This window comes from Macrotis lagotis, chromosome 1 (assembly GCF_037893015.1).
Source record: "Macrotis lagotis isolate mMagLag1 chromosome 1, bilby.v1.9.chrom.fasta, whole genome shotgun sequence".
Taxonomy (NCBI): Eukaryota; Metazoa; Chordata; class Mammalia; order Peramelemorphia; family Peramelidae; genus Macrotis; species Macrotis lagotis.
The window spans coordinates 466,571,829-466,643,917 of NC_133658.1; positions in this window are offsets into that span (position 1 = coordinate 466,571,829).

The following is a 72,089-nucleotide window of genomic DNA, read 5'->3' on the forward strand; positions in this document are numbered from 1 at the left end:
AACACAACACAACACAAGAAACAAACAAAGAAAAAAAACAATTGTCTTGTGAATTTCTAGTCTAAAAAGAGGAGAAATAAAATTTTCACACACACACACACACACAAACACAGAAAACTGAGCTAGGCTTTCAAAGACCAGTGGCATTATAATAGCCTGAAAGATAGAGGCAATGGCAGTGAGAGTTAAATACGAATAGTGAAATATTCTTATTTCAGGTAGAAAAAGTAATTTAGGACCAAATCTCTGAACATTTTGAAAGCCAAGTTACCAAATCTTAAAAAAAAATAGATGGTAGTGAACTATTTAATTATTTTAGATAGGTGTAGGGGGGGTGGGGGTGTGAAGAGCAGGGATGATAATAGTTTTATTAGAAAAATTGACTGGGAAATAGTCTACAAGTTGGAATGAAGGAAATAGGTGGAAAGACCAGAAGTATGAGTCAACATTAATAGACTATTTTGATCAAGATGACAGAATACATGTATTAATCTCAAATCTATAAAGAAAGGTATCCATGTAAGATATATAAGACTTATAACTGAATAAATAGCAAAAAAGACAATAATTGGGCACAGTAAAAATCTTAAATATGGACACTAAAGAATTTTAACAAATATTACAGCATTCTTATTTTAGGAAACTTTACCTTCCTATACTACATGTCTGCCATAGTGAGCAGACATTCATAGGCTTGAGCTTAGATGAAAGAATCCTCAACATTTCCATGCCACTATGTCTGAACACTATCCCCAAATTATGCCTGTTTAGTAAGAAATAAATGAGAAGGATAGGGAAAGGAGGATTTGGGTGGCTTGAAAATATCTCAGTAGGCATAAATGCAATAAGATCCATAGGTTTGAAAAGAAGAGAAAAATGAAAAAGCCTGAAGGAAAGGCAATAAAAAAAAGTGAGGCTGATTCTCTCATCCAATATTTTAAAGGGAAATAAGTGTGTTGACTGAGCTCTATGTCCCTCAATATGAAGAACCCAAGGCAGCCTTATAGCTTATCTTTAGAATGCCTATAAAGCTGTGTGAGGAAAGAGTCCAAAAGAGTGAATGAAAGTGACAGGAAATGCAAGAAAAAAATGAAATGAGAGAGAGAGAGACAAAAAAGACAAAGACAGAGTCAGACAAAAAGAGAGAGAGAGGATATATATATATATATATATATATATATATATATATATATATATATATATATATATGTATATATATAAAGAGAGAGAGAGAGAGAGAGAGAGAGAGAGAGAGAGAGAGAGATCAATATAGAAACAGGCATACCTGGAAAGAGAATTGTAAATCAAAAGGAATACATTTTATAATATATAGGAAAGTAATGAGTACTTCTTTTTCAGAATTTTTTTGTTCCGTTTTGATTTTAAGTAATAAACATTTCCAGATTACCTCAACTCATTGAGGAGGACAGAGTGAAGATGGTGGAAAGAAGCTAGGAATTTCCTTAAACAGTTTCCCTCATAAACAACATGAATCAAGTGTGTTTATATTAAGGTTAGACCCAATCTGATGAGAGTAAGATTTACGTGGTTTTCACCTCCTCCTTTCTTCCCTTCTATTACAATAAGTCCATTGTACCTCTTTATATAATGTGGTTGACCCCATTCAATCTCCTCCATCCTCCCATCTCTTTACTGTCCCCCCTTTTAAGGAGATATTGATTCAAAATCATTCTATTGGAGTTATAGATAAGTCATGAATGTCCATCACTTCTGGCTAACTATGTTTTCTCTAATAGTTACAATTCTTGAAAGTTATGAGAATTTTTCTCCTAGGTGGGGATACAGCCATTTTAATTTTATTGGACACCATTTTTAAACCTTTTCATGTGTCTTAGTCTCCTGTTTGATGTTACAAATTTTCATATGTTATCTGATTTTATCAGTATCTTTAAATTATTTATTATTTCTATGATTTCTTCTCTGACACATCAGTTGTTTGGAATGAAGTTATTTAGTCCCCAGTTCAGTTTAGTGCTATTTCATTAGCATTTTCTTTAAAATATTTTTCATTGTATTGTGGTTAGTAAAGGGTGAAATAGTTAAGCTTTTCTGTTTTTCTTAATAAGGCTTTTTAAATTTTTTTAAAATTTTTATTTAAGGCAATAGGGTTTGAGTAACTTGACCAAGGTCACACAGCTAGGCAATTATTAAGTGTCTGAGGTTGGATTTGAACTCAGGTCCTCCTGACTCCAGGACTAGTGCTCTATCCACTATGACACCTACCTGTATCCTTATAAAGCTTTTAAAAAATTTTTATTTATTTAAGGCAATGGGATTAAGTGATTTACCCAAGGTCACATAGCTAGGCAATTATTAATTGTCTGAGACCAGATTTGGACTCAGGTCCTCTTGACTCCAGGGCTGGTGCTCTGTCCACTGTGCCACCTAGCTGCCAACTTATAAGGCTTTTTAAAAAATTATTCATTTAAGACAATGGGATTAAGTGATTTACCCAAGCTCACAGAGCTAGGCAATTATTAAGTGTCTGAGACCAGATTTGGACTCAGGCCCTTTTGACTCCAGGGCTGGTGCTCTATCCACTGTGCCACCTACCTGCCCCTTTTAAATCCTAAAACATGATTGATTTTTGTAAAGGTGACAGATGCAATTCATATATGTATATATGTATATATGCATATATATATATGCATGTATGTATGCATATACTGCTTTCTGCTACCATACAATAATCACTAAAATTCTATTACATCTAATTTGCCTAAAATTCTATCCAGCTACTTAATTACTATCTTTTTTAGTTTTATCTAGATTTAATAAAAAAGTAAATTGAGGTCCTCTACCATTATAGTTTTATTAACTATTTCATTTTATAATTTATTCTTTCCTCTACATATTTATTAGGAGCTATATCAAATGCTATAGTTATTATTGAAATAATTTCATTGGATATGTTAACTTCATTTACTAGATTTCCAATTCTTTGCCACCACAAACAGGGCTGCTATAAATATTTTTGTACAAGTAATGTTTTTACCCTTTTTCCTCGTCTCTTCACGGTATAGACACAGTAGTGGTATTGCTGGGTCAAAGGGTATGCACATTTTTGTTGCCCTTTGGGCATAGTTCCAAATAGCTCTCTAGAAGGGTTGGCTGAATTCACAGCTCCACCAACAGTGTAATAGCATCCCAGATTTCCTACATCCCTTCCAACAATGATCATTACCCTTCCTGGTCATACTGGTCAATCTGAGAGGTGCGAGGCGGTAACTCAGAGAAGCTTTAATATGCATGTCTCTAATAATTAATGATTTAGAGCATTTTTTCATATGGCTATGGATTACTTTCATCTCCTCATCTGTAAATTGCCTTTGCATATCCTTTTACCATTTGTCAGTTGGGGAATGGCTTTTTTATTTAAAAATATGACACAGTTCTCTATATATTTTAGACATGAGTCCTTTGTCAGAATCATTGGTTGTAAAGATTGTTTCCCAATTTAATACTTTTCTTTTGATCTTGATTACATTGGTTTTATTTATGCAAAGGCTTTTTAATTTAATGTAATAGAAATCATCTAATTGGTTTTTAGTGATGTTCTCCAACTCTTCCCTCGTCATAAACTGTTCCCCTTTCCATAGATCTGACAGGTAGACTAGTCCTTGATCTTCTAATTTGCTTATAGTATTGTTTTTATGTCTAGCTCCTGTAACCATTTGGATCTTATCTTGGTAAAGGGTGTGAGGTGTTGCTCTAATCTCAGTTTCTTCCATACTAACTTCCAATTATCCCAGCAGTTTTTATCAAAGAGGGAGTTTTTATCCCAATGGCCAGACTCTTTGGGTTTATCAAACTGCGGATTACTATAATCCTCTCCTGCTTTTACACCTAGTCTATTCCACTCCTCCACCACTCTATTTCTTAGACAATACCAAACAGTTTTCAAGACTGATGCTTATAATATAATTTTAGCTCGGGTAGTGCTAAGCCACCTTTGTTTGCATTTTTTTTCATTAACCTCCTGGCAATTCTTGACTTTTTATTTCTCCATATGAATTTACTTACAATTTTTTCTAACTCATTAAAGTAATTTTTTGGAATTTTGATTAGTAGGGCACTAAACAGATAGTTTAGTTTTTGGTAGAATTGTCATTTTTATTATATTAGCTCTTCCTATCCATGAGCAATTATATTTGCCCAGTTATTTAAATCTGATGGAATTTGTGTGAGAAGTGTTTTATAATTGTTTTCAAAAAGATTCTGAGTCTGTCTTGGCAAATAGACTCCCAAATATTTTACACTGTCTGAGATTACTTTGAATGGGATTTCTCTTTCTAGCTCTTCCTGCTGTTTCTTGCTAGACATATATAGAAAAGTTGAGGATTTATGAGGCTTTATTTTATAACCTGCAACTTTGCTCAAATTGCTAATTGTTTCCAGTAGTTTTTTAGATGATTTCTTGGGATTCTCTAGGTCGACCATCATGTTATCTACGAAGAGTGAGAATTTTGTCTCTTCCTTCCCAATTCTAATTCCTTTAATTTCTTTTTCTTCTCTAATTGCTGATGCTAACATTTCTAATACAATACTGAATAGTAGTGGCAATAATGGGCACCCTTGTTTGACCCCTGATCTTATTGGGAATGCCTCTAGCCTCTCCCCATTGAATATAATGATTGTTGATGGTTTCAGATAGATACTACTACTTATTCTAAGGAACAGTCCATTTATTCCTCACTCTCTAGTGTTTTTAATAGGAATGGATGCTGTATTTTCTCAAAAGCTTTTTCAGCATCTATTGATATGATCATATGATTTCTAATAGGTTTGCTGTTGATATAATTGAGTATACTAACAGTTTTCCTAATATTGAACCAACCCTGCATTCCTGGAATAAATCCTACTTGATCATAATGTATTATCCTAGTGATGACTTGTAGTCATTTTGCTAAGATTTTATTTAGGATTTTTGCATCTATATTCATCAGGGAAATAGGTCTATAATTTTCTTTCTCTTTTTATAACTCTTCCTGGTTTAGGTAACAGTACCATGTTGGTCTCATAGAAAGAGTTAGGCAGAGTTCCATCTTTCTCTATTTTTCCAAAGAGTTTATTTAGGATTGGAAGCAATTGTTCCATAAATGTTTGGTAGAATTCACTTGTGAATCCATCAGACCCTGGAGATTTTTTTTAGGGAGTTCAGTAATGGCTTATTGAATTTCTTTTTCTGAGATATGGTTGTTTACGTATTTAATCTCCTCTCCATTTAACCTGGGCAACTTATATTTTTGTAAATATTCATCCATTTCACTTAGATTATCAAATTTATTGGCATAGAGTTGGGCCAAATGATTTCAAGTTATTACTTTAATTTCCTCCTCATTGGTGGTGAGTTCACCTTTTTCATTTATGATACTAGCAATTTGGTTTTCTTCTTTCTTTTTTTTAATCAAATTGACCAGAGGTTTATCAATTTTATTGATGTTTTCATAATACCAACTTTTGGTTTTATTTATTAATTCAATAGTTTTATTGCTTTTGATTTTTTTAATTTCTCTTTAATTTTTAGAATTTCTAATTTGGTTCTTAATTGGGGTTTTTGATTTGTTGTTTCTCTAATTTTTTTAGTTGCATGTTTAGTTCATTGATTTCCTCTTTCTCCAATTTATTCATATAAGCATTTAGAGCTATAATATATCACCTGAGATTTGCTTTGAATGAATCCCATAGGTTTTGTTATGTTGTTTCATTATTATCATTATCTAGGATAAAAGGGTTAATTCTTTCTATAAGTTGTTTTTTGGTCCACTCATTTTTTAAAATGAGGTGATTCGGTTTCCAATTTGTTCTGGGTCTATATCTCCTTGGCCCAGTATTACATATGACTTTTACTGCATTGTGATCTGAGAATGATGTATTCACTATTTCTGCCTTTCTGCAGTTCATCATTAGGTTTTTATGTCCTAGTACATGGTCAATTTTTGTATAAGTTCCATGTACTGCTGAGAAAAAGTTATATTCCTTTCAATCCCCATTCAGTTTCCTCCATAAGGCTGCCATATCTAATTTTTCTGACAATCTATTCACCTCCCTAATTTCTTTCTTGTTTGTTTTATGATTTGATTTATCTAGATCTGATAGCAGCAGGTTGAGGTCTCCCACTAGTATAGTTTTGTTGTCTATGTCTTCCTGTAATTCTTTCAGCTTCAACTCTAAGAATTTGGGTGCTGTCCCACTGGGTGCATATATATTCAATATTGAAATGACTTTATTGCCTATGGTACCTTTTAGGAGGATAAAGTTTCCTTCCTTATCTCTTTTAAAGCTCTCTATTTTTGCTGCTGCTTTGTCTGAGATAAAGATTGCTACCCCTGCTTTTTTTACTTCAGCTGAGGCAAAATATATTTTGCTCCAACCTTTTACCTTTACTCTATATGTATCTCTCTGCTTCAAATGAGTTTCTTGTAAGCAGCATATTGTAGGATTGTGGTTTTTAATCCACTCTGCTATTTGCTTATGTTTTAAGGGAGAGTTCATCCCATTCACATTCAAGGTTATGATTACTAATTCTTGATTGCCCTCTGTGCTATCTTCCCTCTGTTTGAATTTTTCCCCCTTCCCCCCTTTTATCCATATTCCCCAGTATTTTGTTTTTGAATACCACCCCCTTCAGTATGTTTGCCCTCCTATATCACACCCTCCCCTTTCTTTCCCCTTTCCCTTTTTCCCTTTTCCCTTTCCTTCCTTTTGTTATTTCCCCTTATTTCCCCCCCACTCCCCTGCCCTTTCTCTGTCCCCCCTCCTCTTTTCCCCTTTTAATACTTCAAAGGTTAGATGTTTTGTAAGTTAACTGAGTATATGTAGGTTGACTTTTAGCCAAGTCTGATGAGAAGAAGATTCAGGTGTTTCTCCTCTGCTCCCTTCTTCCCCTCTATTACCATGGGTTTTTTGTACATCTTAGTGTAATGAGATTTGTCCCATTCAATCCCCTCCCTCCTCTCATCTCTTTCCTGCCCCCCTTTTTTAGGGAGGTAGTGTATTTTTTTCGATCCTTCTATCTAGGTCATAGAAGATTCTGAGTGTCTGTCCCTTCTAGTTCAGTATATTCTATTGAATAGAGTCAAAATTCCTGAGGGTTATTAGAGTCTTTCTCCCAAGTGGGGTTAAAGCCAGTTACATCCCATTAGATAGCAGTCTCATGGATAGGTCATGGATGTCCATCATTTCTGGCTAGGTATATTCTCTCTGTTAGAGTTACATTTCTGAGGATTTATGAGAGTCTCCACCCCCCCCCCCCATGCTGGGATATAGTCAGTTTCAACTTGCTGGATTGCATTTTTTTTCCTTTTACCGCCCCCCCCCCTTTTTTTTTACCTTTTCATGTGTGTCTTGAACCTCCTGTTTGATGCCCAAATTTTCTGTTTAGCTCTGGTCTTTTCATCAGAAATTTTTGGAATTCTTCCATTTCATTAAATGTCCATCTTTTTCCCTGGAAGAGAAGTCTCAGCTTTGCAGGAAAGTAGATTCTTGGCTGCATTTCAAGCTCCCGTGCTCTTCAAAATATCTCCTTCCATGCCCTTCGATCCCTTAAATTTAATGCAGCCAGGTCCTGCTTGATCCTTACTCTGGCTCCTTGATATTTAAATTCTTTCTTTCTGGCTGCTTGCAGGATTTTCTCTTTTATCTGATAGTTCTGCAGTTTGGCCACAACATTCCTTTCATTTTATTCATTTCATTTTAGGATCTTTTTCTGGTGGGGATCGATGTATTATTTCAATAACTACTTTGCCCTCCAATTCCATGATACTGATATCATGATATCATGGCAGTTTTCCATCACAAGATCCTGTAATATTAAGTCCAGGCTTTTTTTCTCTTCAATGTTTTCAGGAAGTCCTATAATTTTCAGAGGTCAATGGTTTTGTTGATGAGGTATTTTACATTTGCTTCTATTTTTTCTATTTTTTGATTTTGTTTAACTGACTCTTGCTGTCTCATGGAGTCATTAGTTTCTGTAGACTCCATTATTTTTTGGGGGGAGGAGTTTTCTTCATTAACGTTTTGCAACTCCTCTTCCAATCGGTGGATTCTACTTTTGAAAGAGCTTTCCATTTGACCAATTGAGGTGTTGAGAGAATTAATTTCTTTTTGCATTTGCTTGTTTGATGATCTGAGAGAATTGTTCTCATTTTGTAATTGTCCAATTGATGATCTGAGAAATTTATTCTCCTTTTGTGTTTGTCCAATTGTACTTTCTAAGGTATTAATTGTCTCTCTCAAATTTTTAAGCTCCTTCCTTATTTCTTCAAGGAAGTCTTTCTGTGCTAGAGACTAGATTGTATTCTCCTCAGAGGTTCCAGGTCTCTCTGAGTTGGGGTCTTACCCTTCCAGGAATTTTTTTATGGATCCACCTTTCTGCTGACCCTTCTTCATTATGCTAAGACCTTGAGTTGGGGGTGGGGTTCGCCTGGGCTTGAGATCCCTGAAGGCTTTACTGAGTGCAGTTTCTCTGTCTGGCCAGTAGGAGGTGATGGTTGCCCTCTCTGCGGTGTCTGTGACCTTGGTTGGGAGGCCTTCTCCCTTTGCCAGAAGGCAGTAATTGGAACTATTGAATTCTTTTGCCTTCAATCATTGGTGGGCTTTACCCTGGCCTGAGGTGATTCCTCAGCTGGGCAGGTTCTTCTGCTCACACACCTGGGCCTGAGGCAGAAGTAATTTGCCTTTGCTTGAGGAGAGGCCTCTGTGCAATGGAGGCGTGCCCTCAGAGTTTCTCAGACCTGAGAAGCCTAGGGATGTTGTCTGCCATTCTCTTGCACCAGAACTCTTCCCCCAGCCTGGTCCCGGAGCTCCAGGGGTACAGCACCGACACCAGAGCCTCTGCTTCCCCACAGACCCAATCCCCTTTCTTCCAGCCCCACTGCTGATCCAGCAGGTCCTGCTCTTGGGTGCTCAGACTCCTGGTTCCAATTCAGCTGTTGATCTGGCTGATCCCAGGCTGCATCTCCCTCGGAGCCCAGACTCACCTGCCGGTACTCAGCCAAGGCTGCTGCCGGAGACAAATCCTGAGGTAGATTTTCCTCTCCTGGCTTTTCTTTCTGGGTTTCCTGGTTCGGCTTACTTTTAAGAGGTTTGTTTCATGTGATAGATGGGGAAGAGATCAGGAGACTTTAGAACTGTTCCTGTCTTCTCTCCTCCATCTTGGCCAGAAGTCTGGATATGTTAACTTCAGAAAAATATAGTTTCACTTTTCAGCTATTTTTAATTAAAATATTTAATTAATATATTTTTGGTATTGATTTGTCTGAAATCACATACTACTTATTCCTGCTCTTTAATTCAGTCAAGGCATAAGAGATTGTGCTCCAACCCTGTATTTCAATATTGTGTGCTTCTTTATATTTCAAGTTTATTTCTTGTAAATAATATATTGCTGTGTTTTGTTTTCTAATCCATTCTGCTAATCTCTTTATTTCATCAATGAATTAATTTCATTCACATGCATTTTTTCCCGTTTGTTTATTACCCCTTTTTCTATATATTTCTTTTTCCTTGTCTATTTCAAGTTCTCATGCTTTCTTGCTTTTTCTTTTAACCTTCACTATTTCCTCTCCAAGCTTCAGGTTTAATTTATTTATAACTCTTTTCTCATTTATTTCCTATGTGTCTTTTTAATATGTGTTTGTTATATTTCATTTATTGTTTGAATTGTTGTTCATTCTATCACTTCTGTTTATTATACCCGGGCTATTTAATCCATTCCCATTCAAAGTTATGGTATTTAGGTCTATGTTATTCTTTTTTTTTTAGGTTTTTTTTTTTTTTTTTTTTTTTTTTTGCAAAGCAAACGGGGTTAAGTGGCTTGCCCAAGGCCACACAGCTAGGTAATTATTAAGTGTCTGAGACCAGATTTGAATCCAGGTACTCCTGACTCCAGTGCTGGTGCTTTATCTACTATGCCACCTAGCTGCCCCTATGTTATTCTTTATAAACAAATTTTTATTGCCTTGATTTTAGAACCCTTCTGAATTTTAGTCATTACTTTGTACCTAGGATTAGTTTTATATACATGATGATCGTCTATATTCATAGGTTTTTCTCTTTATCTATTTACCTATCATACATTATTTAAATGTACTCAAATTATTAATTGCTTTCTTTTTAAACCATTTCTTCTCTTTTTTTCCTTCCCAATCCTCATTATTTAAGGAGAAGTTTAAAACCTTCTCATGCTTCTTCCCTTGCTTAATTTTAGTAACTTTCTATACTGAGCTGCCTAAAGATAGGTGAATCAATCCAGGACTAAAACAAAGAGGTCAAAGTTCTTGTGCAGATCAGGCCTATGAATGGCTTATGCTATTTTGACATGGGTAAGTTAGGAAGAAATAGGAGAAAAAGAAAAAGAGACAAAGTGAGAGAAAGAGAAAGAGAAACAGAGTTAGAGAGGCAGAGGAAAAGAGAAACACAAAGACAGAGAAATAATTCACTACAATAATATATTATGCCAGCAAAGTACCCATTAAAAGAAATTCTGTTTCAGATATTTTGCAGGCAATTTTGGTACTAAATAATTCATACACACATTATATATAACATTTTCAAAATAAAGACTGAAAACATAGTCCCAAGCCTCTTTTATGAAACAAATGCAAATCTCATGCATAAATGATGGAGAGATAGGTAAAGAAAAACTAAGGAATGATAAAAATTAATGAGTATTGTTCTTTTAGAAAATAATAAAATTCTATTACTACATGAAGGGTAAATAACCCAGAATTATTTATTTTGACCTTTAGGTTTATATCAATTGACTCTGGTGTAGGTGGACTGAGTATCTTCCCTAACCCTAGGTGAGTAGAAATAAAGGTTTTGTAAGATTGAGAAGTAGGAAAATATAGAGTTTCCAACTGCATTTGCTAACAGAGCAATCTCTATCAGGAGCTAAGAGATAAGACCCTAAAGACAAATAAAGTCAATTCCATTACACTCTAAGGGTATCAGTCCTTAGGGCAAACAGAGAACTATGGTTAAGAGAAATTTCATCTGGACTTCACAAAGGGAGGAAAGGTTTTCTCATACTCAGGAACTATGGGTTTACTGTTTGTCTACATATACTCTCTAGGTTTGTGCCCTCAGAGATTATTTATGATAAGGGGATGTGAGTCCAAAGACTGAGGGAATATTTTGCTGTAGCTTTTCAATAAATATCCCTTTATTAATGTTAATTATCTATTAATTAATAATTATAATAATACAATTATAATATAAAATATAAAATATAATATTAATTAATAATTATAATAATTTGATATAAATAATAATCTATTAATTAATCTAATTATCTATTATCTAACTAATTGTTAACTAAGGTAGAAGACACAGTCTAGGGTTTCTTGAGTAATAGTACTAGAAAACTTCATTCACTTAAGAGTTAATTCTAGAGAAAAACTCAGTAACTATCTTTGGGGAATCCAACATGCCTGGAGTCAGGAGGACCTGACTTTAAATCTGGGCTCAAACACTTAATAATTTGCCTAGCTGTATGATCTTGGGCAAGTCACTTAACCCCATTGCCTTAAAGAAAAAATTTTTAAAAAAGTATAAAAAGAAATTAAGATTATTATGTCACCTTAAACAATAAGTTCAAAATGCTAAGTGACCAGAAAATGAAAGGTTTTACAATAAAAAAGAGAAGAGAGTCATAGCCATGTGCCTAACATAGATATGTGTAGAAGATGAGTGGATCTTAAGCAATCAAGAGATAGAGTTCATCATAAAAGTTAAAGTAGGTAATAGAAAATATTTTAAGAGAAAAATTGATGCAATGTTATTTGGGAAATTGTACATTGGTAGAAAAAACTTTGCATTCACTACTTAAGGTACATAATGTGTAATTAGATATAAACCTCATTCTTTCATTCTTTTTGTTTGAGTCTTCTTGAACAAAGGGACATAAAGAAACATTTTACATGATTCACATATATGACTTATCAAATTGCTTGCCATCTCAAGGAGGAGGCAGAGAAGATAGCAATAGAATTTAGAACTAAAAATTTAAAAAATGTTAAGAATTGTTTTAATATTTAATTGGAGAAATAAATTATTATTTAAAAATCAAATTATTCCCTGAAATTTTCAAGTCATACTGTTTGCTTTCTAGCTTCTACTTCTATCTATAGTTGAAGGTCTCACCCCTGTGACCCTGGGTCATTACACTCTCCTATGTGAATATAAATTCCCTGAAGGTATGGATTATTTTGATTTTTATCATTTGTATCACCTGTCAGCACCATACTTGACCCATAGTAAAGGCTTAATAAATTATCTTTTATTTTAAAAAATTCAAATATTGAGATACCACCTCACACCTCTCAGACTGGTCAATATGACTAGAAAGGAAAATGATCAATGTTTGAAGGGATGTGGGAAACCTGGGACACTAATGCATTGTTGCTGGAGCTGTGAACTCATCCAGCATTTCTGGAGAGCAATTTGGAATTATGCCTAAAGGGCAACAAACGTTGATCCTGCAATACCACTACTGGGTCTATACCCTGAAGAGATTATAAAAAGGGTAAAAATATCACTTGTACAAAAATATTCATAGCAGCCCTGTTTGTGGTGGCAATTGGGGAATGACTTAATAAAGTGTGGCATATGTATGTCATGGAAAACTATTGTTCTATTAGAAACCAGGAGGGATGGGAATTCAGGGAAGCCTGGAAGGATTTGCATGAACAGTTGCTGAGCGAGATGAGCAGAACCAGAAAAATATTGTACACCCTAACAGCAACTTGGGGGTGATGATCAACCTTGATGGACTTGCTCAATATATCAGTGCAACAATCAGGCACAATTTTGGGCTATCTGTGATGGAGAATACCATCTGTATCCAGAGAAAGAATTGTGGGGTTTGAGCAAAGACCAAAGACTACGATCTTCAATTTAGGGAAAAAACCCATTATCTTGTTATGTAATTTTTCTATCTCTTACACTTTATTTTTCTCCTTAAGGATATGATTTCTCTCTCATCACATTCAACTGAGATCAATGTATTCCATGAAAACAATGCATAAACTAACAGAGTGCCTTCTGTGGGGGCTGGGGGAGGGAAGCAAGAATAGGGGGGAAAAATTGTAAAACTCAAAATAAATAAATCTTTTTTAAAAAATTCAAATATTAATAATGATATAAAACATTGCTCCAGATCTCTAAGAAGAAATGGGGAATAAATCAAAACAATATTGATAACATGCCAAGAAATAATATCTAATGGATAGAGTGCATGGTCTGACGTCAGGAAGACTAATTTTCTAGACTTAAAATCTTGCCCAAGAACTTATTATCTGTGTCACCCTGGCAAGTTATTTGACCTTGTTTGCCTCATTTTCTCATTTGAAAAAATGAACCATAAAAGAATGTCAACTATTCCAGTGTCTTAGCCAAGACAATTTCAAATGGGGTCACAAAGAGTTGGATATACCTGAAACTACTGAAAAACAAAAACATCAATGGCAACAAAATTTGTTTAACACTGTACATTCTCACTTTGAGATATTAGAAGGAAATTCTGGTGAGGTTAACTAGCAAGCAATGAGAAATGTAATTTTGAATCCTGGGAGAAATTTTGGAGCAAGAAATAGAATTAGGGGGACGGCTAGGTGGTGTAGTGGATAAAGCACCGGCCTTGGAGTCAGGAATACCTGGGTTCAAATTTGGTCTCAGACACTTAATTACCTAGCTGTGTGGCCTTGGGCAAGCTACTTAACCCCATTTGCCTTGCAAAACCCTACAAAAACAAAATAGAATTAGGGAATATTTATGAAGTCTATATGACAAGCATTTAGAATAGGTAAAATTAGTCTGTCCTTTAATTTACTTAGTGTTTTGTTTGTTCTGAATTCTTTTAGTTACATAATGGAATAATTTCTAAGAGAAAGTTTTACCCAGAGTAAATTTTCAGAGGAAAAGGGAAAAAATAGCTTCACTCATGTGGAAGACATATTCCTTGCCAGTTTACTGATTAATTATATAAGGTGTCACAAAAATCTTCATGCCATTTTCAGCTATTCAAGCTTAAAACTATTAAGGCTTAAAATTGTACTAAGACTTCTAAAACATCGTGTACAGTCTCTTGCCGGGTTTTTATTTACAACGCCGGCTTCTTAATGCTAGTCCGTCCTCTTACTCACCAGTCCAACGCGTGGTGAGTCTTCGGGGTACCTCCGGCCCCCACTCTTTGATGGGGGAAGAACCAGACAGAGCGCCTGAGGTGGGTCATGAGTCTTTATTCTTCTGTGATCACATTCCCGCTCCCTCCCCACCTCTCAGCAGACACTTTTATCCCCCCCTGTCCTCCCTCCCATGAACTCTTAAACAATGAGGGGCCGAGTTCTGTAACATTCCTTTATAAGGGGATTATGTTTCCCCCGCTTAAGCGACCACCAAGCCTCTTCCCCCCGCCCCCAACATCTCCCCCTTTCTGTTTTACAAGGTTATCACTTGGTGTGACCTTAAGCGGTGCTGAGGTTAGCCTTAAGCGGTGTCATTTCTACTGGCCTCTGATAGCCGGGGGCGAGGAACCCTGTCTTAGGTCATCTCCTTCAACCCAGGACCTTGCCCGTCCTAGGCGCCCGACACCCTCAGGGCCTGTCTTAGGTGGCTGGGTTAGGAGAGGTTGCCCGTCTTGGGGTTTACCTCGTCTTACCCCTAGGTGTCACATGTCATGCATGGCGGCTAGCCAGACTTGGGGATCCTCCCCCGTCTCTATGGCCATGAAGGCTTTCTGAGTAAGAAGCATATAACCCCTCTGTCGCCTAGCTAGGCGGCAGAAACAGACAACAAGTAGGGTGATTCCCAGAATCAGCGTCCTTGTTCACCCTCAAGGGGGTACCCTCCCGCCATCTGGCAATCCCTCCATGGTATGGGATCCTCGATGTCTTCCCCTGTGGCCACACATGAGGGGCCCCACCGAGGAATCGTGAAGTCCCGTTGAGTTTGATTCACCAGGGGTCGCCAACCCAGAAGGCCTCGGAGCTGGGTCCCCTTTTTTGTCCCTGCTGGGCTGACAGTCGTCTGCGGGAAAAGGCCGACGCAGGGGTCAGTCGGGGCAGTGCTATAGTTAAAATCGTTCTGCCCTGTGGAGTTGAAGTTCCAGGACCGATTTTCTTCCCCGATGTCGAAACATAGGGAGTTGTTCAGGTCCCAGCAGAAGGAGTTCTGGACCGGTGCTTCAGCGGGGTCCATATATGCAGAAGGGAGCCCCATCGATGTATTGGTCACTAGCAGGCGAGGGTAGATCGGGGAGTTCCGTGCTACCAGAAGGGGAGAGGGAATAACTCGGAGTATTCCCCATGTCGGATTTCCTTCAGATGGAGCACCTCCAAGGATCCCTACGACGATCAGAAGGCCTGAAAAAGGAAAAAATTCCTCTCACCCCGTAGGGTTGGGCATTAATCAAGGTCTCTTTAACCTCGTTCACAAATGAGAGGGGTGTCTGATCTGCTCTCTGCTTCAGCCCAACCAACTTCTGTGTGGCTCTCCCCCCTTTCATGGCTCCAATCTTATCCCAAGCTGCAACATGTGTTTCTTTAACAGTCTCTAGCTCAAACTGGCCATACTGGGCCTGAACAGCAGGGTCAGTATAGGCTCCAGTTCCACACAGGAGGTCAATGGCTAAATCCAGGGGAGTATAACCCCGGGATTTTGCCAGCTTAGAGGCCTCTCTGCGGGCCTGAGCCTTAAAAGCTAAATATAAGGAGGCATCTAGGCACGCGGCTGCAATCTCGTCAAAGTCAGCAGGGGTCCAAGGGTGCGTAGCAAAGAGGTTTTGCATCAGTCTTTTTACATAAGGGGAGCTTGGGCCGTATTTAGTCACGGCCTCCTTAAGTTCCTTAAGCATCTTAAAAGGGACAGGGCGGTAGTCTCGGGCTCCGGTAAGGGGGTCCGTAAATACCGGGTAGAGGCCCCAGTCATCCCAGTCCACCTCCTCCCCTTTCTCTATTGCTATGGAGGCACTGGTGGCAAGTAGGCCGGATGGGCGGAGCCCTTGAGGGGATCTCTGAAGGGCGGACAAGGAACACGGGGGATTTTTTGCCTCTATTTCCTGGCTGGGCCGCCAAGCCTGGGGCGCGGCAGCTGTCCAATCAGCGCGGACTTCTCCCTCCTCGTCAGCAGCCTCCCGGTCCCACCTACTCACGCTCCTCTTCCTGCCACCCCTGAGGACTGTTTGCACCCCTCCCTTCCCGCGCTCGGAAACTTCCGGCCCTGAATCTCTAAGTGTGCCACATTCATCGCCCTCCCCCTTTTCATTCTGTCTCGGTAAGGAGGGGCATGCGGCATTTTCTTCTCCCTGGGGGCCCCTTGTTCCCCCATTGTTTCTTCTAAGTTCCTCCCACGGATACAGGGGAGGGGGTGGCCTTCCCTCTTCCTCTGAGCCCTCTGAATCCGATCCCGCCAAGGAGCTACCCACCTGAGTGCTGATTGTTCGTGCCAAAGTCACCTTCTGGGGATGCAGGGCTGCATCCACTATCTTATACACTGTAAAATCCTTGGGGGTCAGTTTTCCCGGGCAGGTGTCATCATAGGAGGCCATCTGCTGCCCTACCACCTTCCATTTATCTGGTTGGATCCCACTATGTTGCACCCAAGGGCAGATGTTCCAGATATTCTCAACAAAAGCACGGCACGTCTTGATAGGTAATTTACAGCCATGCTTAGCGCAGAGTTTATAAAGCTGCACTGCAACGGCCTCTTTTTCCTCCGGCTCAAAGGCGGGAATACTATTCCGGCCCCCCATGCTGTCTACTAGCCGAGGCTGCAATCCTAACAGGTGGCAGAACTGGAAAGTTCCCGTTCGGCAAAAGAGAAGGAGGAAGCAGGGCACAATCAGACAGGCCAGCACGGCAAGGAGCGTGATTAGAGTAGAAGGAGAAAGGGGAGAGAAAGAAAGCATAGTCAACACAATAGGGATATGTCCCTCAGGCAATATCTGAGAGTAAACGCCCTCTCCTTCCTCCCGGTCAGAAACGACCGAGGCTGTCTGGAGAATCCGACCAGCGGATTCAGACGTTCCCTAGCAAAATCAGGTCCCGGGTTTCGGCACCACTTGCCGGGTTTTTATTTACAACGCCGGCTTCTTAATGCTAGTCCGTCCTCTTACTCACCAGTCCAACGCGTGGTGAGTCTTCGGGGTACCTCCGGCCCCCACTCTTTGATGGGGGAAGAACCAGACAGAGCGCCTGAGGTGGGTCATGAGTCTTTATTCTTCTGTGATCACATTCCCGCTCCCTCCCCACCTCTCAGCAGACACTTTTATCCCCCCTGTCCTCCCTCCCATGAACTCTTAAACAATGAGGGGCCGAGTTCTGTAACATTCCTTTATAATGGGATTATTTTATCCCTTCTGTCCTCCCTCCCATGAACTCTTAAACAATGAGGGGCCGAGTTCTGTAACATTCCTTTATAAGGGGATTATGTTTCCCCCGCTTAAGCGACCACCAAGCCTCTTCCCCCCGCCCCCAACAGTCTCTCTTCTGTCTGAATATAAGATCATAGATTGGGATCTTGAAGGAAGACACCTACTTCAGATGTTTCCTCATTTTAGAAAAAAATATTATAATTATTATCATCATTATAATCATAACTATGGCCAAATGATATGAAATAATTTGTTCAAGGTCACAGACATAAGCTGTAGAGCTGAAACTTGAATCTAAAACCTCTGACACTGATTCAGTATACTTTTTATCATACTACACTGTATAATGAATGATTTCATTCTTGCAGCAAATTTAACTTGATTCATAGAACCATAGAATTTCAGACTTATAGGATTCTCAGAGACTGCCAAATACAAATTATGCTTGGGAAACAGTAACCTCCTCAATATCCCTTAACAAATTATCATCTCACTTCATCTTTTAATATATAGCCTAATTTCTCTTTATTATTTCCTCTATAAATACACAAATACTGTTTATAGAAAAAATAATAAAATTCTAGTTATCTTGGCTTGTAAGATACTGGAATACAAAGACAGATTTTAAATCTTTAATTTCATTAGGAGAAATATGTGATTGATAAGTTAGTTTTTAAAGTTCTGACCCTTTCCAAATTTGCTTTGTCTGGGGTATCATTTAGCTAATGTCTGCTGCTTGCTGGGAATGCTTACATTTTTGTCTCTGCCTCTTCGCTCAGTGGGATTCAGCATTTTTGGTCTCACTGAACCAGTTCAATTGTGAAAGTTGTCCTACAGTGTCATCTCCCTGATGCTGTTACTCCCTGGCTATCAGTAACTCTACTTCATCACTTCAGAGAGGAACTCTGAAGTCTGTCTTCTGATAGTCTTGTTTAGAAGTGACTTTCTTTTGTGATTTCACTCATTGTACTAGGATTGTCTTGATATTCTACTAGCATACATTCTTTCAGGTTGCTACCCTTTCAAAGCTATTTGTAAGTTTCAATGTCTAAGAATTGACTGTGCCAAGACCTTTTGTTCCAACACAACTGATAATTCAGTATGTTTTTGGTAATGGGATAAAGGAGAGCAGATTTTTGCCAATCTGTAGTTATATGTGAAATTTTTATTTCAAGAAAAATGGTCAAGTATCATAAATCTAAGAGATAACCTGACTAAAATAATTATGAATAACTGAAAAATTAAGATAAAATGCAGAAATTAGCCCTAGTGTATTTTTTAAAGATATCAAATTTTGGAGAACTTCCCAGATGAGTTGAGAGGAAGTAGTGCAATCTATCTCTCTCATATAACTACTAGAAGAATCAAGGAAATTCACTATATTGAGGAGAAATCCAAGGAGAAACTACAATAAGCAGCATTTTTTCCAGCAAAAGGAGACAACCAGAGATCTTTAGAAACTAGAGATAGGTATATCCAGAAAGCCTGACAAAGAAAGTTTTTACCTCCTGAGCAAAATTTGGGCATATTGGCAGGAGGAATGCTATAGATATTCCACTCTCTTTCTGAGTTTGTGGAGATTTCCAGGATTAGGATTGCATCTATGTCCCAGGGTTGGGATTGTAAATCAAGTAGAAATCTGCAATTTTTTGTCTCTGTTACCTTGCCATTGGGACAGAGGTAGAGACTACAGTTATGTATACAAGAGAGAGATCATGAAAGTGGGCAAACTTGAGCTTCTTTCTAATCATAAGGAACATTCCACTAGACTGAATAGACTGGTTCAATAATTGTCAAATGCAGATTTTGCCCAGTGAAAGACTAATGTGTCAGCAAAACTATGATTGGGGTACCTGCAAAGAACACATCAAGGAGAGAGAAAGGATGGTATCTAATGCACACCCTATATTAGCATTCAAAGTTTGCAATGCTGTAGCCTGAGATATTACTGAAGTCTCTGAATAACACAATGCTGGATACCAGGATGTGGGGGGGGGTAGGAGGAAGATGTGGCAAATCACCAGAAAATAAAGGTCAGGATCAAAAAATGACCATCCATTTCTTCAAAAAGTAGTCAGAGCCTATCCCTAACAGAGCAACAATATGGGAAATGGGATGAAAATAAGTGTACAAAAATATTGATAAGATAACAGAGTGGATCCAAGTAAATTTAAGAAACAAATTGATAATAAAACAATAATTCCACAATATCTACCACAGGTCAAGTGGAATTCCTCAATAAAATGATGTAGGAATTTTAAAATGAAAAATAAATCTGCTCAAAAAGAGGACGAGGAAAAACAAAAGAACCATCTAAGTACAAAACTTGAACCAAGTAATGAATTCTGAAAATTAAAATGGATCAAATTGAAATTTATTTAGCAATGAGGCTAGAAATACTGGATCAAAGCCAAAAGACAAAAAAAATCAAGAAAAGATAGGATACCTGTTAACAAAACTGGTCAAAGGTAGATAATTTAAGAGTAATCTGGCTCCCTGAAAAGCATGAAACCAACTCCCACCAAAAAACGAACTTACAACCCTATTTCGAGGCATTCTGAAGCAAATCTGCCAAGAAGAGGAGAAGAAATGAAAATAGAAAGAATCAAATTATCACCTCCAGAAACTTAGAGATGGGGTCATGAACAAAGAGGAGATTGAGAGCACAAAAGAAATTAAAGTAAACAATTTTGATTGCAGAAAATAAAAAAAGAATTTGTACAAATGCTATTGAAATTACAGGCAAAACACAACTAGAGAATTCTTTTTAGGTAGCTTTACTCATAAAGATTTAATTTCCAAGATATATTTTAAAACGATTGAATAGAAAAATATAAATACCATTTCCAAGAAAAAGATAATCAAAAGGTATCATAGGAGTGGCTAGGTGATGCAGTGGATAGAGCACTGGCCCTGGAGTTAGGAGGACTTGAGTTCAAATCTGTCCTCAGACACTTAATAATTACCTAGCTGTGTGGCCTTGGGCAAATTACTAAACTCCATTGCCTAGGAAAAACCTAAAAAAAAAGATATCATAAATCAATTTTCAAAGGAAAAAAAAAAACAAGTAAGCAATGAACACATGGGAAAAAGTCTTCTTAATAACTATTAATTAATATTAATAATTAGAATCAAAACAACTTTAGGATTCTATTCCAAATCCATCTTGGATAAATGATGGAAAAAAAGGAAAATGACTCTTGTTATAGGGTCTAAGAGAAAACAGTTATTTGGAGGACTGAATTGATCCTGTCACTCTGTAAAGATAATTAAAACTATAACCCTATAGATTAACCAACTAAACCTATACGTTATAACAGGTTTACTAACCTGTCCATACTCTTTAACCCTGCAGTGGTATGACTAGTTCAGATTTCCAGAGATTAAAAATCAGAAGGACTCTTTATATAGAAAGGTTTCGATAATGAAAACTAAAGGGTTACTTATCAATTGAAGTTTTCAATAAATGATTTTTTATGAATGTAAGAGTATATCATTCTGGTTTGTGAAATGATAAAAGACACATCTGGAAAGACATTTATGAACTAATACAAAGTAAAATGAGCATAACCTAGAGACCAAATTATCTTATAAAATTATATAGAAAAACAATGTAGAAAGTGTGAAGAATCATGTTCACTTTAATGTCTAAACATGATTTCAAAAGACTGGTAATGAAACAGGCTACTCATTTTCTGATAATGGGATTAGGAAGCTAAATCCAAAATGAGATTTGGGGTTGGGTGGGAGGGGGTTGGGAGGAAAGCTAATGTAGCTATTTGGCCTTCTTGAATATGCATATTTGGGACAAGTTTTTTTTTTTTTTGCTTTATTTCAATTTGAGTAGGGAGAAAAGACATACTATAACTCTTTTTCTTTAAAAAAAAGAAGGAAGTGAAGAAAAGGGAGTCATTAAAACAATTTTAAAATTCACAGAAGAGAGTAATATTATTAAGAGACAAAAACAAGGAGAACAGTTTTGAAAATAGCATTTGGAATTTGTTGCATTCCTAGAGGGAGAAGTTGTCCATGGTTCAGATTTTTGCCTTTATTTGCAATGTTTTTTTTTTTTTCTAGTTTATATATGGAAAAACTGATTTTATTAGGTATTGGGTACTGGATAGTAAAACCAAAATATGAAAATTTAAAATTATGAATCCAATCATTCTCTGCCTGATCTGTTACTAATTCTTTTCAAAATACCATGACAAAAGAGATTCTGGTGGTCTAAGTGGTCATGACAAAGTCTAGCTTCTCTTCATCATCTCAAAATAGCAAATAATGCACAAAATAAGGCAAAATATTCATAACAAAAATCAGAGAAAATGAAATTCTCTCAGCAAAAATCAACCCAGCAGGAAAATAATTAAATAACCCGAGGCCTGGAAAGGAATAACTGATGAAACACTTAAGTCAAAAATGAAAATCCTTTATGTATGTACATATACATATATATATGTATATATATATACATATATATACATATATATGTATATATATACATATATATTATGGAATAAAAAATGAAGGGAAGTCTTGTACAAAATGTACAAAAATATTGTACAATTAAAAATGTGAAAGTGCTTTGAATGAAAGTTTCGGCTGCTACAAGACGCTAAGAGCTAACTGATCTCCAAACAGAAAGAAATAAAGACTCTTATAATAGATTTATTCAGTAAAATATCTAAGAAGACTTGAAAACACTTGGGAAAGTGAGAGTTATATAATTTACAAGACAGTATCAATGAAGATTCCTATTTTATTACACCCTAGAGACTTGGTAGTCAAATTTCAGAGCATTAGTAAAAAAAGGACAAACTTATTTAAGACAGAAGTTTATGATTTTAAAAGAAACAAATCACATAATCTAAAATATAAGTTTGAATAACTAAAGATTTCTTCTCAAAACCAAAATTATCAATACAAGTTAGGATATGACACATGTTCAATATTCAGTGAATAGAGTACTGTCCCTGAAGACGGTCCTTGGAGGACCTGAATTCAAATATGACTTGAGATAATTACCACCTGTTTGACCCTGTGAAAATTACTTAACCCTGATAACCTCAAAAAAAATTCCATCCTGTTTATTTTACATTCGCTATTAAAACTGTCTGTTGTACTATTTATTTTGATATAATTACTTTGTTAACTGCCTAATATTTAATTATTTTAATCATTTATTATAATTACTTTGTTAGCTGCCTAATTATTTAATTCTTTCAGATTTTTTAAAATAGCGTTTTCAAGAAGATAAAATTATCCTCAGTGGCTACTTAACCTTCATTCCATAAATTTGGTATATTGCTTTGCTGTCATCCTTTTTTAATACAAGTATTGTTTCTGAAAATTATTTTTTGATCTATTATTTATTTAAAACATTATTTAGTTAAATTTCCTCTGAAACTTGAGTCCTTTTTGATTATTATTTATATATTTTAATTGGTTTTTGGAATATTATAGATATTGGAAAATAAATATTTATTACAAAATTAAACTTGGGTCATTTAAAATGGTGATTTAAAATTTAAAAAGTAACAGGGAACCTCTAATACACATATAACATATTAACTTAGTTTTAAAATATATTATCCAGGTTTTATTTCATTTTGATTTATTTTATTAAATATGTGCCAATGACATTTTAATTTAGTGTGTCTTATACCCAAAACTGTTGGGGGCTGTTGGTCAGCTGCCTGAACTCTCCCAAATTCCCCTCAAGCAACATCAAAATAATACTACAAAAGTACTTTTGGAACAGCAGAATGAGCAAAAAGACTACATGAAACAATTTTGCAACTCAAGATAATTTAAAAGATCAGCAAATATGTTGTGTCTCACTGAACTGAGATTGGAAAGCAGTGAAGGCTGTAAGAATGTAGACCACATCAAGCAAGATAGCAGTAGTCATTAGGGGAAACTGAATAGATAGTGGCTATTGTTTCCAGAGCTCTCAGCCCACAGATAGTAAAGGTGTCAGAAAACTTGTCAGGAGGAGATTGCAAAGATGGTTTGCTGATCTTGGGAACAGGATTCTGTTGCATTGTCCATATGTGATTTAAGGTCACAGTCCTAGGGAAAGGAGGAGCATTAGCATGCCAGATACTTGTGACACAGGAATGCAGATAGATCCTAGTCATATTTTCAAGTCAGAGAAGAGTGCTTGTGGTTGCTCACAGACCAGAACATAGGTCAGGAGAACAATAATTACACCTCTCCTTAGATCATGATACCTTGAAAGGATTGAAAACTTATAAACTCCCAGAACTACCTACTAAAGCAGAAATGCAAAAAACTTGAAGCTTGGAGAAGTGTCCCTTCTATTCCAGGAACAGAGTCCAACTTAAACATAAAGTTAAAAACAAAGGAATAGACTTAGAAAATGAGCAAACAAACAAACAAAAAAGGAAGCTGACTATATAAAGTCACTCTAGTGACAGCAAAGATGAAACTACAAACTCAGAAAAAAAATGAAATCTAAGGAACTACAAGCAAAGCCTCAAATAAAAATATGAATGGATCTATCCCAACCATCACTGACAAAAATAGAATAGGATCTTTAAAATAAAGCAAAAAAGGTATAGATAAAATTGGGGAAAGAAATGAGACATGCAAGAAAATCAAAAAATAAATCAAAAACTTGCAAGAGGATGCACAAAAAAATACTTTAGTAATATCTTCAAAATAGAATAGACCTAATGGAAAAGGATGTTAAAAAAGTTCATGGAAGAGAATAATTCATTAAAAAGAATTGTCCAAATGGAAAAAGAAATACAAAAATCACTTCTCAAAATTAGAATTGGGCAAGTGGAAGTAAATGACTTCATGAGACATGAAAAAAAATAAGCAAAGTCAAAAGAAAAAAATAGAATATGTTAAAAATATCTTTGGGAAAAACTTCTAGGAAATAGATCAAGGAGATGTAATTAAAGAATTTTTACACTAATTGAAAGCCATAATAAAAAAAGAAGCCTAGCTGTCATCTTCAAAAAATTAAGGAAAACTGCCCTGATATATATTGGAATCATAGTTGGAATAATAAAAGATTTAGCAGAATCTACTTTAAAGTCTGAGAATTTTTAAAATGTGCTGTACTGGTGGGCAAAGAATTTAAGATTACAACCCAGAATCACCTAGTTGCCAAAAATGAGTATAATAGGAAAAAATGAACATTGAATGAGACAGGACTTTCAAGCATTTTAAGCTTCAAAATTTCAAGTTGAAAAGACCAACATTGAATAGAACATTTTATTTTCAAATATAAGACCAGAAAGAAGCATAAAAAGGTAAATGGAAAAAATTAATAAGGTTCCTACATGCCTACATATAAAGATGATACTTGTAACTTTTGAGAACTTTCTGAATATGAGAGCAATTAGGAGTATACAAAGACACATGAAATGGGTCAGAATTGACTTCTATAAAATGGTTTAAAAAATAATATTAAGAAATGAAAAAGGAATCTTCTGAAGAAGGGAGAAACATAATGGTTTAAATTATTTCACATAAATGAGGTGAAAGAACTTTTCAGTGGACATAAATGAGAGGAAGCAGTTCTTGAAATACACTCTTCCCAAAGAAAAAGAAATGTATGCATTCAGTTGCGTACCCTATCTTACCCTACAGGAAATAGGTAGGGATAAGAGAATGGAATATAGAAGAAAGGGAAGATTGAGGAAAGTGGTAATCAAAATCAGCACACTTTTGATGGAGCACAAAGTGAAAAAATAGAGATAAAGATCAATAGGGAAAAATGAGTTGGAAGGAAATGCACAATTCATAATCATAACTGTGAAAATGAATGGGAAAAACATCCCTCATAAAACACAATCAGAAAACTGAGTAGATTAAAAACAAGAATCTTTCCATATATTGCTTTTAAGAAACACATTTGAAACAGAGAGATACCAACAGAGTAAAGGTAAGGGATAAGGAAAGAATTTATTACGCTTGTTGTAAAATTAAAAAAACAAAAACAAAGGTAGCAAGTATAATGAGCTAGTTTAGAAAAATATTCCTAGGACTTGATGAATTCACAGTTGAATTCTATCAAACATTTAAGAATTTCCAATAATATATATATATATATATATATATATAATATATACTGCCAATTTCCTTTTATGATACAAATACAGTGATAATTGAACTGGGAAGAGTAAAAACAGAGAAAGAAAACTATAGATCAATATGACTAGTAATTATTTATGCAAAAATTTCAAATAAAATACAATAAAGTTAATTACAGCAAAATGTCACCAAGATCATACCCTGCGACCAGGTGGGATTTATATTAGAAATGCAGAGATTCAATAAAAAGAAAGCAATCAACATGATTGACCAATATTAATAGCAAAACAACAATAATTATGTGACTATTTCAATAAATGTAGAAAAAAGTTTTTTTTTTTTTTTTTTACAATATATAATACTCATTGCCATGGAAAACACTAGAAAAAAAAAGGAATGAATAAAATTTTCCTTAAAGTGATAAGTAATATCTAGCTAAACTGCAATGGAGATAAGCTAGAAAGCTTTTCAATAACATCACTGGTGAAGCAAGAATTTCTTTTATCCCCATTATTATTCAATATCATACTAGATATACTAGCTATATCAATGACAAGTAAAAAGAAATTTAAATGAGGAAACAAAAATATCACTCTTTGCAGATAAAATGATGGTATCCTTGGGGAATTCTAGAGTATCAACTAAGAAACTTTTGGGAAAAACAACTTTAGTAGTAACAAGATATAAAATGAGCTCATGGAAACCATGAGAAACCATCATTTATGTATTACCAACAAAGTCCAGGAACAAAAAATCGAAAGAAAACTTTCCTTTATAATAACTGAAGACAACATAAAGGATTTGGGAGTCTCTGCCAACACAAACTCACGAACCATAAAAAACACAATTACAAATTAATTTTCAGATTGAAACACCTGGGAAAATATTAATTGCTCCTGTGTAGACCAAGGCACTATAATAAAAATCACAAATCTACCTAAATTGATTAATTTATTTAGTGCTTTACCAAATTAGCAACACTTATTTTATAGAGTTAGAAAAATAATAACAAAATTTATTTGGAAGAGCAAAAGTCAAGAATATAAATATTTAAAACATGGAGGAAGGTAGGTTAGCCATACTAGATCTCAAACCATGTAACAAAGCAGTAATCATCACAACAATCTGGTACTGAATAAGAAAGAGGGTAATGAATCAGTGTGATAATATTAAGTATACAGCACAAAATAGTTAATGGTTACAGTAATCTAGTGTTTAATAAATCCAGACTTAATTGGGGAAAGATCAAACAAGTTGTAGTATTTTGATAGTGAAGGAATACTATTCTTTGATAAGAAATGATGAATGGGATGCTTTCAGAAAAACCTAGAAAGACTTACATGAATTGATATAGACTAAAGTAAGCAATACCAGAGTAGTGCACATGGTAACAGCAATACTGTAGGATAATCAATTGTGGATAACTAGTCTCAGCAACACAATGTTTTAAAATAATTTGGAAGTTATTTTGAAAGATGCTATCCCACTCCAGAGAAAGAACTGAAAGAATCTGAATGCAGGCTGAAGTACCTTTATTTAAAAACTTCAAACTTCTTAGGCTTTTTTCTGTTTTCTTTCACAGCATGATAAGTATAAAATTATATTTTGCATGACTACATATGTACAGTAGATATCAAATCACTTGTCTTCTCAATGAGAGGGGAGGGGAAGGGAGAGAAAGAAGGAAAGAATTTGAAACTGAAAATTAAAAAAAAGCCTGATAATATATTTACATCTAATTTGAAAAAATCTAAAATATTAAAGTACAGAATATTGTGGGCTATATGTGGTCCTCTGTGAATGGAGTTGGTGTTTAGCATTACTGATTTAAGTTTAGTTCAGTCATTTTTCAATCATCTGCAAATCTTCATGGCCCCATTTGGCGTTCCATTGGCAATGATACTGGAATGATTTTTTATTTCCTTCTCCAGTTCATTTTGTGGATGAAGAAACTGAGCTAAATAGGATTGTTTGATTTACAGGTAGTCATGCAGCTAAGTGTCTAAGGCCAATCCCAGCATTCTATCCACTGAGCCATTTAACTGATTAAAGGCCCTACTTAATTTCTGTTTCTACGTTATTTGCCTCCTCTTTAATTCAAAGCCCTCATTCATTGACCATATTCAGGGTGTGATTTAAAAACCTGCTTTCATGGACTAGTCCTTTACTACATGATTTCATAGACTTGTCCTTTATAAATTCCCACTTTTGTGGATATTTAGAAGAAACCATTCAGAATTATCTCAAATGTTATTTAGGAAGCTCTTAAAACTGAAGCAATCAGTACAATACCATATGAAATAGGAATGCTTAGAGTATCACCATTTATAGTAGGGCATGCAATGTCTGACCTGCAAGTTGTAGCAGGTCTGTGAAATCATTTGGACTGGAATTGCTGCAGCATCTGCAGGTGGAAATCAAAACTCAAACAATCTAGGAATTAATTAATTCTGAGTGATGAATTAATTAAATTTTTGACAAATATAACTGACTAATTTTTAAATTGATAATTTTGTATGGTAGAAATGCTGCTATGAATATTCAAATGGTCCTTGGCAGAAAAAAAAGTTTTCCCACCCCGACTTATAGGCACTCTTATTCCACTATCCATTAAAATGTGGGAAATCCTTGGTGAACAAATACTATATATTTTATGCCTTATTTTATTTTGATAAACACAGCTATATAGTTAAATTTTATTGTTATGTCATTCAAAGAGCCTTTTATAATTTTGTAACAAGTATAGCTGGTGTTGTTTAATATAAATTCTATAAAGTTATATTATATTTGACTCTATCATTTATTGTTGTTTGCTTTTTTTAAATCAGCAAACAATAAGTATAGTGGGATGTTATGTTCTCTGGCTGTACACATTTGTTTCTTTTATGAAAGTCTGCCTGTACCATTTTTATACCTTCATTAAGCATGATCTTTCTTTATGCATATGTACATTATTTGCATGAAATAGAGATTAAAAAACTGGCATAATGGAAATTATATAAGAACATGTATAACTGATGACATGTAAAAGAAGAAGAGTTCTAATGCTTTAAGAATGCTATTTTAAGACATAAAAAATCAGAAAATTCCTAAATAAGCACAATAGTCCTTGAAAATCAAAGAGGATGGGGGCACAGTGGATAGAGCACTGGCCTTGGAGCCAGGAGTACCTGAGTTCAGGTCCAGCCTCAGACACTTGGTAATTGCCTCGCTGTGTGACCTTGGGCAAGCCACTTGACCCCATTGCCTTGCAAAAACCTAAAAAAAAAAAATGAAAAAAAAAGAAAATCCAAGGCGATAGAAGGAAATAAGAAAATAAAAGATTTGTTACTGACAAATAAACAATACCAAATTTTTACTGTTTCCTATTAAAAGTAATAAATCATCTAATTTTATGATTTAAAAGATAATGAAACTAGATTATTCAGAGTAATTTTTTATAAAAATAAGATATGATTCACAATGAATGGAGAAAAAATAATACAATTATCAGGGAATGAGTTACATGCCCCCAAAAGTTGTAAAATGATCTAAAAATAAAAACTATTGAAATTTTAAAAGAAAATACAATTATACATAGGTCCATCTCAAAAGATAATATTGAGAAACAAAGAAACAAATTACTCAAAGTAATATGCTCTTGTTTCATATTTCATACTACCAAAATTAAATAATATATTGTCTGCATCCAACATAAACTATTTTCAAAAATATTTGAAAAAAAGTAATGTATCATTTGTTTTCTGTGAAATAAATATGCTGATGCAATCTAAATCACAGAAGTAGAAAACAGGAGTGGAGCCAAGATGGTGACAGGAGAAGATCCTCTCTAAGGTGCTCTCTCTCTGATATTTCCAAACCTATAACATAAGGACTCTAACTAAATTTTCAAGAGACAGAACCCACAGAGGGATACAATGAGGCAATACTTCAACCCAAGGTAAACTGAAAAATAGTAGAAAGGCTCTGCTCCATAGGTTTAGAGGGATGGCCTGCCAGAGCTAAGGAACTTCAGCCTCCTGGAGGCAGCCCCAGGGTGCTGGGAGCCATGGTTCATGGTAGCAAGGGTAGTTTCCTGACCCATACCCTGGAGAGCAATGGGCACAACTGGGAACCTCTGCCTGAGCAAGCACATGAAGCACAGCCCTCAGGGGACTCAGCTGGCAGCCCAGATCCAGGAACCAGAAGCAGGCAGAGCCAGTAAGCAGGAGCCCCCAAGCTTCAGTGCTCAGCCGAGGTAGGGGAGAGGAGAGAGAGATTGCCAAGGTCTGTCCTCTGTTTGTGGAACAAGACTCTGGGGCTCTGACCACATTCAGATCCTGATCACTGTCTGGGCCCCCCATACAACAGCAGGGTCCCCCTAACTCAGCCCTGTGGCAGAGGGGTGTGCTTGTGGTTATTCAGAGACCAGGAGGAAGACAGAGCCTCACACACAGATATCCTTGTGTGTGTGGGTGTCCCAATAATACTCAAAAGCTCAGGAAGCACCCCAAAATCAGGCACAGACTGAGGAAATGAGTAAACAGAGAAAAAAGAGGAACACCACTGAGAAATACTTTGTCTATGATCCCAAGAAGGATCAAAATTCTCAATCTGAAGATGAAGAAGTAAAAGCTCCTACATCTAAAGATTACAAGAAAAATGGAAATTGGGCTTATGCTATGACAGAGCTCAAAAAAGATTTTGAAAATTAAATGAGATAGATAGATGAAAAATTGGGAAATGAAATAAGATAGATGCAGGAAAAATATTAAAAAGAAGTCAGCAGCTTAATCAAAGAGAAAAAAATGCTGAAAAACTAAGATGTTAAAAACTAGCTTAGGTCAAATGGATAAAACAGTTCAAAAAATTATTGAGGAGAAGCATTCTTTAAAAAGCAGAATTGGCCAGATGTAAAAAGAGATAAGAGGAAAACAAACCCCTCAGATATAGAATGGAGTCCATCACAAAAGCTACTTAAATATTTTCCACCATTGTCATTGTTGATCGCAACGAGGGAAGCTGCTGATTTTACAAGAAATCAAGGCACAATATTTCAAAACCAAAGGAATGAAAAAATTAGAAGAAAATGGGAAACATCTCATTAAAAAAAACAACTGATATGCAAAACGAATTCAGGAAAAATAATTTTTTTAAGGTTTTTTTGCAAGGCAAACGGGGTTAAGTGGCTTGCTCAAGGCCACACAGCTGGGTAATTATTAAGTGTCTGAGACTGGATTTGAACCCAGGTACTCCTAACTCCAGGGCTGGTGCTTTATCCACTACACCACCTAGCTGCCCCAGGAAAAATAATTTGAAAATTACTGGAATACCGAAAATCATGATCAGGAAAAGAGCTTTGACGTTATTTTCAAAGAATTCCTATAGAAAAATTGTCCAGATATCCTAGAAGCAGAGGTCAAAATAGAAATTGACAGAATCCACTGAACTCCCCGAGAACGAGATCCAAAAAAAAAAAACCCCAACCCCTAGGAATATTATTGCCGAGTTCCAGAACTTCCAAGTCAAAGACAAAATATTACAAGCAGCCAGAAGGACACAATTTAAATATTGGAGAGCTGCAGTCAGGTTCAAACAGGACTTAGCAGCAACTATATTAAAAGCTCGTAGGTTTGGGATATGATATTCAGGAAAGCAAAAGAGCTCAGAATGCAACTAAGAATCAATTACCAGCAAAACTGAACATCCTCTTCCAAGTAAAAAGATGGACTTTCAGTGAATCAGGGGTATTTCAAATGTTCCTGTTGAAATGGCCAGAACTGAACCTGAAAGTTTAATCTTCAAATACAGGACTCGGGTGAAGCATAGAGAGTGGAGAAGGGGAAAATATGAGGGACTTCATGATGATGAACTACATGTATTCCTGCATAGAAAAATGATACTGATAATACTCATATAAACCTTCTCATTTAATAGAGCTGGTAGAAGGAGCTTTTATAGATGAAACACAGAAGAGAGCCGGATTTGATAATATATTATAAAACTATATTATAATATATTATCAAATGTTGTCAATGGCTAAAAGGGAAATGTAATGGGAGAAAGAAAAAGGAGAGGTGGAATAGGCTAAGATATTTCATAGAATAAGATTTTTTATTACAATGAACTATTGCAATGATATGGAATGGGGGAAGGCAAAGGGGAATGAGGAGAGGAAACAGCATATAAATGAATGGGGTATAGACATTTAGAGTAAGAAGGAGAGAAGGGGGACAGGGGAAGGGGGGATGTGAGTGATAGAGGACAGGGTGGACCATGGGGAGAGAGTGGTCAGATATAACACATTTTGCTTTTTACTTCTTGCAAGAGGCTGGGATTGGATGGCCTGTCCAGGACCACAGGGCCAGGTGGTTGCTGGACCTAAGGGGTGGTATGTGGGCTTGGGGTGTCTTGGCTCCAGGGCCAGGGATCTGTCTGCTGCACCACTCAGCTACCCTACAGCACATTTAAGAAGAGGGATGGAGTGAAAGGAGAGAAAAAATATAGTATATGATAATGGGGAAGTACGAATAGAGGGAGTTGCGATCAGAAATGACAATGGTGGAAAAATATGGAAGTAGCTTTTGTGATGGACTTATCTTAAAGAATGTAATGCACCCATGACAGAGGTGTTGGAACACAGACTGAACACATTAATATTATTATTATTATTATTGTAATTATTTTGGAGGGTTGCAGGGCAAATGGAGCTGGGTGGCTTGCCTGGGGCCTCACAGATGGGTGATTGTTCGGTGTCTCAGGCCGGATTTGGACCTGGGTACTCCTGATTCCAGGGTCAGTGCTCTGTCTGCTGCACCACCTGGCCGCCCCTGCTATTATTGTTATTGTTGTTGTTGTTTTATTTTGGTTTTGGGTTTTTTTTTTTTTTTGCAGGGCAAAGGGGTTGGGGTGGCTTGCCCAGGATCACACAGCTGGGTGATTGTGGGATGTCTGGGACCAGATTTGGGCTTGGTTGCTCCTGGCTCCAGGGCCAGTGCTCCATCCACTGTACCACCTGGCTGTATTTATTATTATTATTATTATTATTAATTTTAATTTCAATTTTTTTCTCTTTATTGCTCATGTGGTATTGTTTAAATATTTAAACAAGAATACTTTAGTAATGTATAAAAACATCATTTGTAGAAAAATAAGAATGAATAAATAAATAAGAAGTAGAAAACAAAGAATACTATTGATCACTGACACAAAAATATAAAATAAAATATCAGTAGACTTGTCATTTGCCATCAAAACTGTTCATCATCAATAATTTGTATCTGTCTCAGGAATACAACGATGTTTTAACACTAGAAAAATTGTTATAATTATATCAATAATATAGCTACAAACAATATCCCTTAGCTTTATCAACTTAGAATATTTTAATAAAAATATTTTGTAATTTATGTAAAGTTTTCAATGAGCATAGCAGAAAAAATCTTCTCAATAGTATGATCAAAAGCATTTCTCTGAAATCAAGAGCTCTCATTTGTTTAAATAATTAAATAGTGAATTATTTTCCTATAATTTCAGGTGTCGAGTTAGGATGCCCACTATTTTCTAGAAACCCTAATCATAGAAATGATATAATAACAAAATTATCATGGATATAAACATAGATGAAAAAGGAAAAATATTTCTGGGTTACTGGACCCTAGAAGAAGAAGAAGTGCAACAACAACAACTATCAAGACAATTATCAGCTTCAGTAAAGTAGTAGAATACACAATAAGTTCACATTAATCATTAACACTTTTTTATATTGTTAAGCAAAAACCAATATAGGAATAGAAAGACCAATGAAAACATTAAGATTATTAAGTATCTGAAAGTAAATCTAAAGACATATAATCATAAATAAAAGATAATTGTATTGAAATTAAATAAGCTCCAAGTAATTGCAAAGATGGTATTCATCATTACATAGGACAATATAGTAAAAGTTATACTACTAAAGTTACAGATTTAATTCTATAAAAAAGCAAGGTATTACCTTAAAGAATGTCACAAACTAACAAAATTATTAAGGAATAAAGTGGCAAAAATGAAAGAAAACAAGAAAAATATGTTGATAGAAAGAAATTTCTTGCTTCAGATTTTTTTAAAATCACAATTATAAAAACTTTTGTAATGGACAAAAAAATTAAAAAGTAAATTCCTTGAATACATTAAATAATGTTGTAGAACAACATATTAATGAAATAAATTCTTGAAGACAGAAAACAATTTGAAAAAACAATTGAAATCAGAATCTTACCCACCTATCATAATGAAGAATCAAAGAATGGAAATCCAAATATAAAGTTCACATATAAAGTTCAAATATAAAGTTTATTAAGTAATTCAATAGATAAGAGCTGTGTCCCTGGATTCAGGAAGACCTGACTTTAAATCTGATACCAGACATATACTATCAATATAATTCTGGGGAAATGACTTAAACATGATTGCCTTGCAAAGATAAAACAATGGTTCAAACCATAAAAAAAAAAATTTAAACAATATATTTCATTTTCCAACTATCATTAAGGGGGAAATCCATAACCAGTTATAAGACAGAAAAAGTGAAAAAATAGGCAAAATGGATTTTCTTATTTTCAAACAAGAGAATTTTATATACATAAAATATCAACAAGAGATTGTTGAGAAGAAGAAAGTTTAAGAAAAAAATTTAAATTTAAGTCTATCTTTAGTGAGTCACCACAAATATATATATATATATATATATATATATATATATATATATATATATATATATGCAATTATTATCAGTGATCCTATTGGTTTTTACAGGAACAAATAAAAATACTCACAAGCTTCTTATAACCATCAGACAAATTATTCAAAATCATTAAAAAAACAGAGAAATTCAAATAGTATCACCTTCTATACACCAAATTAACAAAGACAAGAAAAAGGAACACTAAATCACATAAGCCTATACAATGCCAAGAACTCTAATTCAATACTGGCATTAGATATAAATTGATCTCCTTTGGCAAAAACTTTGCACCTATGCAAGAAAAATTAATAGATTGTATATACTTTTTAAATCTAGCAAGCCCTTTGCTGACATTTTTCCACAAAGAGGTTAATGATAATAAGAAAGTCTCATCCTTGCACAAATATTCATAGCAACATTATTTTTTACATTAAAAATTTGAAAATGAAGTATATGTCCAACACTTCTGAAACATCTAACAAACTCAAACATAAATGTAATGGTATATTGCTACATAAAAGAAATACGGGGGCGGCTAGATGGCGCAGTGGATAGAGCACCAGCCCTTGAGTCAGGAGTACCTAAGTTCAAATCCGATCTCAGACATTTCATAATTACCTAGCTGTGTGGCCTTGGCCAAGACTTTTAACCCCATTGCCTTGCAAAAAAAAAAAACAAAACAAAACTAAAAAAAGCAATAAAAAGAATTTAGTTAAACATGGGAAGATTTAAATGGTGATGCAGAGTGAAGAAAGTGAAACCAAAAAAATAATAAATACAATTTGATTACTATGTATAACTGAGTAATGCTAAAAACCAACATGAGATAAAATGCAACAAAAACAGTATCATATAGTAAAAGTTAAAACACACCTCTCTTTTACCAGTCATTTAATTACAAAAATGGAAGATGACAGTGAGCCGCAATTTTTCTAATGGAGTAGGATTGCTTTATGGTGGTTTTAAAGAAAAAAAGTTGAAGTGAGGGGGAGAGTCAAGAGAGAAAGAACAGGGTATTGTTTGGAAATTCTATTATATTTCAAAATAAAAAGCATACAAATAAATATATTTGTAACATTTAAAATGCCCTTTAATTTTTTTATTCTTGAAAATTACTCTACATTGTTAATACTTCAAGATCAGAATCATCTTCTCACCATATCATAGGAAAAGAGGTCTAGCTTTGGAGAAGAACTATGTTCAAATCCACCTTCTATACTTATTGCATTTTTGGCAATATAGAAGTTAACATCTTGTGCATCAGTTTCTTCAACTTAAGACTCCTCCAATTCCAAAATCTATGATCCTATTCCTAAATGTCATCTAAGTTCATTCTAGATCTAAATGTATAGATGCAATCTTAGGATATACAATTTTCTTTTGCTGTTGTACTTAATGAAAGAATGGAGACAAGATAGTACCTAGGCAGGAACTCATTTGAATTTTCTAAATATTCCCCTTCAGAAAACTTGAAAATAATACTCCATTTAAAATTCTATAGCAACGCAGCCAACAAAAGATGGGGGTAAGACAATTTTCCAGTTCACAATAATTTAGGAGGTCAACCGAAAAGATCTGTACCATCTGAGTTGTGCTCAGTTCTGAGCAATGCCAGCAGCAAGCCTTGAATGAGGTTGCAATGATTGCTGTAACTCTGCTTACAGACTGTAAGAGGACCAGATAACTGATCAAAAGAGTACAGGAGAATCCTTTGCTGGAACTGGATTCAGGACTTTGTTTCAGTTCCTTTAGTTCCAGTCACAGTTCCAGGGTGAATAGAAGCACTTATGCCTACAGAGGAGCAGAAGCTCTGATCAAAGTTACAGGTCAGAAAATAGTGCTTGCGACTGTTCACAAAGGATTAGTGTATCTCACCTCAGTTCATTGACAGAAAAGAACAGAAACATATGCAGCTTACAAAGGCTGTTTCCAGTTAAGACCAGCGTACATGTCATGAGAGCAGTGAGCACATTTCTACTTTAATGTACCTCCCAGAATCAAAAATTCTGAAAATAGCAACAAGAAAAATGCTGAATCATGGGGTAATGACCCCTCAAAGTTGGAACTGAGCCCAACTTTAATATAAAATTATAAGACTGGAAATTTACTGAAAAAGTGAAGGAAAAATCCTTGATCATAAAAATTTATGGTAACAGAAAGTTCAAAACACAAAGTCAGAAAAAAATTATGTCAAAGCAACTTAATGAAAAGCCTCAAAGGAATTAAAGCAAAGGCCAACTGGAAGAGCTCAAAAAGAATTTTCAAAATCAAATAAAAGAAATAAAAGGAAAATTAAGAAAAGAAATGACCATGATAAAAGAAAATTATTAAAAGGGAACCAATAATTTGGAAAACCAAGCAAAAATAAAAAAAATCACCTTAAAAAAACAAAATAAACCAAATGGTAAAAGAGGCACATAAAGCCCCTAGAATGAAAGAATGACTTAAAAAGCACTTTTAAGATAAAGCAGCTCTTTTCATTGGAAAAAAAAAATTTAAAAATATCACTGAAATGTAAAACTCCTTAAAAAGGTGAAATTGAATGGGAGAAGGCATAAAACCTCTCTAAAGAAAATAATTTCTGACCTGCTAAGATGGCAGAGAGAAAACAGGCACTGTTCTAAGTGCTCCTGGTCCCCTCTCCAAAATAACATGAATAGAACCTCTTCAGAGAAATCCCATTGACAAAACAAAGAACGAATCTAGGAGAAGAACACCTACCAACAAGGTCTGTCTCAGGGGACCATGGGTGAAGCGGGTGCAGGGACCAGAGGGCCAATGCAGGGACAGCAGCAGGGTGAAGCTAAAAGACTGGCCTTAGACAAAGAGGCTTTGATGAGTGGCAGGTCCAAGGACCAACTTTAGCTGCAGAATCTTTGGCCTGGTGGGGAAAGGAGCAATAGGAGGGTGAGTTCTGGCACACAGACAGTTTCAGAGAATGCCTGGAAAATGACCAGGTGGGCAAGAGAACTGAGCTCCAAACTTTTAGTAGAGCACTCTTCCCAGAGCAAATGGTAAATACCCCCACCCCCACACCCCTCGGGCTCAACTATGGGCAACAGAGTTTACTCAGCTGAAAGGGAGATTAACTACCTCCCTGGGGCCCAGTCCATTGTTGAAGGTCAACTCAGACCCTGCTGCTGAGACCTTCAAACACCCCAGAGAAAGCAATAAGCACCCCATACTGGCCAGCCCATGGAATTACTATGCCAAGTGAACAAAACCTCTAGAGATTTCAAAAGCAAACCTCTGAGAGCCAGTCACTCACCCAACACAAGATTCTAGGAAAATGAGGAAAGGCCAATAGAAGTGGGGGACCCCATGGAGAAATACTTAGAAGAAATAGATTCTAACCCAGAGAGATCTAGCACTTCTGAGGAGAATATGAATTGGTCCCCAGCCCAGAAAAAATTCCAAGAAATAAGGAAGGAGTTTAAAAATTAATTGGAAAAATAAGTAAAAGAAACTCAAAAGAAAATTAACATCTTGGAAGAGAAAATTAATGTCTCACAACAAGGAAACAAATCATTGGAAACTACAGTTGGATAAATACAACATGAGAAAAATTATCTCAAATCCTTAATTGGGAAAATGCAAAAGGAAATTTCTCAAATTGTAAATTGGGCAAATGCAAAAAAGAAAATAATTCTCTCAAGACTACACTTGGGCAAATGGAAAATTCCTTCAAAAATAGAAGTGACCAATTGGAAAAGTTGTTGAAAAATGTAAACAAAGAAAATTCTTCTTTAAAAAAAAAGAATGGAATCTTTGGAAACTAATGATTTGATGAGACAACAAAATTCTGTTAAAAAAAAAAAAAACCAAGAGATTCAAAAAGTAGAAGAAAATATAAAATGCCTCATCAGCAAAACCACTGACCTCAAGAATAGAACAAGATGGGACTACCTGAGAATTATAGGTCTTCATGAAAACATTGAAGAGAAAAAAAGTCTGGACTTAATATTAAATGATTTAGTGATGGAAAAGGGAACCAGAGGGCAAAATAGTTATTGAAAGAATACATCAATCCTCTCTGGAAAGAGATCCTGAAATGTAAACACCAAGGAATGTTGTGATCAAATTTGAGAACTATCAGATAAAAGAGAAAATCCTGTATGCAGCCAGAAAGAAACAATTTAAACACCAAGGAGTCACAGTAAGGATTATGCAGGGAATGAAGGACCTGGAATGAGATATTCCAAAGAGCAAGGGGGCTTGGAATGCAGCCAATAATTCACTATCTGGCAAAACTGAACCTTCTCTTCCGGGAACAAGATGGACATATAATGAAATGAGAGGCTTCCAACATTTCCTGATAAAAAGACTAGAGCTCAATAGAAAATTTGGATATCAAACAGGAGTCACAAGAGACACATGAAAAAAAAAGATTAAAAAAGAAAATTTGCTATGCAATAAGATGAAATTGGCTATATTCCCACTTGGGAGAAAGATTCTTACAACTCTTGAACATTGTAAGCTATTAGAGAGAGTATACTTAGGCAGAAGTAATGAACATTCATGACTTATCCATGAGATATACAATAAGATGAAACTGACTATATCCCTACCTGGGAGAAAGACTAATAACTCATGAGGATTATAACTCTATTAGTGAGAAAATACTTAGCCAGAATTTATGGACACTCATGACTTTTCAGTGACTCGGATAGAATGACTTGAAAACACTACCTCATTAAAAAGTGGGACACTAAAGAGACAGGAAGATGGAGGGAATTGAATGGGGTCTATCTCATTACATTATGTGGTACAAAAGACCTATTGCAATAGAGGGGAATAAGGGAGGAGGTGAGAACCACCTGAATCTTTCTTTCATCAGACTTGGCTTAAAGTTTACTTATACAAACTCAGTTAAGAAACTATCTCACCTTTCAAGTAATAAAAGGAGAAAATATGATGGGGGGATTAAGGAGGGGGAGAAAAAGGGGAACCAACTAAAGGGAGGGAAGGAAAATGGGGGAAGGAAGAAGGGGAAAAGGGAAAGGGTAAAGAAAGGGGGGTCCATATATGAGGGTAAACACACTGAAGGTGGTGGTATTCAGAAACAAAATACTAAAAAGGGGGAAAATTCAAACAGAGGGAAGATAGCATGGAGGACAATGAAGAGCTATTAAATATAACTTTTAATGTGAATAGAATTAACTCTCACTTAAAATGTAAGTGAATAGCAGAATGGATTAACAATCAGAATCCTACAATATGCTGCTTACAAGAAATTCATTTGAAGCAGAGAGACACATATAGAGAAAAGGAAAAAGGTTGGAACAAAATATATGTTTCTTCAACTGAAGTAAAAAAAGCAGGGATAGCAATCCTTATCTCAGAACAAGCAGCTGCAAAAATAGATAATCTTAAAAAGATATAAGGCAGGAAACTATATCCTCCTGAAAGGTGCCACAGACAATAAAGTAATTTCAATACTAAATATGTATGCACCCAATTGTATAGCATCCACATTCTTAGAGGAGAAGCTGAATGAGGCACATGAAGTTGTTGGCTGCAAAACTGTATTATTGAGAGACTTCAACCTCTCACTCTCAGATTTAGATAAATACAACCATAAAATAAACTTGAAGGAAGTTGAGATAAATAGATTATTAGAACTCCTAAATATGATAGACTTATGGAGAAAAATGAATGGGGATAGAAATGTATATGCATTTTTTTCTCTGTAGTAAATGGCACATACACAAAATCTGATCACTTAGCAGGGCATAAAATCATAATGATCAATTGCAGAAAGGCAGAAATAGTAAATATATCTTTCTCCAAACATAATGCAATAAAAATCATATGCGATACTGGACCAGTGAGATATAGACCCCGAACTGATTATAGAAAAGATTAATTATTTCATTCTAGATTATAATAATAGTGAAACAACATACCAAAACCTATTGGAGACACTCAAGGAAGCACTCAGGGAATATATTATAATTTAATATTCTTTCATGAATAAATTAGAGAAAGATGAAATCAATGAATTAAATATGCAACTAAAAATTAGAGAAAGAACAAATTAAAAATCCCCAATTAAATACCAAATTAGAAATTCTAAAAATTAAAGGAGAAATTAATAAAATAGAAAGCAAGAAAACTATTAAACTAAGGAAATAATACCAAGAGCTGTTTTTATGAAAAAAAATAAAATTGATGAACCTCTGGTCAATATTTCATTAAAGAAAAGAAATAAGAAAACCAAATTGCTAGTATTATAAATGAAAAAAGGTGAACTCACCACCAATGAGGTGGAAATTAAAGTAATAATTGAGAATTATTTTGCATCTCTCTATGCCAATAAGTGTAACAATCTAAGTGAAATGGATGAATATTCACAAAAATATAAGTTGCCAAGGTTTAGTGAAGAGGAAATTAAATACATAAACAACCCTATCTCAGAAAAAGAAATTCAACAAGTCATCATTGAACTCCCTAAGATAAAATCTCAAGGGCCAGATGGAATCACAAGTGAATTCTACCAAACATTTAAGGAACAATTGATTCCATTTCTATATAAACTCTTTGGAAAAATAGGTGAAAATGGAACTCTGCCTAACTCTTTCTATGACACCAATATGAGGCTGATACCTAAACCATGAAGAGTTAAAACAGAGAAAGAAAATTATAGAAATATTTCCTTGGTGAATATAGATGCAAAAATCTTAAATGAAATCTTAGCAAAATGATTAAAATAAATAATCACTAGGATAATACATGATGATCAAGTAGGATTTATCCCAGGAATGCGGGGTTGGAAAATTATTAGAACAATTAGTTATATCAATAACAAACCTATCTGTTATTATAATTAGTTATATCAATAACAAACCTATCAGAAATCATATGATTATAACAATAGTTGCTGCAAAGCTTTTGGAAAAATATAGCACCCATTCCTACTAAAAGTACTAGAGAGTGTAGGAACAAATGGACTCTTCCTTAGAATAATAAGCAGTTTCTGTCTGAAGCCATCACCAAGTATTATATGCAAGAGGGATAGTTTAGTGACATTCCAAATAAGATCAGGAGTGGAACAAGGATGCCTATTATCACCACTATTATTCAATATCATATTAGATATGTTAACTTCAGCAATGAGAGAAGAAAAAGAAACTGGAGGAGTTAGAATTGGGATACAAGTGATAAAACACTCACTCTTTGCAGATGACATGTTGGTTTAACTAGAGAATACAAAAACATCATCTAAAAAACTACTAGAAATAGTTATCCACTTCAACAAAGTTGCAGGATATAAAATAAACCCCCAATCTTCAACATTTCCATTTATGACCAGCAAGATGAAACAGAAAGAACTAGAAAGAGAAATCCTATTGAAAGTAACTTCAGACAAAACAAAATAACTATGAGTCTATCTGCCAAGGCAGACCCAAAAAACTTTTTGAAAACAATTACAAAACACTTCTCACACAAATAAAATCATATTATACATGTGGTCAAACATCAATTGCTCATGGACAGGCTGAACTAATATAATAAAAATGACAATTCTACCACAGCTAAACTACCTGTTTAGTGCCCTACAATCAAAATTCCAAAAAAAAAATATTTAAATGAGTTACAAAAAGTTGAAAGTAAATTCATATGGAGAAATAAAAAGTCAAGAATTTCCCTGCATTCAACGGAAAAAAGTACAAACGAAGGTGACTTAGCCTTACGAGATGTAAAATTATATTATAAAGCTTCAGACATCAAAAATATCTGGTACTAGCTAAGAAATAGAGTGGTGGATCAGTGGAATAGACTAAGTACAATAACAGGAAAAGATTGTAGTAATCTGTTGTTTTGATAAAACTAAGAATACCAGCTATTGGGATAAAAACTCTTGAATAAAAATAAAACTGTTGAGAAAAATGGAAGTTAGTATTCACGAAACAGATTTGACCAACACCTCATGCCCTATACCAAGATAAAATCAAAATGGATACAGGATTCAGACATAAAAAAACAGTATTATAAGCAAAATTGAAGATAAAGAAGTAGTTTACCTGTCAGATCTATGGAAAGGGAAACCGTATATGACCAAGGAAAAGATGAAGAACATTATTAAAAACAAACTAGAACTAAAAAAAAAAAAAGAGGAAAAGGGGCGGCTAGGTATTGCAGTGGATGGAACACTGGCCTTGGAGTCAGGAATACCTGAGTTCAAGTCCAGCCTCAGACACTTAGTACTTACCTAGCTGTGTGGCCTTGGGAAGCCACTTAAACCCATTGCCTTGCAAAAGCTAAAAAAAACCAAACTAGATAATTTTGATTACATTAAATTAAAAAACTTTTGCACAAACAAATCCACTGTAACCAAGATTAAAAAAATGTAGTAAATTGGGAAACAAATTTTACTAGTATTTCTGACAAAGGATGCATTTCTAAAATATAAAGAGAATTAAGTCAAATTTTCTAAAAACCAAGCCATTCTCCAATTGAGAAATTGTCTAAGGATATGCAAAGGGAATTTATGGATGAGGAAATCACAGCAGTTTATGGTCATAAGGAAAATTGTTCTAAATCATTGCTTATTAGAGAAATGCAAATTAAAGTATCTCTGAGATACCAGCTCATTTCTCTCAGACTGGTCAATATGACGAGAAAGGACAATGATCAGTGTTGGAAGGGATGTGGGAAATCTGGGACACTAATACCTTGGTTAGTGGAACTGTGAACTCATCCAACCTTTCTGGGGAGCAATTTGGAAATTACGCCCAAAGGGCAACAAAAATGTGCATAGCTTTTGATCCAGCAATACCATTACTGGGGCTATACCCTGGAGAGATTATGAAAAATGGTAAAAACATCACTTGTACAAAAATATTTATAGCGGTCCTCTTTCTGGCAAAGAATTGGAAACTGAGTAAATGTCCTTCAGTTGCTGAATGGCTTAACAAACTGTGGTATATACATACATATATACATACATATATATGTATATATATATATATATGTATATATCATGGGACACTATTGTTCTATTAGAAATCAGGAGGGATGGGAATTCTGGGAAGCCTGGAAGGATTTGCATGAACTGATGCTAAGTGAGATGAGCAGAACCACAAAAACATTATACACCCCAACAGGAATATGGGGACGATGATCAACCTTGATGGACTTGCTCGTTCCATCAGTGAAACAATCAGGGGGAATTTTGTGGTATCTGCTATTGAGAATACCATCTGTATCCAGATGTGGAGTTTGAACAAAGACCAATGATTATTGCCTTTAATTTAGGGGAAAAAACCCGTTATCTTATTATGTAATTCTACTATCTCTTATACTTCATTTTTCTTCCTTAAGGATATGATTTTTCCCTTATCACATTCAACTGAGATCAATGTATAACATAAATACAATATAACAAATAACAGACTGCCTTCTTTGGAGGCAGGGAGGGAAGGAAGATTGGGGAAATAATTTTAAAACTCAAAATAAATAAAATCTTAAAGAAAAACAATTATTATATAATCTGATATCCATGATTAATAAATGAACCTAGATATCATGCTTCCAATAATTATCAAGTAAAACTTCCCTGATATCTTCAAAAGTATGGACAAAAATAGAAATTGAAAGAAAGTACTGATAATCTCCTTAAGAAGATCCAAAATAAAAACTCCCAGAAATACCATAGTCAATTCCAGAACTCCCCAATCAAAGAGAAAATTTTGCAACCACCCAGAAAGAAACAGTTTAAATATGGGGAAGTCAGAGCTCCAAGATTTGGCAGCTTTTGCCTTAAAGTAGTGGAGAGGATGGGAAAATAATATTCTGGAAGGGAAAACAGCTAAAATCACAACCGAAAATAAACTATACAGCAAAAATGATATGAATCTCTATGGAATAAATGGAAATTCAATTATTCCTGATGAAAATTCTAAAGTTAAATAGAAAATTTAACTTTCAAATGTAAGCTCAAGAAACCATTAGAGGAGGCAGCTAGGTGGTACAGTGGATAGAGTACCAGCCTGGGAGTCAGGAAGACCTGAGTTCAAATCTGACCTCAGACACTTAATAATTGTCTAGTTGTGTGACTTGGGAAAATTGCTTAACTCCATTTCCTTAAATAAATGAAATTTTTTTAAAAGATAGCATTAGAAGGTAAACATGAGACACAAATTATAAGTTACTCAATAAGGGAAAAATCTGATTCATTCAAAATGGGAAGATGATACTTTTAACTCCAAAGAATATTATTATTCTTAAGGCAGTTTGGAATATATTTAAAAGAAATTGTTGTGAATTGACTGCATTAGATTAGTTTCAAGAAAATTAAAATAAGCAATAATAAAAAAGGATATTTTGAGAGAAGGAAAAATGGAGTGGGAATGGGGGGATTATCTCACATCAGAGTCTTGAAAGGAGGAGTTTTAGAATGAAGGGGAAAGTGGGGTTGATATTGAACCTTGCTTCTGAGCATCACTTGAACTTTACTGTTATTGGGATTGGCTCAAAGAGTAACATATATCCTCAGGTAAGTATAGAAATCTATCTTTATATAAAGGAAAGTCAGAGAGGAGATGAAATGAAAGTGTGTATATGATTTGGTCTTATAGGTGATATAATAAACAAATTAGAGAAGCATGGAAAATGTTACCTGTCTGTTCTGTGGATGAGAGAAGAATTCATCAATAAGCAGGCCATTTGAGGGTACAAAATGGATAATTTTGATTACATTAAAATAAAAAAAAATATTCACAAATAAAAACAAAGCATCCAAGATTAGAAAGAAAGAAGAAAACTAGGGAAGATTTTTGTAGCAAATTTCTCTGATAAAGGCCCCATTTCTCAAATATATGGAGAATTAAGTCAAAATTTTCAGAATGTAGATACAAATGCATTCCCTATTGATGGTCAAAGGATACAAATCGGCAGTTTTCAGAAGAAATCAATGTTATCTGTAATCATATGAAGAGTACTCTAAATCACTATTGATTGGAGAAATGAATATTAAAACATTTCTCAGGTACCAACTCACACCTGGTTAAAGTGATAGAAAAAGAAAATTATAAATGCTAGAGGGAATTGAAAAATTGGAACACTAATGTAGTGTTGTTAGATTTGAAAACTGATCCAATCATTCTGGAGAGCAATTTGGAACTATTTCTAAAAGGTTATAAAATTTGAATAATATTTGACTTAGCAGTAATACCACTACTACCAGATCTGTATCCCAGGGAGAAAAGGGAAAAAGGGAAACGACCTATATAAAAAATTATTTAATAGCTCTTTTTGTTGAACCAAGAATGGGAATTTGAAGGAATGCCTATTCTTTGGGTAATGGAAGAACTAGTTGTGGCATGTGATTGTGATGGAATACTAGAATGCTGTAAGAATCAATGAGCATGGGGTGGCTAGGTGGCGCAGTGGATAGAGCACTGGCCTTGGAGTCAGGAGTACCTGAGTTCAAATCTGGCCTCACTCAGACACTTAATAATTACCTAGCTGTGTGGCCTTGGGCAAGCCACTTTAGCCCCATTGCCTTGAAAAATCTAAAAAAATAAAAAAAATAAAAAGAATCAATGAGCAGAAGAAGTTGTGTAGATTTATTGCCTGATACAAACTGAAGGTAACAGAAACAACTACTCTGATCAGGACAGTGATTGAAGACAGGCCCAAAAAACTTATGTTGAAACATGCTAACTGACTCCAAAGAAAGAAATGTTAGGATCTGTTTGCAGATAAAAGCATACTTCTGGTTTTACTTCATTTTATTGATGTTTTTGGTCTGAGTTTTGTTTTGTAACATGGGTAATATGGAAATATGTTTTGCATTATTCACATATATAATTTACAATAATTGTTTACTTTTACAAGGAAAGGGTGAATAGGGAGGTGGAAAGAATTTAAAAATCAAAAGTTAAAAAAGTTATAATTTTACATGTAATTGAGATTTTTTTGATGAAATAAAAATACATTGAGCTGGTGGTGATACCTAAAGCAGGAAGAAGCAGAACAGACAAAGAAAATATAGAACAATCTACCTAATGAATATTGAAGCAAAAATCTTAAATAAAATTTTAGCAATGAGACTACAGTAAGTTATTACTAGGATAATATACCATGATCAAGTAGGATTCATACCAGGAAAGCAGAGATGGTTTAACATTAGGAAAACACTCAACATAATTATACATATCAATAGCAAAACCAAAAGAAAGCATATGATTATCTCAATAGATTCTGAAAAAGCCTTTGATAAAATACAACATCCATTCCTATTAAAAGCATTAGAAAGTTTAGGAGTAAATGGAGTTTTCCTTAAAATAATAAATAGTATCAATCTAAAACCATGAACAAATATTATATGGAATAGGAATAAACTCAGAGCATCTCCTATAAAATTAGGGGTGAAAAAGGATGCCCATTTTCACCATTAATATTCAACATTAGAAATGCTAGCAGTGGCAATAATAGAAGAGAAAGAAATTGAAGGAATCCGAATTGATAATGAGGAAGCAAAACTTTCCACTCTTTGTAGATGAGATGATGACATACCTAGAGAACCCAAGAAAATCATCTAAAAACTTGCTGAAACAATTATTTAAATCAGCAAAGTAGCAATATATAAAACATACCCACATTAATCATCAGCATTTCTACATATGAACAGTAAAGCCCAAGAGCAAGAGATAGAAAGAGAAATTCCATTTAAATTATCTATAGACAACATTAAAAACTTGGGAATCTTGGGAGCTTCCCAAGACAAACCCAGAAACTGTATGAACATAATTATCAAGCATTTTCACCCAAATAAAGTCAAATCTAAATAATTGGAAAAATGTCAAATACATGATTAGATTGAGCTAATATAATAAAAATGACAATTTTACCCAAATTAAATTGCTTATTCAGGACCATAATAATCAAACTACCAAGTAACAATTATACTGAGTTAGAAAAAAAATAGTAACAATTCATCTGAATTAACAAAAGGGCAAGAATAGCAAGGGCACTGATGAAAAAAGAATGTAAAGGAAGGTGGCTTAGCTCTACCAGATCTAAAACTATAATAAAAGTAGCAATTATCAAAACTGCCTGGCACTGGTTAAGAAATAGAGTAATAGATCATTGGATTAGGATAGATTCTAAAGAAGTCACAGTAAATGATTGCAGCAATCTATTATTTGACAAATCCAAAGACAATAGCTTCTGGGATAAGAATTCACTTTTTGAAAATAATTGATAAGTAAACTAGAAAATAGTATGGCAAATACTAAGCACTACACCCTATACCATGATAAGGTCAAAATGGGTATAGAATTTAGACATAAAGAGTGATACCATAGGTAAATTAATAGAATTAGAAATATTCTATCCATCAGATCTATGGAAGGGGGATAAATTTATGACCAATAAGAATTAGAGCACTTTATAAACTAAAAATGGATGATTTTGACTATATTAAATTAAAATTTTAATTTGACTATTGATTAGTGAAATGCAAATTAAAACAACAATGATGTATCATCTCCCACCTATCAGATTGGCCAAGATTAGAAAAAAGGGAAAATGATCAATTTTGGAGAGGTTGTGGTAGGATTGGAACACTGATGCCCTGCAGATGGAGTTGTGAATGGATTCAAACTTTCTGAAGAGCAAACAAATTTATAAAGTTACAAGTCATTCCCCAATTGATAAATGGTCAAAGGGTATGAATAGACAGTTTTCAAATGAAGAAATTAAAGATATATATATATATATATATATATATATATATGTATATATATTACATACATGTATAATCATATGAAAAAATGTTCCCATCATTATTGATTAGAGGTTGTGGTAGGATTGGAACACTGATGCACTGCAGTTGGAGTTGTGAATGAATTCAAACTTTCTGAAGAGCAATTACGGAACAATAAAATTGTCATACCCTTTGACCCAGCATTTGCAATTCTCAGTTTATATACAGAAGAAATTATTAAAAGTCCTACATGTTCCAAAATATTCATAGTAGCCCTTTTTGGAGTGGGAAATAATTGGAAATTGAGGGGATGCCCACCAATTGGGTAATAGCTAAACAAGTTATGGTACGTGAATATTATGGAATATTAAGAAATCATAGATGGTTGAACTCAAGAGAAGCATGGAATGACCTTCAGGATCTGCTGCTGAATGAAAGGAGTAGAACCAAGAGAACAATGTACACATCAACAAAACCAAACACACATGCAAAAAAAAATAATCAACCCTTCAGAATCTGATGAACACTTTATAAAAATTATCTCTTATGTATCTCTTTTCCTCAATCCTAATTCCTTATATTGCAAATTTCTAATCTGTAAACATGTTTGTCAAAATATGTGTGTAAAATGCTAAGCTGACTGTTCACCGCTGCAGTGAGGGGGATGGGAAGGGAGGGTAGAAGGAAATTTTTTAACTTAAAAATATATATGTGCATATCAATGAAAATAAATAAATTTAAGGAAAAAAATAAAAATTCATTGTGCAAAAACAGAAACAAAATTTTAAAAAGATTTATAATCTTAAAGTCTTATATCATGAGATAAATATTTTTAAATGTAAATAATATCCTTTAACTTCTGCATCAATCAAAGAAATCTGATTGAGTTTTAAAGTTTGAATAATTCTTAGTGGACATCAAGTGCACTTATGCTGGAAAAAAATTTCACTGGAAATCTTTAAATTATCAATAGAATCTACCACCTTCCAAGTTTGGTCAGTGGGCTTTTGGAAAGCTTAATTGTTATGAAATTTGCTGCTGTTTTATTTGTGTGTTTGTTTTTTCTTTAAATCAAATCTTAAGGTCTCTCCTTTTAATTCTCCTCTTTACCCTTGATTCTGGCATCTAAAACCAAATAAAATACTCTAATCCTTCTTTCACATGATGGTGGCAGTATAATAGAAATGAGAGCAAAAACACTCAATTATTAAAACATCTAATTATTGTTATTTTAAATGTGTGATATTTGCCCCAAAATCAGAGATTTCATGCACTATGAGAGCAATAGTGCTGTATTCATTGTTTGTAAAATTTATTTATTTATTTTAATCCATTTGCACATACATATTTTCAAGTTATAAAATTTCCTTCCATCCTCCCATCCCACTCCACCCCCCCAGTGGTGAATAGTTAGGGTAGTATCACACACACATATATTGATAAACATGATTATAGATTAGTTATTAATTATTATTATATGAGGAATTAGGATTAAGGGGAAAGAGATACATAAGAGATAATTTTTATAAAGTGTTCAAAGAGGAGCTGCTTCCATCAAGTTTGTTCATCTCACAAAGTTGCTGTTGATGTGTACATTGTTCTCTTGGTTCTACTCCTTTTGCTCAGCATCAGATAGTGAAGGTCATTCCATACTTGTCTAGAGTCCAACTATTTATGATTTTTTTTATAGAACAATAATATTACATAATAATCATGTACCATAATTTGTTTAGCCATTCCACAATTGATGAGCATCCCCTCAATTTCCAATTATTTCCCAATACAAAAAGGGCTACTATGAATATTTTGGAACATGTTGGATTTTTTTCTTTTTTTCTGTAATTTCTTCTGGATATAGACGAAGAATTGGACTTGCTGGGTCAAAGGGTATGAACAGTTTTCTTGCTCTTTGGGTATAATTCCATATTGCTCTCCAGAAAGGTTGGATCCATTCACAATTCCATCAGCAATGCATCCCAATCCTCCCACAACCTCTCCAACTTTTTCCCTTTTTCTCATCTTGACCAATCAGATAGGTGGGAGATGATATGTTATTGTAGTTTTGATTTGCATTTTTCTAATCAATAATTATTTGGAACATTTTTTCATCTGATTTTATATAGCTTTAATTTCCTCATTTGAAAACTTTCTATTCATATCCTTTGCCCGTTTATCAATTGCGGAATAATTTGTTACCTTTCAAATCTGATACAATTCTCCATATATTTTAGAAAGGAGACTTTTTTCAGAACTTCTAATTGTGAAGATTGTTTCCCAACTTTCTGCTTTCCTTCTAATTTTGGCAGCATTGTTTTTATTAGTGTAAAACTTTTTAAATTTAATATAGTCAAAATCATTCTTTTTTTCAGTTTATAATGCACTCTTATTCTTGTTTGGCCCTTTCCATAAATCTGATAGATGAGTATTTCTTGATCTATCAATTTATCTATGGTGTCATTTTTTATGTCTAAATCCTGTACCCATTTTGACCTTATAATTGGTATAGGGTATGAGATGTGGATCTCTGCATAATTTTTGCCATACTATTTCCCAATTTTCCCAACAATTTTTGTCAATAGTGAGTTCTTATCTCAGAACCTTATGTCTTTGGCTTTGTCAAATAGTAGACAGCTGCAATCATTTGCTGTGAATTGTTTAAAACCTATCCTAATCCATGGATCCATTTCTCTATTTCTTTACCAGTACCAGGAATTTTTGATGTCTGTTGTTTTATAGGATAGCTTTAGATCTGGTAGAGTTAAGCCACCTTCCCTTACTTTTTTTTTCATTAGTTCCCTTGCTACTCTTGACTTTTTGCTGCTCCAGGTGAATTTTGTTACTATTTTTTATATCTCAGTAAAGTAGTTATTTGGTAGTTTGATTGGTATGACACTGAATAAGTAATTTAAATTGGGTAGTATTTTTATTATATTAGCTTGACCTAACCATGAGCATTTGACATTTTCCCAATTATTTAGATCTGACTTTATTTGGGTGAGAAGTGCATTTTAATTATGTTCTTACAGTTTTGGGGTTTGTCTTGGGAGGTAGAGTCCCAATTATTTAATGTTGTCTATTGTTATTTTAAATGAAATTTCTCTTTTTATCTCCTGCTCTTGGACTTTGTTGTTCATATATAGAAATGATGATGATTAATGTGGGTTTATTTTATATCCTGTTACTTTGATGAATTTGTTCATTTTTCATAGATTTTTTAGATGATTTTCTTGGATATTGTAAGCATACCATCATATCTTCTGCAAAGAGTGAAACTTTTGCTTCCTCATTGCCAATTCAGATTCCTTCAATTTCTTTTTCTTCTAATTGCTACTGCTAGCATTTCTAACAGTATATTGAATAGTAATGGCAATAAGAGGCATCCTTGTTTTACCACTGATTTAATTGGAAATGCTCTGAGTTTATTCACATTACATATAATATTTGGTAATGGTTTTAGATAGATATTATTTATTATTTTAATGAAAATTCCATTTATTACTAGTGCTTTATTCATATTGACTTTTTTTCTATAAATGAAATAATAAAAGAGCAAGTATTGCCATGAAAGTAGAAAAATGACAAGAAGATTATTAGTTCTTCTTGGAGAGCTAAATAAAAGTTTGCAGTTAGTTTCCCCATGTAATGCAAAATAGTATGCCTTTGGGGCTACTTAGTTGTCATCCATTATAGTGCTCATGATGTTCATTGTTGGTTTAGAACAAAGGTCAAAATCAATATGAAATTAGAATAATGGATTGAGATGAGACAACATTAATTGCAGCTATAGCTATAGTATGTCTAACATAACTAATTTTAAAGCCTGAACTGAAGAAATTTGCTCTATCTTTATATCTTGAAAGTGTTTATAGAACCTCCAAGCAAAAAAGGACTACAGAGTTCATCTATTATAACTCATTTTTGAATAGAAACCCTTTTATATCTACAGTATTGCTGACATAAAATTGTACAGAATCTATTTTCTCCCTACCAGTGAGAGAAACCCAATTTCCTCTCAAAGTGCTCTATTACACATTTAGATAATTCTAAAAATCAAGAGGCAGGATGGCACAATAGAAAAATTTGGAATCAGGGAACTGTATTGGAATTCTGTAACTCTTACTTATTACCTCTATCATTTTGGCCAAATTTATCTCTTTGGCCTGTGTCCTCATCTCTAAAATGAAGAATTTGTACTAGACGACTTCCAATGCTTCTCCCAGACCTAAATTGTGATTCTATAGTTATGTTTTCCCCTTATTCTGAAGCTAAATCTCCCTCTCTATAATTTTTCATCTTTTATTTTTCTCAATTCTGTACTCTACTTTAGGCATAGCAAATTCAATTCCTTTTTTTTAATAGTTCCTTAAGGAGAGAACTATTTTTGTCTTTGTATCACCAGTGCCTAAGCACAGTACCTGACACAGAGCAGGCATCTAATAATCAATCATTCAATTAATCAACAAGAATTTACTAAATACTTATGTGCCAGTGTTAGGCATTGTGCTACACACTGGAAATACAAAAGCAAAACCAAAAGGTCTCTTACTTTCAAGAAGCTTACAGTCAATCTTCAGAGTATGTTTGTAAATAAATATATATGAAAAATGAAAGATAACCTTTTCTTAGAAGGGTACTATCACTTAGAATATTAGGAAAACCTTAACTTTGAAGCTTTACTTGGACAGGTTTAAAGTGAGTAAGGGATTGTAAGAGGTAGAGGTGTAATGGGAATATATTGAATGCTTTGTGGATGACCAATGCAAAGCATAGTTAGGAAATGAACCATTGTGGTATATAAGAACAAGGAGGACTATAGAAGGTGAAAAGGATAGTATTGTATGTAGTTAGAAAAGCAGACTATCATCAAGTTGTGAAGGAATTGAAAAGCTGAATAGAACATCTTTTATTTGTTCCTAGAGGCAATGGAAAACCATTGGAATATATTGTTTGGAGGAGTAGCAAACTTTAATTTCAGAAGAATCAATAATGAATTCTAATTCTACATTACAACTCTTCAAAGTATTGAATGTAATTTTAATGTTTTCTTCCATGTATTCTTCCCCCCCAAAAAATCCCATTTTCCTTATATTAATCCTCCTAAGGCACCATCTTTGCCACTCTCATTATATTGACCCATGGAACTGTCCTTGCTTCCCTATTTTCTTCATAATATTTGGCCTCTAGAAATTAATATAATGATCCAAATGATCCAAACAGAATATAGAACATCAGTACTGTCATCCCTTCATTCTACAGAGTATATTTATTTTTAGCATACCTTCAATAACCAAGCTGTATCAATTGAACCAGTATTTTTATCCATAAAAAATATGTAGATAAGAGAGACAGTAGGGCAAAAAATATATGTCAAAGTATAATTACAAAACTTGATTATAATTATTTGCATTTAAAAAGCATTTGCTCAGATAGAGGAAATTATAACAAATTGTAGTAAAATTATTTTTCATAATTGGGTCATTTGACAAATCCTATCTTTCTACCCTATTCTTAATCATTTTTTGGCTATCATGTTACACTGTTTTATTCACATTAAGCTTCAGTCCACTGAAATATGCAGATCTATATCATATATGTTGTTGTTTAGACATATCCACATTCTTTACCTGGAATGATGTATGTCTATGACAACATCTGTCCCTGATACAATGCAATTTATTAGATTTGATCCATTATTTTAGCCTATATTTTGGGATTATTATTTTGTTCTAACTCTTCTAGCTCTGGCTCTTCTCCAAATTTAGTGTGCATGTCATCTATATCTCCCTCCAAATCACTCACATAAATATTAAAAAGCCCAGATTCGGCATAGATGCTTAGACTACTTTACTAGAAATCTTCTTCCAAGTTCATAGCAACCTAGGGAATATTTGAGCCCAACCATTTTATTTATTCCAGTCACATTTGTAGAGTAGGAAAATCATTTAGTTTCCCTAGGTTTAAGATTCTTTCTATGCAAAGTGAAACTATGCATAGATGTGCTCTGAGGTTCCACTCATTTCAAGATCAATGATCTTAATTGGAAAATAAATGGAAATTACACAGAATAGATATGTAAAATGCGAAAACACAACAAAAATGGGTGAAAAAATGTTAGGGCAACAATAAACTTTTAAATAGCACATAATCTGTAAACTAACAATACAACTACTAGCACTATATTGCAAAAAATATGAAAGATTAAAAGTTTGTGTATATATATATATATATATATATATATATATATATATATAACTACTTTTGGAGGCAAAGAACTGAAAATTGGTTACCTATTACTTAGGGAATGGTTGAGCCCTTCATTTTTAAAATTTCCACTTCATTTTAATTTTATTTGCAACTTGAAATTCTCTTCCTTTCATTTTTGACTTTCTCCCCCCTTGAGAAAGCAAAAAAGACAACAAATTACAAACATGTATAGTCAAACAAATTAAATTCCTACATTGTCTGTTATTTTCACTTTTTAAAATTAATACTTTGATAAAAAGATGGTCATTTATCCATCTCTCTCTATTAGACCAAAACATCAGATTCATGACTTAACATGTTTGTCCTTCATTCTTCCTAATTATTTATTTATTTTTAAACTTTTTTCCTCTCCAGCTACATGCAAAAATAAGTTTCTATAATTACTTACAAAATCCTGAGTTCAAAATTTGCTCCCTTCTTCCTACCCACTCCCCATCATTGAGGAAGTAAGTTACTTGGTGTAGGTTAAAAAAAATTTAACCATTAAAAACATTACTACAAGAGGGAAAAAAGTATGCTTCAGGCTATATTCAGACACCATCCGCTCTGTCTTTTGGATGGATAGCATTCTTTATCATAAGACCTTCAGAGTTCTCTTGAACCACAGCATTGCTGAGAAGAGGTGATCACCCTGCAGTATTGCTGTTACCCTATATAAGATAGACTTCCCATTGCATCTACTAGTGTAATTTTTCACTGTAAGTATCCTATTCATTTCACATAACAGAAAAGCATTTCATCTCAATTCACATAACACAATTTGTTCAGTCATTCCCCAAACATTGGGTATCCTCTCAATCTCCAGTTCCCTGCTACTGGAAGAGAGCTGCTATAAATATACCTATGAATATTTATTTTTTTACATTCTGTATTTCATCTCTTCTGGAATATAAACTTAACATGACTAGGTCAATGGTTAGGCATGGTTTTATAATGATTTTCCTTTTTTCTTGAAGAAGACAATGATATCAGGGAGGTGATGTCATGACAAGCACATGTATTGGGAGTGTTGCTAAGTCACCAGTCTCACTTTCTCCACTGGAGCCATCTGAGCCCAATGGTCAGATATGGATCAGGATGACTGGAGATGGCTCTAGATATGAGGTAATCAGGGTTAAGTGACTTGCCCAAGGTTACACAGTTAGCAAATGTCTGAGACAAGATGTGAGCTCCCATCCTCCTGACTTCAAGACCAGTGCTCTATCCACTGTGCCATCTGACTACCTTGCATTGTTTTATTGTCCTTTGGGAATAGTTCCAAATTGCTGTACAGAATTGTTGAATCATTTCACATCCTCCAACAATGCATCAATCTCTCAATTTTTCTATTCCCTTCCTACATGCCATTTTCTCCTTCTGTCCTATTAACCAATCATATAGGTAAAAGGTAGTACTCAGAATTGTGCCAACTGGCATTTTTCCCACCAATAGTGAGGTAGTAAATTTAAAAAAAAATAAGTATATAGCATGGATAACCTCATATGAAAACTGTTCATATCTCATCAGCCACCATTACTAGCTGTATTTCCCTCTATCCCATTCCCCCCAACACCCATTTATTCTAATCTCTCTCCTTTAACCCTCTCTCCTCAAAAGTGTGTTGCATTTTATTCTTCTCTCCCATGATATTCCATCCTTTTATCATCTACACTCTTCCTCCCTCAGTTCCCTTCTTCCCATCCCTTTACTCTCCTATTTCTATACCCAATTGAGAATGTATGTTATTCTCTCTCTGAATCAATCCTGAATTCCTGAATCATTCCTTCTTTTTACCTTCCTCCCTTCTACTCCACTTCAAAAGCTCTTTCTTGTCTCTTTTATGTAAAATAACTTACCCTTTTCTACCTCTCCTTTTCCTTTCTGCAAGTATATTCCTTTCTCTTCCATTAACACCATCATTTTAATAAATTATACTTTCAAATTCAACACGATCCTGTACCAGGTCTATATTTACACCTTTGAACTGCCCTAATAAATGAGAAGGTACATATAAGTTATTACTATTATTATCATCTTCCCATGCAAGAATACAAACAGCTGAACATCATTAAGCCCCTCGTGATTTTCCATTTCCATTCACACTTTCTATGCTTCACCTGAATCCTGTAAATTAAGATTAAACTTTCTGTTCAGATCTGGTCATTTCATCAGGAAAATTTGAAAATCCCTTCTTTTATGGAATGTCTATCTTTTCTCCTGGAAGAGCATGTTCAGTTTTCCTGAGTAGTTGATTCATGGTTGTAAAACAAGTTCTTTTATCTTGTGGAATATCATGTACCAAGTACTATGAGCCCCAAATGTAGAAGATGCTAAATATTGTGTTATCCTGACTGCATCTCCATGATATTTGGATTGTTTCTTTCTGGCTTCTTGCAATATTTTCTTCTTGACTTGGGAGTTCTGAAATTTGATAATAATATTCCTGGGAGATTTCGGGATTTCTTTCAGGAGGTGACCTATGAAATCTTCCAATTTCTATCTTACCCTATGCTGCTAGGATATCAGGCTAATTTCTTGAAAAAATGATGTCTAGGCTCTTTTTTAGGTCAAGCTTTTATGGTAGTACAAGAATTTTGAAATTATCTCCCTTGAATCTGTTTTCCAGATCAATTGTTTTTCCAATGAGATATATCATATTTTCTTTGAGTTTTCCAGTTTTTCATTTTTTGTTTTATTGTTTCTTTCACACAAAGTCATCAGCTTTCATTAGCTATGTTCTACATTTAAAGGAGTTATTTTCTTCAGAGAGCTTATGTATTTTTTTTTCATTTGACTAATTCACCATTTTTAAGGCAATCTTCTCCTCATTGGCATTTTAGACTGCCTTTTCCACTTGACCCAAACTGGTTTTTAAGATATTTTCTTCAGTAATTTTTTTCTATCTCCTTCACCAACCTATTGACTAGGTTTTAATTATTTTCCTGCATTGCTTTCACTTCTCCTTCCAATATTTGTTCTACCTCCCCCTTTGATTTTCAAAATCTTTTTGAAGCTCTTCTACAATCTGTGACCGATTCATATTTTTCTTGGAGACCTTGGATGCAAAAGCTTTGATTTTTTTTTATCTTCTGAGTGTGCATTTTGATCCTCTACATGACCAAAGTAATAGTCTGTGATTTGGATATTTTTTCTTCTGTTGCTTGCTCATTTCCCCAGCCTAAAGCTTGATTTTACTTCTTTGTTAAATTGGTATTTTGCTTCCAGGGTGGAGGATGCACTGCTCCAAGCTTTTGAAGGTTTTTTATGTTGTTTTCAGGTATATCTCCCAGGGGCCTCCAAGTTCTCACTTCCTCCCAAGTCCCATGAAAAAGTGACTGATGTCCCAGTCTGTACTCTGGTCTATTGATGACCATGAGCATTCCTGGGTCCCTGTTTCATTTTAGACCATGAGCTCTGTTGAGCTTCTGCTCCTTTCCCTGAACCTAGAGCCCCATACTGCAGCCTAGATTTGAATATTGATGAAGCAACAAATTCCTGCCTCAGGGTAGCAAAGAGACATCTGCAGTCTCCTTCAACCCCCTTACCAGGGGTTGGGAGTAGCTGCTCCATGGCTCCTTGCCTGGTGATTCTACAGGCCTGTTCCTGGAGCCAAGTCTGGGTTGAATCTTCCCTAGATGGGGCTCTGCACTCATTGTGGTGTAGCAGTGTTCCTTTTTCCCTTCCCAATCTTCCTTGGCAATCCCTGGATTGAAATGTCTGGAACCCACAAATGCTGTCATGGACACAGGAGCCAACCAGGACCCAGAAATCCTAAAATTTGCTCCTGGAAAGCTGGAGGAAGTTTGCTCCCATGTTACCTGGGCTGCACCATGGGTTCTTTCTAGCCCTTTCTAACCCCTTTCTAACCCTTCCCTTGGATTTTTCAAGTTGTCTTGGAAAATTACTTCACTCATTCTCTTGGGGTTTCTGACACTCTAGAATTTGGATAAAATAATTATTTAAAGGTATTTTGAATGGTTTGGAGGAAAGCTCTTGGGAGTCCCTGACTTTACTCTTGACTCCACCCCAATGCCAAACAATTTTTTAAAGAAAGATAAGGGAAGAAAAGAACTAAGGAAGGGAGGAGGAAAGAAGCAATTCAAGTGGCTCCCTTTTGCCCCAGGATTGAAAACAAATGCTTTGCTTGGCATTTAAGGCCTCTCATAATTTGGATCCAATTGTCCTTTGAGGTTTATTATATGTTCCTTCATTTTCCTCATTCAGTAAACCTGATCTTTTTACTGTTCTTCATGCTTTACATTATATCTTTTATCTTTCTGCCTCTCTGCAGATTTTCCACCATATCTAAAATGAACTTCTTCCTGACTTCCCATAGATTTCATGTTCTCTTCAAACTTAAAGGCTCATTTTCTTTAGTTTTTTTTGCAAGGCAATGGGGTTAAGTGGCTTGCTCAAGGCCACACAGCTAGGTAATTATTAAGTGTCTGAGGCTGGATTTGAACTCAGGTGCTCCTGACTCCAGGGCCGATGCCCCATCCACTTTGCCACCTAGCCTCCCACTTAGAGGTTCATTTTCTTTCTCCTATAAAACCTCAACCCCTGGAATTGCTTGTGCCAACTCCCTAACTTCCCCACAAAAGTGGAAATATACTTTATTTATATCAATTTACCTAGTACATATTTTCTGTTTGTATATTTGTATAACATGTTCTCTTCCTCCAAGAGTTTCACCTCTAAGAGAACTATTTTCTTGTTGCCTTTGTTTACTCAATATGTAGCTTGTTTCTGACACAAATATATGCTTAATAAGAGCTTGTGAAAAAACTGGCTGAGGGATTGAGAGAAAATAGTTTTATAAAAATAAAAAATTAAGAACAGATAGATTTTCAATAGTGAAACATAACATCATCATTACACAAGTGACACAGAAGAGTGGGAAATATAAGACCTCACTGTTAATGCTATTTAAAAAACACCAAAGGAAAAAATGATTCTTTAATGACTTTCCTCAAACAAGGTATCTCCCTTTCATATTTTAAAGTTGTGCCAAATTCTCAGACAGATGCAACAACATAGATAACTTTGTTGAATGATGCATTGCATATTAACATCAATTGAGGCACAAAATAGGAAGGCATTAACTTTTTTTTTAATTATTCTTTTTCATGTATATGCACATGTATATTTTTAAGTTACAAAATTTCCTTCTACCCTCCCTTCACATCCTCCTCCCCTCAGCAGGAAACAGTCAGATTTACATTGTAAATACATATTTTTGATAAACATGCTTAGATATTAGTCATTTTTTTGGAGTAAGGAATTAGGATTAAGGGAAAGATTTACAGAAGAGATAATTTTCATAAAGTATTCTTCAGATTCTGAAGGGTTGGTTTTTCTTTTTTTGTTTTGCTTTGTTTTGTTATTTTACCCCTCTAGATAGGTATAACATTGTCCATAGCCAGTCCAATATGGTTGTTCTAGCTCTCTGAACTGCTGAGAGAAGTTTTTTCTTTATCTGAGGTCAGGATTACTACTGATTTTCTTTTTTTTTATTTCAGTTGAGGCATAATATATTTTGCTCCAGATTTTTACCTTAACTTTGTGTATATCTCTCTCTGCTTCCAATATGTTTCTCGTCATCAACTTATTGTAGGATTCTTGTTTTTAAGCTATTCTGCTATCTACTTTTGTTTTATGGGACAGTTCATCTCAATCACATTTACAGTTAAGATTACTAATTCTTTATTTCCCTCCATGCTCTTTCTCCATTTATATTTGTCTCTTTTCTTTCCTCTTATACCTCCTCACCAAAATTTTACTCCATTTCCCTTTTGATTTTTCTTTTTAAATTTAACTTTCAGTTTATTTTCACTTTTACCTTGCTATTCCCTGTTATCAGTTCCTCTTTCCCTTATCTTTCTCTGTTCCTTCCCTCCCCCCTTAGATTAGACTAAATTTTTAAACTCATGGGAATGTATCTTATTCCCTCTATGAACTAAATCTATTGAATAGAATTTACTCAGAGTTCACACTCTCTATTCTTTCCCTCTAAAATTAGAAATCTTTGTGCTTCTTTTCCTGGTATTATTTAGTACTCTAGTATTATGTTTTTAGCTTCTTTTGCAAGGCAATGGGGTAATGTGACTTGCCCAAGGCCACACAACTAGGTAATTATTAAGTGTCTTAGGTGGAATTGAAATCAGGTACTCCTGACTCCAGAGCCAGTGCTCTACTGTACCACCTAGCCACCTCAAGCTCTAGTGCAATTAATCAAGTATTATCAATCACAGTTTGATTATTTGATTGCTTGATAAGTCCATATCTTTATCAAATGGCATCACAGATTGATTACTTGATTGCTTGATAAGTTACATTGCCCAAAATTACATATCCAATTTTAATTATAGTCATTTTTTTACCTTACCCCCATCAAGTACCCCAAAGGACACACACAATCCTCTTCATAAGTCAAAGTATTATCCAAGTCAAATCATTTCTTGAACTATTTGTGCTCTTCCTCCCAGGTCTATTTTCTCTCAGCCTTCACCCCCCCTCCCCACCCAGGGTACTTAATCCCTTGTTAATTGAAGCATGGATTAAGTCAAACCCTCATCTAATTAACTGTAAGAATCTCAAAGATCTCTAAGTACTGGGAGACTCTGAAGGTCTCACCTGAGAACTTTACAAATGATTGTAAGTTAGAGAGACACCGAATCAGGATCTTGCAGTTTATGATGCCCTCATTAGACAAAGAGCTAAGCTTTTGTCAGCACAGCAGAATTAAAGTGGGTCAAAGGATAATAAGACACTTAAATTTAAAATTAACATCCAGGTATCAGCTTTTCTAACTGTTACACACTAGTGTGATGGAGAAATTCTTTGTCTTAGTCAGAATCCAAATAGGTAGATCCTATATTAATGTTGAGGTTTATAAATGTATTTGTACTCATTATGTTAGACTGACCAGTGACCTTTACCCCTTTCACAAGAAAAAGGTTAAATTTTACCACATAAAATTTTTCCATCATTCCTTATTCTGATCAAGTATATACTTTGTAAGAGATATTAGAAATAACAATAAACTCTGTCTCTATACCATAGTACATCATAATTCCCAAAGAGAGAAACATTCACAAATTTGGAATTCACAAGAATTCCAAAGTTAGAGCAATTCTAACTTTCTAAGTGAAGGTCATTTTGTCCAATCTACTAAATCACCTGCTAAAGCAGTTCATTTTTGAATTACTTTTTAAATTTTTTATTGTTTTTTTCCAATGGTATGACAAGATAACTCTACATTCATTTAGTAAAATTTTTTTCTCTGCCACCCTTCTTTCTTACCCTCACCAACATAGCAAGTATTCTGATAGTCTTATATGTACATATTTTGCACATATTTCCAAATTAGTCATGCTGTGAAAGAAAAATCAGAACAAAAAGTGAAAAACTATGAGAAGGGTAAAGGAAAAAAATTAAAAAGGTGAAAATACTGCTTTGACATCCATTCAGTTTCTATAGTTTTTTCTTTGGACATAGATGGCATTTTCTATTGTTGGTCTTTTAGAATTGTCTTTGATTCCTGAGAAGAGCTAAATCCATCATAGTTAATTATTGCACAATGTTGCTGTTAAGATCTACAATGTCATCCTGCTTATTTCATTCGGCATGAATTCATATCAAATTTTCCAGGCTTTTTTGAAATCTGCTGCTCATTATTTTTTATAGAATAGTAGTATTCCATTTCATTCATATATCACAACTTTGTCAGCCATTCCCCAATTTATGGGTATACCCTCACATTCCAATTATTTGCCAATACAAAAAGAACTGCTATTAATATTCACACACACACACACTCACACACACACACACACACACACACACATATGTGTGTGTGTGTGTATATATATATATACATATATATACATATGTATATATATATACATATATACATATATATATATATATATATATATATATATATATATATATATATATATATATATGTCTACTTCCCCCTATTTATCTGTTTGGGATACAGACCTAGTAGTGGCATTGCTGAATCAAAAGGTATGTTCAGTTTTCTTTGAGTTACTTCTATAGTAAGGAAGTTGTTTTTTTTTTCTTTTTTAAAGATTTACTCTAATGCACTCAACCTTAAATAAGAGTCAGAAGATAGCTGAATGGACTAGGAACAAAAACCTCAATGTTATATTGCTCACAATATACTTTGTTTGAAAGGTATTGGGGTGAAGTGGCTTGCCCAAGGCCACACAGCTAGGTAATTATTAAGTGTCTGAGGCTGGATTTAAACTCAGGTACTCCTGACTCCAGGGCCAGTGCTCTATCTACTGTGCAACCTAGCCACCCCCACAATATACTTTTCAAAGAGAAAGACACATAGAGTTAAAAATAATGTCTGGAGCAGAATTTATAATTCCACAGCTGAAATAAAAAGTAGGGAAGGCAATCATGATCCCTTTCAATGTAAAGCAAAAATGAATCTAATTAAAAGGAGATAATCAGAAAAATTGCATTTTACTAAAAAGCAGCCAAAACAATGAAGTAAGATAAAAAAGACAGTAAATTTCTCTAAAAAATCTTATTCCCAAAATATATTCGGAGTATAGAACTGAGTATAAAACTGAGTCAAATTTATAAAAACAAGATCCATAATCCTATTGATAATTGGTCAAAAGGTATAAACAATCAGTTTTCAAAAAAAGAAATTAAAGCAATATGTATTCATAGGAAAAATGCTCTAAATTATAATTGTTATGTTGTTTAGTATTTTTTAGGCAAGTCCAACTATTTGTGACCTCATTTTGGACTTTTCTTGGTAAATATACTGGAATGGTTTGCCATTTCCTTCCAGTTCATATTACAAATGAAGAACTGAGACAAAGAAATTTAAGTGACAGATTTGAAGAAAGGAAGATAGTTCTTTCTGATTCCAAGCCCAAAGCTTTATCCACTGTGTCACCTAGCTGCCCTGACTACTGATTAAAAGAATGTAAATTAAAAATTTGAGATACCACTCATATTCATTAAGAAATGGCAAATGGGGTGGCTAGGTGGTACAGTGTATAGAGCATAGGCCCTGGAGTCAGGAGGACCTGAGTTGAAAGCAGGCTTCAGACACTTAATAATTACCTAAGTGTATGGCCTTGGGCAAGTCACTTAACTCCATTTGCTGTCCACAAAAAACAAAAAAATGGCAAATTCTAGAAGGAATATGGAAAAAATAAATACCCTAATAAGTTTCTGGAGGAGTAGTGATCAACCTTTCCAGAGCTGGAAATTGAATTATTAATTGGAAAATGGTTGAGAAAGTTGTGGCACATGTAGTGTACTCTTGTACTAAAAATGATGAGAAGGGTGGTTTTAGAAAAATATGGTATGACTATATGAACTGTGGAAAGGGAAGTGAGAAAAACTAGAATACAGTGTAAAGGAACAATTTTTAGTACTGTTCAACTATAACTGACTTGACTATTTTTTATCAATATAATGATCCAAGATAATATCAAAGAACTCATGATGAAATGATGCTATCCATATTCAGAGCGAATAATAATAATGATAAAATATGAGTTTAAATTGAAGCGTATTTTTCCTTTATTTTTATTGTTTTTAAAGCATTTTTATATGGAAATATGTATTATATACATATTGATATCACATTGCTTGTCTTGTTGGAAGATGGGGAACAGTTGGGAAGGAGGGAGAGAATTCAAATGTCAAATTCTAAAAGGAATTAAAACTAATTAAATAAAATATTAAAATAAAGATCAGCCCAATGTGTTTTTTCTTTATATTTTCCATCCAATTTTCCTAGTTGTGCCTTCTTGGTCCAAGCAAAATAGGTTAATTCCCTCATCTCTCTTCAATTGTTATTCAAGAAAGATGGCGGAGAGAAGACAAGCACAGTTCTAAAGTCTTCTGATCTCTTCCTCATCTATCACATGAAACAAACCTCTTAAAAGAAATCCGAACTCAAAAAAACCCAGAAAGAAAAGCCAAGATAAAGAACATCTACCTCGGGATTTGTCTCCAGCAGGAGCTGTGGCTGAATTCAGCAGGTGAGTCTGGGCCAAGAGGGAGGAGCAGCCCTAATCAACCAAACTAGAAGCTGAATTGGAACCAGGAGTCTGAGGGCCCGAGAGCTGGATTGGCTGGATCAGAGGTGCGGCTGGAACATGGGGTCGTGAGTCTGCAGGGGAACAGAGGCACTGGTGTTGGAGCTGTCCCCCTTTAGATCCCAGACATGGCTGGGAAGAGAATTCTGGAGCAGGGGAGCTATGGACACCATCCATGGGCTCCTCTGGTCTGAGTCCCATTACAATTCAGACTTCTCCCTTAACAAACAAATGCAAACTACTTCTGCCTCAGGCCCAGGTGTGTGAGCAGAAGAACCAGCCCAGGCCAGGGTAAAGCCCACCATTGAATGAAGGCAAAAGAATTCAATACCTCCAACTCCTCCCTTCAAGGAAAGGGAGAGGGCCTCAACCAAGGTCAGAGACACTCCAGAAAAAGCAACCAGCACCTCCTACTGGCCAGCCAAAGAAACCGCACTCAGTGAGTAAAACCTTTAGCGATCCCAAGCCCCTGTGAACCAGCCTCTCCCAAACTCAGGTCTTAGCAAAATGAAGAAGGGTCAGCAGAAAGGTGGATGCATAGAAAAATTCTTGGAAGGGAAAGACACTAACTCAGAGAGACCTGGAAACTCTGAGAAGAATACAATCTGGTCTACAGCACAGAAAGACTTCCTTGAAGAAATAAGGAAGGAGTTTAAAAATCAACTAGAAAATTTGGGGGAGACAATTAATACCTTGCAACAAGAAAACAAATCTATCAGATCTTCAAATGGGCAAATGCAAAAAGAAATTAATTCTCTCAAAACCTCAATTGGTCAAATGGAAAGCTCTTTCAAAAGTAGAATTGACCAATTAGAAAAGGAGTTGCAAAAGGTTAACAAATAAAACTCCTCCCCCCAAAAAAGAATGGAGTCTACAGAAACTAATGACTCCATGAGACAGCAAGAGTCAGTTAAACAAAATCAAAAAAATAGAAAAAATAGAAGCAAATGTAAAATACCTCATTAACAAAACCACTGACCTCGAGAATAGATTGAGGAGGGGCAACCTGAAAAGTATAGGACTTCTTGAAAACATTGAAGAGAAAAAAATTCTGGACTTAATATTACAGGATCTAGTGATGGAAAACTGCCCTGATATCATGGAATCGGAGGGCAAAGTAGTTATTGAAAGAGTACATCGATCCCAACCAGATTAAGATACTAAAATTAAAATACCAAGGAATGTTGTGGCCAAACTGCAGAACTATCAGATAAAAGAGAAAATCCTGCAAGCAGACAGAAAGAAATAATTTAAATATCAAGGAGCCGGAGCAAAGATCACGCAGGACCTGGCTGCATTAACTTTAAGGGATCGAAGGGCCTGGAACGAGATATTTTGAAGAGCATGGGAGCTTGGAATGCAGCCAAGAATCTACTTCCCTGCAAAGCTGAGCCTTCTCTTCCAGGGAAAAAGATGGACATTTAATGAAATGGAAGAATTCCAAAAATTTCTGATGACAAGACCAGAGCTAAACAGAAAATTTGGGTATCAAACAGGAGGTTCAAGAGACACACGAAAAGGTAAAAAAGGGGGAGCGTGGTAAAAGAAAAAAAAATGCAATCCAGTAAGTTGAAACTGGCTATATTCCAGCATGGGGGTAAAAAAATATTCTCATAAACCTTGAGAAATGTAACTCTAACAGAGGGAATACAGCTAGCCAGAAATGATGGACATTCATGACCTATCCATGAAACTACTATCTAATGGGATGTAACTGGCTTTAACCCCACTTGGGAGAAACACTCTAATAACTCTAAGGAATTTTGACTCTATTCGATAGAATATACAGAAATAAAAGGGTCAGACACTTAGAATTTTCGATGACTTAGATAGAATGATCTAAAAAAAATCACTACTGCCCTAAAAAGGGGTACAGGAAAGAGATGGGAGGAGGGAGGGGATTGAATGGGTTAAATCTCATTACACTAAGAGGTAGGAAAAACCTATGGTAATAGTGGGGAAGAAGGGAGCAGAGGAGAAACACCTGAATCTTCTCATCAGACTTGGCTTAAAGTCAACCTACACATACTCAGTTAACTTATAAAACATAAAACCTTTCAGGTATTAAAAGGGGAAAAGGGGAAGGGAGACAGAGAAAGGGAAGGGGAGTGGGGGAAATAAGGGAAATAAGGCTGGAGTAAAATATATTTTGCTTCAGCTGAAGTAATAAAAGCAGGGGTAGCAATCCTTGTCTCAGACAGAGCAGCAGCAAAAATAGATAGCATTAAAAGAGATAAGGAAGGAAACTTTATCCTCCTAAAAGGTACCATAGACAATAAAGTCATTTCAATATTGAATATATATACACCCAGTGGGACAGCACCCAAATTCTTAGAGGAGAAGCTGAAAGAATTACAGGAAGACATAGACAGCAAAACTCTACTAGTGGGAGACCTCAACCTCCCACTATCAGATCTAGATAAATTGAATCATAAAACAAATAAGAAAGAAATTAGGGAGGTGAATAGATTGTTAGAAAAATTAGATATGGTATACTTATGGAGGAAACTGTATGGGGATTGAAAGGAATATACCTTTTTCTCAGCAGTACATGGAACTTATACAAAAATTGACCATGTAATAGGACATAAAAACCTAATGATCAGCTGCAGAAAGGCAGAAATAGTGAATACATCTTTCTGAGATCACAATGCAATAAAAGTCATATGAAATACTGGGCCAAGGAGATATGGTCCCAGAACAAATTGGAAACTGAATCACCTCATTTTAAAAAATGAGTGAACCAAAAAACAAATTATAGAAATAATTAACCATTTTATACTAGATAATGATAATAATGATACAAGTTACCAAAACCTATGGGATTCATTCAAAGCAACTCTCAGGGGATATATTATAGCTCTAAATGCTTATATGAATAAATTGGAGAAAGAGGAAATCAAGGAACTAAACATGGAACTAAAAAAATTAGAGAAAGAACAAATCAAAAATCCCCAATTAAGTACCAAATTAGAAATTCTAAAAATTAAAGGAGAAATGAATAAAATTGAAAGCAAAAAATTAAATAATGCATAAAAAACTAAAAAATAAAACCAAAAGTTGGTGTTATGAAAACACCAATGAAATTAATAAACCTCTGGTCAATTGGATTAAAAAAAAGAAAGAGGAAAACCAAATTGCTAGTATCATAAATGAAAAAGGTGAACTCACCACCAATGAGAAGGAAATTAAAGTAATAACTTGAAATTATTTTGCCCAACTCTATGCCAATAAATTTGATAATCTAAGTGAAATGGGTGAATATTTACAAAAATATAAGTTGCCCAGGTTAAATGAAGAAGAGATTAAATACCTGAACAACCCTATCTCAGAAAAAGAAATTCAACAAGCCATTACTGAACTCCCTAAAAAAAATCTCCAGGGCCAGATGGATTCACAAGTGAATTATACCAAACATTTAAGGAACAATTGCTTCCAATCCTATGTAAACTCTTTGGAAAAATAGGGAAAAATGGAACCCTGCCTAACTCTTGCTATGAAACCAATATGATACTGTTACCTAAACCAGGAAGAGTTAAAACAGAAAATGAAAATTATAGATCTCTCTGATGGATATAGATGCCTAAATAAGATCTTAGCAAAAGGATTCCAACAAGTCATAACTAGGATAATACATTATGATCAAGTAGGATTTATTCCAAGAATGCAGGGTTGGTTCAATATTAGGAAAACTGTTAGTATACTCAATTATATCAACAACAAACCTATCAGAAATCATATGATCATGTCAATAGATGCTGAAAAAGCTTTTGACAAAATACAGCATCCATTCCTATTAAAAACATTAGAGACTGTAGGAACAAATGGATTGTCCCTTAAAATAATTAGCAGTATGTATCTGACACCATCAACAAGCATTATATTCAATGGGGAGAGGCTAGAGGCATTCCCAATAAGATCAGGGGTCAAACAAGGGTGCCCATTATCACCACTACTATTCTATATTGTATTAGAAATGTTAGCATCAGCAATTAGAGAAGAAAAAGAAATTAAAGGAATTAGAATTGGGAAGGAAGAGACAAAATTCTCACTCTTCGTAGATAACATGATGGTCGACCTAGAGAATCCCAAGAAATCATCTAAAAAACTACTGGAAACAATTAGCAATTTTAGCAAAGTTGCAGGTTATAAAATAAACCCTCATAAATCCTCAACTTTTCTATATATGTCCAGCAAGAAACAGCAGGAAGAGGTAGAAAGAGAAATCCCATCCAAAGTAACCTCAGACAATATAAAATATTTGGGAGTCTATTTGCCAAGACAGACTCAGAATGTTTTTGAAAACAATTATAAAACATTCCTCACACAAATTAATTTAGATTTAAATAACTGGGCAAATATCAACTGCTCATGGATAGGGAGAGCTAATATAATAAAAATGACAATTCTTCCAAAACTAAACTATCTGTTTAGTGCCCTACGAATCAAAATTCCAAAAAATTACTTTAGAGATTTAGAAAAAATTGTAAGTAAATTCATATGGAGAAATAAAAAGTCAAGAATTGCCACGAGCTTAATGAAAAAAAGTGCAAAAGAAGGTGGCTTATCCCTACCAGATCTAAAATTATATTATAAAGCATCAGTCATCAAAACTGTTTGGTATTGGCTAAGAAATAGAGTGGTGGACCAGTGGAACAGACTAGGTGTAAAAGTAGGAGATGATTATAGTAATCTGCTGTTTGATAAATCCAAAGAGTCTGGCCATTGGGATAAAAACTCCCTCTTTGATAAAAATTGTTAGGAAAATTGGAGGTTAGTATGGAAGAAACTTACATTAGACCAACACCTCACACCCTTTACCAAGATAAGATCCAAATGGTTACAAGACATAGACATTAAAAAACAACTCTATAAGCAAATTAGAAGATCAAGGACTAGTCTACCTGTCAGATCTATGGAAAGCGGAACAGTTTATGACTAAGGAAGAGTTGGAGAACGTCACCAAAAACCAATTAGATGATTTCGATTACATTAAATTAAAATGCTTTTGCACAGATAAAACCAATGTAATCAAGATCAAAAGAAAAGTAGTAACTTGGGAAACGATCTTTACAACTAATGATTCTGACAAAGGACTCATTTCTAAAATATACAGAGAACTGAGTCATATTTTTAAAACAAAAAGCCATTCCCCAATTGACAAATGGTCAAAGTATATGCAAAGGCAATTACAGATGAGATCAAAGTAATCCATATGCATATGAAAAAATGCTCTAAATCATTAATTATTAGAGAAATGCAAATTAAAGCTTCCCTGAGGTAAATCCTCACACCTCTCAGATTGGCCAGTATGACCAGGAAGGATAATGATGATTTTTGAAAGGGATGTGGGAAATATGGGACACTATTAAACTGTTGGTGGACCTGTGAACTCATCCCACCCTTCAGGAGAGCTATTTGGAACTATGCCCAATGGACAACAAAAATGTACATACCCTTTGATCAAGCAATACCACTACTGGGTCTATACCCTGAAAGAGATGAGGAAAAGGGGTGAAAACATTACTTGTACAAAAATATTTATAGCAGCCCTGTTTGTGGTGGCAAAGAATTTGAAATCTAGTAAATGTCCTTCAACTGGGGAATGGCTTAGCAAACTGTGGTATATGTATGTCATGGAACAATATTGTTCTATTAGAAACCAGGAGGGAAGGGATTTCAGGGAAACCTGGAGGCATTTGCATGAGCTGATGCTGAGTTAAATGAGCAGGACCAGAAAAACACTGTACACTGTAGCAGCAATATGGGAGTGATGTTCAAGCTTGAAGGACTTGCTCAACCATCAGTGCAACAAGCGGGAGCAATTTTGGGCTGTCTGCAAAGGAGAGTACCATCTGTATCCAGATAAGGAGCTGTGGAGTTTGAACAAAGTACAAGGACTATTCCCTTTAATTTAGAAAAAAAACAGCTTATTGTCTGATCTTGTTACCTCTTAAACTTCTCTTTAAGCATATGATTTGTCTTTCATCACACCCAATTTGGATTAAGGTACAACATGGAAACAAAGTAAAGACTTACAGAGTGCATTCTGTGGGGGGAGGGGGGAGGGTAGCAAAATTGGGGGGAAAATGTAAAACTCAAATAATATCTTTAATAAAAAATAAATTTTAATTAAAAACCGAAATCAATTAACTATATGATTATTACTTAAACTTGTAATCTCATGATTAATACTTGTGACCATATGAACTGTATGAATGATGATGAAAATTGTACACTCTTGTAACCAAGGAATTGATCTCAGCTTGCTTGCTTGAAACATACATGATTCTGAAACTATAAAAATAAATCCATGCAGCTGACTGTCAGTCAACCTGCTCCTGCCTTTAAAAAAAAAATTGTTATTCAAAACCTTAAAAACGGCTAGCATTCCCCACCCTTTTTTTCTTGTCTGAACTATGTATCTCTCCTTTCTTTAAGTGAACCTTAAGTGGCATTTGTCCAGATTATTAATCTTCCTATAATATTATATATCCATAACTGAAAATATTGTTCTAGATGTGATTGATAAGGATGAAAGAGGATTAATTATCTTCCTAGATATCGACCTTTAGATTAAATTAACTCTTTTTGATTGTCACAATAATAGTCTAGCATTCTTAATGATTTCCATGTTCTATGTGTATGGTATGCATGCTTACTGGTCAAGGCTTACCCAGAGCATATTCTCACTGCAATCTTAGCTTTTTCTTCTACTTTCTTATGAATTGCATATTCTAAAAGCATATTGATTGTAAGTTTTTCCATAGTAGTCCCAGATCTTAGATGCCAATGGCTTCAGGTCTCAAACTAGTCTTGAAAAACTTCAAAGCCATTTGAAGAGAATTCTGGCTATTTGCTGATAATTGTAAGAGTCTGAGGTAGAATTTGAACCCAGATTCTTTGATTTCAGTGTCATTGCTCTTTTCCCATTTCAACACTCTTAACTACTCACCTTGTAAGTTGAAAAGGAAAAATAGTACATGAAATTCAGAGCAGGCTTTATTTCATCTCAGAAAATTCAGAGACTTCCCATTCTAGTCAATAAACAATGATGGATACTTTTCTTTCTTCTCTGAAGTGTCTAAACTTACTCTGAGACTTTTATTATCTTCTATATTTAAACAGAACCCTAAAATTAAACAATATTCCTCCTACCCAATTCTAAGAGGGAAAGTACTTAGATTTTCTAGTGAGGCAATATTTCTCATTTTCCTGCATAGTTCTCAGATATTACTTATAGTACCATTAATGAAAAAGATCCAGGATGGTTTTTCCACGTCATGTCTCTGTAACTTATTTTTCTTTGCTCTCTTTGTCTAGGAATTTATGTTAAAAATATAGAAATCCATATCTTTGTACAAGAATGCCACAGTAGCTCCAGTTCTGTCACTGATGCTGCCTTTTGTTCCTGCCACCTTTAATTTCTCCAAGGAACATTAAACTACTCTATCACAGTTCCATATGTTACCATCTCTGGGACAATGTAATTCTTCCTTTATTGTCACCTATGTTTCCAAAGTATGGATGGATCTATGAAAATGTTTTTGGTCCCTAAAGGGCTCAGGTACCTCTCCTTTCAGAGAGCTGAAGTCCATTTGTGTCTGCCCAGTTCTTTACATTCAACTCTAGATTTTTCTTTATCTATCTACCTGCTATGTTTTCCTTTTTTAAAGCCAAATCCATTGTTCTGATCTATAAATAGACATACTTCAATCAATCATCCTTAATGTGGTTTTAATGAAACAATGAAGTCTCAGGACAAGACACATTCTCACCTTATCAAAGAGACCCAATTAACAAAGAACTAACTTTAATAAATAAAATTTCCTTGTGAGGGAAATACATTTTATTAATGAGACT